This window comes from Lycorma delicatula, chromosome 2 (assembly GCF_047948215.1).
Source record: "Lycorma delicatula isolate Av1 chromosome 2, ASM4794821v1, whole genome shotgun sequence".
Lineage (NCBI taxonomy): Eukaryota > Metazoa > Arthropoda > Insecta > Hemiptera > Fulgoridae > Lycorma > Lycorma delicatula.
This window is the reverse complement of record NC_134456.1, coordinates 107,273,080-107,345,168: the sequence shown is the minus strand read 5'-3', so window position 1 is coordinate 107,345,168 and position 72,089 is coordinate 107,273,080. Positions and strand designations below refer to the sequence as shown.

The following is a 72,089-nucleotide window of genomic DNA, read 5'->3' as shown; positions in this document are numbered from 1 at the left end:
TTTCGGTGATATTCACGTCCATTTTGTACGTTGGATATTTCCCGAATTGTTGGAAAACGGCCAAAGTCGTATGTTTACCCAAACCAGGGAAAAGTTTACTTTTCCCACGGAATTATAGGCCAATCTCCCTGTTACCGGTATTGTCTAAGTTGTTCGAGAGGATTTTTCTCGAAAAACTGAGGCGATACATGGAGGGAGAAGTGCGGCCCGACCAATTTGGGTTCAGGGAGGGTCACTCAACTACCCTCCAACTGGTAAAAATAATAGACGACCTTGTCGGAGGCCTGAACAGGAAACGGGTGACTGCAGCCGTTTTTCTGGATGTGGCCAAGGCTTTTGACAAAGTTTGGCATAGCGGGCTGCTTTATAAGCTAGCGCGATCGGCGATCCCCTACCGCTATGTCAGACTGATGCGGTCATATCTGCTAGACCGACATTTTGTCGTGCGCGTAGGGGAAACGATTTCCTCCACCAGAGAAATAGCCGCTGGGGTTCCCCAAGGAGCAGTACTTTCCCCGTTCTTGTACACTTTGTACGTGAACGATATGCCGCTGTCGGAAGGGGTCAAAACGGCCCTTTACGCAGACGACACGGCATATTTCTACGAATCCGCAAATGTGGATTACGCGGTCCGGAGGCTCCAAAGGCAGCTGGACTTAGTGGAACCGTGGCTCGACATGTGGAGAATCAGGGTCAACGGTGAAAAATCGGTGGCCGTGATGTTCACATGCAAGACACGAAAACCGACCAGAGAGCTGGAAATCTCAGGGGAGAAAATCCCTTTTGAGAAAACAGTTAAGTACCTGGGGGTGGTGTTGGACAGGCGGCTTACCTTCGGCGAACATGTAAATTATGCGACCCGGAGGGCTAAGGCCGCCAGAGCCTCGCTATACCCAGTGCTGAACAGTGCCAGCCCGTACCCACTGGCAACTAAGCTTCTCATTTTTCGGCTGTACGTACTGCCGATTCTAACATATGCTTACCCGGCATGGGGAGCAGTGTTGAGCTCCTCGCTTCAAAAGAAGATCGAGGCCGTCCAAAACATCGCGTTGCGGACGATCTTTGGCGCTCCGTGGTTCGTCAGGAACGCCACTCTCCGATCTGATGCGAGATTTCAATCCGTGTCCGAGGTGGGGGTGGCGCAGGCGCGCAGACTGTTCGGGAGAGCGGCTGTGTCCGAACACAGCCATCTTCGGGACATCTGCCGAGAGGACCCAACTCCGACAGTTGTAAGGAAGCGGCCTCACGCCGTACTGGACGAGCCACCGTGATGGTGCGGTGCGGTAGCCGAAAATCGACAAACCAGGCTTAGGGGCCTCCATATCGCATGAGCCATAAACGGAATAGTGCGTCAGACGCGTTTCCGGGGTCGCGAGTGAATAGTTTTTCGCGAGTTATATAGTTTGAAGACTTCAAATACGGTAAGTCGCGCATAAAACAAAAACGCGGTCTAAATTTAAAATTTTTTTTTTTCCGCGTGTGTTTTGTTCTGTTTCTCTTGTTTCAGAAACGGGAGAAACGTGGATGTGGAACGACTCGTCGTGCCGTCTCATCCTGCCAGTCGAAAGGAAAGTAAAAATTAATTTTTTTTTTTTTTTTTTTCTCTCGTGTGTTTGTTCTGCTTCTTTTGTTGCAGATACCAACAACCACTACAAAAACAAATGGTTTCTTCACTGCGGCCACGCGGTCCCCCCAGCCCCTTCTCAGACACACGTGTGTCTGAAGGTTAATAATTACATGGAGTGAATAATTACTATTTACTTCTTTCCAGAAAATCGCCGCCCCAAAACCGCGATCGCGAATAGGTATCACCATTTGTAAGTTCCCTATCACCTTCCTTTCCTTTCAAGAAAGAAGAAAGAGGGAACGAGCCCAGCAGCCACTGACAGCACAGAAGAACGAAGAAACCTGCACTTTCCCCCGTTCAGCCCTTCGGGAATTCCAAGGTTAATGGTATGTAACTTCGGTTACTACCAATTCTTGGAAAGTGCAGGCCAAAGAAGAACGAAGAGGTCTTCGGAAGAAGAAGAGGGAGAAGAAGAAGGAAGACCAACCACTCGCCTCAACATCACGGACTGGAGTCCGGAACAGAGCCCAGCAGAGATGCGTCCTGAAGGGCAGCCATACCAGAAGCGGATGAAGAGCTTCTACACAACCTCTCCTATTTCAAAACTTACAGTAAGATAAAATAACCTAGCAATTGCGACTCCTCCGGAAAAGGAGACGCATAACTCCCTCCTTACAGGTAGTGCCCCGTTGTGGCGTATTCCTGCTAGCCTATTAAAGAGTTAGCACCGAAAGGACTTCAGTGGACGGTCTGAAGGGGAATTACGTCGGGAGGACAGGCTTTATAAGCCTAGCCTTCCGCGGTCGGCCCATAAAATGGGTTCGATAACGCTGGTTTAACAACGGATTGGAATGCAATTAAATCCGTCTTAAATTCACTAAAATAATAATAGACAAAACTTGAAAAAATTAGATCCGAGATTAAAAAATAACCCTTTTAAAAACAAGCCCGATTAGAATGATCCAGCAGCAAGGGACTCTGTCCAGGTTCTGCGATAAAGTAGGGAGTAATAGACTCCTGCCAACTTTGCATTCCATTCCAGTATTAAAGCGATTATTCCAGGATTCCTTAATATGTGGCCTATAAGTCTGTCTCTTCTTTTAACTTTCCTTGTGTTGGAGTTCTGTCCTCTATGAGTTGGAATACCGCAATGTTCTTGTAGCCCTGGAGGCCGTAGTGCGTGACTATTTGTCGGATTGCACGGCTCTGTTTAGGGATGCACACCTAGTTGTGGAAAAATCCGTCAACAGGGAAAGTCCGCATGGCTCCGTTCTCGGTCCCTTGTTGTGGAACCTGGTATTCGATGGATTTTTGGGACTGACATTCCCGGAAGGGGTCACAGCCCACGCTTTCGCTGATGATTGTCTCCTGTTAGTTCATGGTAATTCACAACCGCAGCTAGAAGACTGAGCGCAGGCAGCTTTGTCAACCCACAGAGGGCTGGATGGACATTCAAAATTTAAGGATTTCTGTGCCCAAGACAAAGTTTATGAATCTCAAGGCTGCAGACAAATTATCATACAGTCGTAACCCCCATATTAAGTATAAAGGCTGTGTAATCAATCGAGTTCAAGTTCATAAGTACCTAGGTGTTTTGTTTGATGAGAAGTTGTTTAGCAACCACATTAGGCAAGTAGCGGTGGACGCCGTCTCTGTGATGCACAAGCTTAGGAGTATTGTCCAAAAGGATTACGGACTGTTGGCCGTCATTTGTACATGGTGTACTGAAGTGTCTTTGAAAATATGACCTTTTATGCAGCATCTGTTTGGGGGCATAGGTTGGATAGAAATTGAGCCCTTCTATCCAACTATACTGTTTTAAAAGCACCAGTACTGTATGTACTGGTGCTTTTAAAACAACCTCATATTAGGCTACTACTGTATTGGGAAAGGCTCTCCCAATCGATTTAGTGGTGAAAGTTCGGGCAGTCATGTGGAAATTGCAAAGAGGCAGGGAGGCCGAGGTATTTGGGATGCGGTTTCGAGCTGGGCTAGTACCAGAGCAGAATGGTGATCTCAATTCACTGGTTCAAAAATTTTGAACAGTTGCCCATCTCCCGCCTTCAGACGAGGCTTACAACCTCGTAATGGAAGCATGGCATGTCACAACTAAGGGAAGGTCCTTGTATGGATTTATACAGGATCTGGGGGGGATGGTATGCTTCTCCTTCGTTTTTAAGGGCTACAAGAGCCCGAGTGCTCTCCAACCATGTAAATTTAAACCAATATTTGTTTCGGTCCCACCTGGCAGCTGATGAGCTGTGTGTCTGCAGGGAGGTCCAGTCAAATGAACATATGATGTTTGACTGCCCTGTTCTTGGGGAGACCACCCTGGAACTTAGAGGTCAAGGAGAAAATTGGCCGCTCATAAACGGTGAGAGCCGCATTGTCAGACCATATGGGAGTTCCTCGATGAGGTTGCATTGTTCAACCGACATCAGTAGATTAGTTAAGGGTAAAGTATAATGATTCCTACCGTGCTGCTGTGGAAAGCTAACCCAGAGTTAAAATTCCAAGCGCTTTAAATGGTGGACAGGTACTAGCTGGCATTCAGTGACTGAAGCGTGACAGGAAATTACTGTCTTTTTAATATAATAACAAGGGGTGTGCCTCCCCAGTTTAGTTTTATTGTATGACAAGTGAGCGGTTAAGACACATAAGTAGGTGGTATATGGCACCTCGCTTAGTCTGCTCACGCTGTTAGGTAAGCTCACTAGGAGCTATTAGATTATTGGTCACTAAACTGTTTTTGAGGCACAGTAGCCGTTTTTGGCATGGACATTTGATCATATGCTCTAGGGCGACCGAATGGGGTGGTGGTGGGAGAAATGCCAGTTAACCAATCTTCTTTTAACTATATTTTTCCAAATGTTTCTTTCTTCATTAATTTGCCACAACACCTCTTTATTTTTCACTTTATCCACCCATCTGATTTTTAACATTCTTCTACAGCACCAAATTTCAAAAGGTTCTAATCTTTTCTTCTCAGGTACTCCAATCGTCCACGTTTCACTTCCATATAAATCTATGGTCCAAACATAACCTTCAAAAATCTTTTCCTGATGTTTAAATTAATTTTTGATGTAAACAAATTATATTTCTGACTGAAGGCTTGTTTCGCCTGTGCTATTCAGCAATTTATATCACTCCTGCTTCGTCAATCTTTAGTAATTCTACTTTCCAAATAAAAAAATTCTTCTACCTCCATAATGTTCTATCTTCCTATTTTTTATATTCAATCTTCGTTATTTCTATTAGATTTCATTACTTTTGTTTTTTCTTGTTTATTTTCATGCGGTAGTTCTTGTGTAGGACTTCATCCATCCTGTTCATTGTTCCTTCTAATTCTTTTTTACTCTCAGCTAGATTTACTATATCATCAGCAAATCATAGCATCTTTATCTTTTCACCTTGTACTGTTACTCTGGATCTAAATTCTTCTTTATCATAATTAACTGCTAGTTCTACGTAAAGAATAAAAAGCAACGGGAATAGGGAACATCCTTGTTAAAATCCCTTTCTTATTACGACTTATTTCTTCTGTTCCTCAATTATTACTGTTGCTGTTTGGTTCCAGTAAATGCTAGCAATCGTTCTTCTACCTGTGTATTTGAACCCTAATTTTTTTACAATGCTGAACATTTTATTCCAGTCTATGTTATCAAATGCCTTTTCTAGGTCTATAAATGCCAAGTATGTTGGTTTGTTTTTTTATAATCTTCCTTCCACTATTAATCTGAGCCCTAAAATTGCTTCCCTTGTCCCTATACTTTTCCTGAAACCAAATTGGTCTTCTCCTAACACTTCTTCCACTCTCCTCTCAATTCTTCTGTACAGAAATCTAGTTAAGATTTTTGATGCATGGCTAGTTAAGCTAATTGTTCTGTATTCTTCACATTTATCTACTCCTGCTTTCTTAGGTATCATGATTATAACATTCTTTTTGAAGTCTGACGGGACTTCCCCTTTTTCATAAATATTGCACACCAGTTTGTATAATCTATCAATCGCTTCCTCAACAGCACTGCGCAGTAAGTCTACAGGTATTCCGTCAATTCCAGGAGCCTTTCTGCCATTCAAATCTTTTAATGCTCTCTTAAATTCAGATCTCAGTATTGTTTCTCCCCTTTTATCCTCTTCGACTTCCTCTATATCACAATTTTCTAATTCATTTCCTCCGTATAACTGTTCAATATATTCCACCCACCTATCAACTTTGCCTTTCGTATTATAAATTGGTGTACCATCTTTGTTTAACACATTATTAGATTTTAGTTTATGTACACCAAAATTTTCCTTAACTTTCCTGTATGCTCCATCTATTTCACCGATGTTCATTTCTCTTTCCACTTCTCTGTAATCCACTAGTTTCCACTTCCTGTTTAAAATATTTCTTAATTGTCAATAGTTTTTTTTACTTTCTTCATCACTAGCATTCTTATATTTTCTACGTTCATCCATCAGCTGCAATATATCATCTGAAATCCAAAGTTTTCTACCAGTTCTCTTTGTTCTGCCTAAATTTGCATCTGCTGATTTAAGAATTTCCTTTTTAACATTCTGCCCCTCTTCTTCTACATTTTCTACCTTATCTTTTTTACTCAAGACTTCTTGTGATGTCATCCTCAAAAATCTTCTTTACCTCCTTTTCCTCAAGCTTCTCTAAATTCTACAGATTCATGTGACACCTTTTCTTCAGGTTTTTAAACCCCAATCTACATTTCATTATCACTAAATTACAATCACTATCAATGTCTGCTCCAGGGTAAGCTTTGCAGTCAACAAGTTGATTTCTAAATCTTTGCTTAACCGTGATATGATCTATCTGATACCTTGCAGTATCACCTGGCTTTTTGCATGTGTATATTCTTCTATTATGATTTTTAAAGTGGGTGTTCGCAACTACTAAATTATATTTTGTGCAAAACTCTATAATTTGGTCTCATCTTTCACTCCTTTTGCCCAGCTCGTATTCACCCACTATATTTCCTTCCTTGCCTTTTCCAATGCTTGCATTCCAATCTCCAACTATTATTAAATTTTATTCCCCTTACGTTTAACTGCTTTGTCAATTTCTTCGTATACACACTCTACCTCACCATCATCATGGGCGCTTGTAGGCATATACACGTTAACAATCGTTGCCGGTTTAGGTTTTGATTTTTTCCTTATTACAATGATTCTGTTACTATGAATTTTGAAATACTCTACTCTCTTCCCTATCTTCTTGTTCATTACGAAACCTACTCCTGCCTGACTGTTATTTGAAGCTGAGTTAATTATTCTAAAATCACCTGACCAAAAGTCATTTCCCTCTTTCCATCGAAACTCACTAATTCCTACTATATCTACATTTACCCTATCCATTTCCCTCTTTAAATTTTCTAACCTACCAACATTTTTTAGATTTCTAAGATACTTAAGACTCGTAGAATGTTATTTTTTTATTTTCTGGTAACCCCTTTCTTAGTAGTCCACATCCGGAGATCCGAATGGGGGACTAGTTTTCCTCCAGAATATTTTACCAAGGAAGGCGCCTCCATCTTTGTTATATGAAAATGCAGAGCTACATTTTCTTGGAAAAAGAGCAGCTACAGTTTTCCATTGCTTTCAGCTGCGCGGTACTCAAGAGGATTGAGTGATGTTGATACGGCCGTTAAGTTGTCCTGACCTACGCCCATAACTACTGTCCTCTTTCAGGAATCATTCCTTAGTATGGCTCTCAACAGATACCTCCCGATATGGTTGCACCTTCGGTCCAGCTATGTATCACTGAGCACTCAAGCCCTCTCACCATCAGCAAAGTCTCATGATTCATAGAGAGAATTCTTAGTTTAGTCTAACCATTCTTAAAATCATAAAAAACACCAGCTAACCCAGTTCTAAAAGTATGTTGTTTATATGTATGTTAATCTGAATCTGTAACAGGCTATATTTACAAATTCACTGTATACACTGGTAGTTAAACTTTAGTAATCAGTATCCAAATTACAGAAAAATTAGATAAATCAAATCAATCAGATTAGATTTACCTAAATTATTCAGAAAATACAAACAATATTAGATACGTGCTACATAATTTATCAGAATTTTCAGTCTTTCATCAAATAAACTAAGACGTGAAGAAAGAACAAGGTTTTAATATAATATAAAACTCAATTCTTTCCATGATAAAGTGGTTCATAAGATGGTATTTTTAAATAGGCTTTTTTCTGATAATATTACAATTTTTATTGCTAATAAAAAATTTTAACATTTTATTTTATACACAGAAATGTATAATAAAAGCGCAGAATGTGAGGGAGGCCATTTCATTCTAAAAAGAAAAAAATTATAATTTATTACATATGCAATAAGTAACTGTAGCATGTATAATTATGTGTATTCAATTTTAGAAATAAAGATTAAGCAAAATAAACATGAAAAACAAAACTGGATAGTAGAATTAAATTTGTATTTTACTGAGAAAACCTTTTAACATGCTGAAAAATTGTTTATTCTTTAAAATTGTACAATCACTGCAATAGTAATAATAATAATATAAATAATAATAAACATGAGAAACTTTCACCCATTAATAATTCATAACATTACATAAATACTTTTCATAAGTAATGATTACAAAGATGAAAAAAATGTTAAATATTCTCTCATATTAGTGTACAATAACCACAATTAAAATAATATTTCACTACATGAAATTATTAATCAAATACTGAATACATTATACTCCAGGACTAAAAAGGAATTCAGATTGTAACCAGCAAACTTTTTTTATAAACAATTATACCAGTCAACAGATGAGCATGCTACATGGTAAATGTAGTACAGTACGTAGCTGTTCTCAGACACGGATTGTTAAAATAATAAATAAAGTGCATCCCTGAGAATAAGAATATAATGCAATAAAATTTTATTATTATTCATTAATAAATAAATATATATATATTAATCCAATCAACCGAAGAATAGAATAAATAAAACAGGATGACACCCATCACCTTATCCACACTTCATGCAAGAGCACTCGCACGAGTTATCACATCAGTTGCTCCACATAATTTTTTTTCAAATCAATAGCATCAAATTATATATTAAAATTTAAATTAAAAATCATCCTATACTATACTTAAGATTTAAAATTGTTAAAGATACTTTTCCAAATTAAAGTCAAAACAGTAATAAAACTAAAAATGTTTAATTCAAATTTTTATTTAATAAATTTAAATTAAAAATTGCATAATAATTTATTGTTTCAGTTGCAGTGTTGTTAATGCTGTCATAGTCACATACGTTTGTAATGAATCAGTATACGCAATTTTAAACACTATTAGTTCCAACCCGTTAGATCTTATACAATATTGTAATATGTATGACTATGACAGCATTATCAATACTGCACTGAAACAATAAATTACATAAGCAATTTTTAATTTTAATTTAAATTTTAAATCTATAAAAGAAATTTCTCAATTTAAAAATTGTTAAAGTTTTATTTCTGTTTTGATTTTAATTTAGAAAACCCTCTCCTATCTTTTAACAATTTTAAATCTTAAGTATAGTATACGATGATTTTTAATTTCAATTTTAATATGCAATTTAATAAGAATGATTTGAAAAAAAAATTATTTGGAGCAACTGATAATCCGAGTAACTCGCGAAAGTGCTCTTTCATGAAGTACAGAATAAGGTGGGTGTCATCATATTTTATTTATTAATTCTGTAATTCGGTTGATCGGATTAATAAAATTTGTATAGTGCAGATGAATATGATCTCGAATGGATTGAATTCAGAAAAATAAAAATATATATATCAAACAAAATTTTAAACAGTCTAGCAAATATTATAATACTGATAAAATCTTTACGTTTATTTAATACCACTCCCAATAAAATAAATATGAATGCCTATTAAACAATTTTAATAAAATTATTTCCCTGCTCAATCTTGCATTTCTTTGCTACCTGAAGCATCCATGCCACCATATTTTTATTAAATAATTTTTAACTGTACCATCACTAATAGTCAGGATCAGCACAGAAGTGAAAAGTTTTACAATTTTTTTATACTAGAAAAAAATCAGAAGGAAAAACACTCACTATTTATATCCCCACATTTTCCTCACTCTTTTTGAAACTATTCTTACATACAGCTGCAATTATTATTGAAATATTACAATTGCTTTATTTTCAGCTAAGCTAATAACAGGCTTGAATACTTTGAAACCTAACTCCTACATATGGATGTTTAAAAGTAAAATGTGTAAATTAACAAAGCCCAAATTGGTTTGTATTATACAAACCAAGCTTGTCTTCAAGCTTAATTGTATGCTACCAGAATAAACGCATCATCAAGATGTGTATTAAAAAGCAAAATTATATTAAATCACGGTAAATCAATTGAGGGCTATTGGAAACATGAATTGGGACAAAATGATGTAGATTTTAGAAGACTTTCAAGTGGGTAGAAGCAGTTTTTATAATTTCATTGAATGTTCTGATGGCTTAACAATTATTGTTTCAATAATATATGTGGTATTAAGCGTATTAAGAAGTACAATTCTGATACAGGTGAAATTATGAAAAAGAGATAATATTTACAAAGAATGAGGTCATTACTCATACTCTTATAAATATCAGAACTGATGAAACTACACAGTAAAAATTCAACACAACCTCTAATAACAGACTTATGTAGAAACATAAGATTAAAAATATGAATGAGAAAGTTTTCCAGAATAATTTGATAAAAAATAATAAAATGTATTTAATGAAAACTATCAGTTAATAATAAAAATTTCATCTCAAATTCTTTTTTAATAAAACTAAATTTAACATAAATATTTTAATTTTTCAAATACAAACCTCAACAAATTTTCTTAATAAAATCCAAATTGTTAACTATTTATAGTTTTTTAAAATTAAAATTCCTTACTTTGAAATACTCAGTACTTGAACCTTCAAATTCTGGCGCACTTCCATTCTTTTACAGGCTACAGACACTGCATTATAGTTATTATTTTTACATTAAAACTAATGTTCAGTTCATTTTGTTCAACTCCATTATTTCTAACAGATATGAAATTACAAGCAATAATCAATCCTTCAAGCTGTAATAGGTCAGTGAAACGTTTTACTACAGATTTTATGTTTTTTTTACAATGTATTTTAACTTGATTATATATACATAATTTTTATAAATGAATGAAAAAGGAGATGCACAAAATTCTATAATAGAAGATTGTGGATTAATAAATTAGTTTTCTTACTTTCTAATTGTAATAATTTTACATCATTTTATTTTACATTATCCAGTGGGAACTCAATTTAATGAAAGCTTAATTATACCTTAAATAAAACACATTACTATATTTTTAAATATAATTTTTCAGTTTTGCAAGTTAGTTGATAAAATTATAATTTGAGTTACTTTTTATATAGCAAGGTATAGACACCCAAAAATCATTTCATTTTGTATTCACACACAAGTAGCTAAGATTCACTCACAAATTCATATGCCATGCTGTTAATATTCACTCATAAATATATATAAAATATATAGGATAAAACTCTTTATAAAATCATTAACAAGTAACTAATTCTTGTGATAAAAAGACCAAACGAAGAAGAAAAGATATATATATATATATAGTATGCAACAAATTAGTAATTAAATAAATATAAAAAAGCAAAACAGTCGTAACATTTTAACCATTAAAAAAAATGTATTATTTATTTTTAATTTAACAACCGTTATTTGTAGCTTGTCTTAAATCAACTACTCGAAAAAGTTTTCAATTACAAAAAAAATAAGACTTTTTCGTTATAAATAAACTGTTCTGAAAAAAGTAAATTAAAAACACGAAAGATAAGTAATCATTAAAGAAAATAAATCCATTTTTTTAATTCTACTTCAAATATTTCCTTGATTTTTTCATCAAGATGTAATGTCTATATTTTCTTTCAAGTTAAATTTTTTTAAACGTTTTATTATAGAAATGTCACTTAACATATTCAAAGTATTTTTTATATTATAGAAATGTGACTTAACATATTCAAAGTATTTTTTATGTCTGCATGCTGTTTGGAATAATTTACTTGTACTACTGATCACACAAGCACATTACATTACTATTCTCCAAATAGAAGTTGAGGCTGTTTGAAGTGATAAAATACAATAAATTTTAGGTAGTAAAACAAGCTTACCTTCAAAAACCCATTGTCCTGAAAAAATATTACTACCTATTTTGTAACTAATTTGGCAGCAGCATGGCATATAAATAATTTCTGCCATTAAGCTGATGTTACAGCGCTTTACAAATTATATATAGATACTCAACTATAATTTTTCATGGTCTGCTAAATCTTAAACCAGAATATTTAGCACTACTGTTTTGAATGGAAGACAAACATCCTCGTGCTTTTTTTAAATTAGGTTGGTAAACCTAAATTTCTAAATATGTTTTCTCTGCACTAAAAGAAAATAAAAAGAACTACAGTAATAATGGTTTTAATTTAATTTTTCTAAATTAATTGCAGACAAGACAATTACAGGCTATTCTTAGAGAAAAACTTACAAACTAATACTACTTAAAATAATAATACAACTTTATCAGCAAAACAGTTTTTATATAATAAAATTTGATACACCATTTTTAATGCCAAAATTAATTATCAATAAGTCTTTACTCTAAACAATAAATTATATATTTCATCTTTTATATCACAATCATTCCTTTAAAAGATTTTTGAATCACTTTTTAGTTTTTTTTTAATCTTATAAAAAAAACTTAACCAAAAACTAAGAACATAAAGAACTTTATGGACATAAAAGAGTAGGAAATAGAAATGTCCTGTTAAATTAAATTTTTCAAAATTCTGGTCTCCATAATATTAAATATAAAATCCATCTTTAATTTTTATGGTCCTGTTTTGTTGAACAGGTCACATTAATAGAACTAAAAAAATATAGAAATAAAATACTTTTTAATTTTATATAAGATATTTTATTTTTCCCTAGTGCCAGCCTTGATATTTAGGCCTAAAACAAATATATGATAATTACATCATTTTTTTACACAATCATCATAGTTAAATAGACTGATGTTACAAATGCAACTTCTCAGCACAACTCCACAAGTGCAACGTTTCAGTTATGAAAAGGCATGAGCAGAATTGCTTCCAGCACAAAAAACCTATAAAATTAATTCTCATTAAAACTCATCGCTGTAATCATTACAAAGTATATTCATGTTAATAGCAACATCACATAAAATTAATTTCGAAACAAAAAACTAACTCAAAAAATGTACAATATTAAACGAACATTTAAGTGTATTCATATACTTAAGCACATAAATGTGTATAAGTGTGTATATATATATATATACATATATGTACGTATGTATATATAAGTATGTATGCATGTATAATTGTGTGTGTATTATAATTTTTAACATTAATAATATACAAAATTAATTATCAAATTTTTATTGTTCAAGGATATCATCATCATGATTACTACCACAATCTCCTTCACATCACACATCTTATATTACAATAAAAGAACACACAAAAAACTTTAAACAAAGGCTTTTTATCAATAACAATCAATCTTACCAAAAAGAAAAAAAGTAAAATTGCTATAAATTATAAATTTATTTCTCTTTTTTCCTTATGAAAGCTTACCCAATTTTTTCTTCAATCAATAATTATTAATAATAGTAACAGTCACTTAATTTATTACAACTGAACACTAATAACTGCACTGTACAGCACACATAAAATACCAGTTCAATATGCGTTTTTTTATACTTTTTATTTTAAGATATTTATTTATCATAATAATAACAATAATAAGTATTATTTTTATTATAGTAATTAATATATAATGGTGTTTATATGCACGCACTGCACACTCCACTACACTATTATTACAATTACTACACATTTTTCTTAATTCATTTTTTTTTTTTTTTAATACTCATCAGCTGCTTTTACATCATTGTGTACTATATGTTATCTGCCTGCAATGAGTTGTTAAAAAAATTGTGGGTACATTTACATATTTATAATAACAATAATTATGTATGTTACGTTGCAGAGCTCTTAATCATAATATAGTATAGTAGTAGATTTGAAATCACAGTCTGTCTGGCAGGGTATTATGTAATTGCGTACACAGCATTAATATGACTGCAGCTGCTATTGCCTATTGCCACCTCTTCCACCACGATTAGCACCCCCTCTTGAACCTAGATGAAAAAAATAGATATATATTTGAGTTTTAACTAAGATAATTTAATTATGTACATTAAAAATTACAATACATATGAGATCAGATGATTTATCAGTAAGCAAGCAATAAAGATACAAATAATTTTCTCCCCAATTAGAAAAACTTTGGCATTAAAAATTTAAGTTAAAACACGTTAGTTATAAACAAGTACAGACACACAAATAGGCATGGAAACATTCAGGTAACAGTAAAACTAATATATACTAATTAGTAATAATAATATGACTGTCTTCTTTAGTGTTTTATAAGTAAAAAAATAAAAAATCAAGATTATATTTTGTAGAACTCTATGCAAAATAAATAATATAACTTGAAATATGGCTGGACTGCAATGTATGCAATTATTACCTTCCCAAAGATGACTATTTAAATGAAGATCAATGTGACTTGACATTTAAATCATAAAAGCTAATAAAACTTTAAAAAAACCAAAAGTAAATCTTTTTGATGTTTTAAATTTCAAATTTTTGAAGTGTACACTAAATTAAAAACATTAGCTTTATGTAACCAATGAGAAGTCTAGCATAAGCTGTAGCTTAGAGGGAGTGTAGAAACTAACAATTGCTCCATTACCAATATATATAACTTCTTATTGGTCAAATTCTTCCTAGTTTTAATTTGGTTTCAGCTTGAAACCATTGAGTTGAAGAATTAAAAAAAAAAGATGTTTATCTTTATTAAAAAAAAAATAGAAAAGGCCTATAAAAAATCCATTCACAAGAAATATGAAAAGAAAACAATGCACACAACAAAGAGAGTGCACCAATTATGATCTATCTAAGGCTCCCTGGAATGTGGACGGTTGACATATGTATTATTTTTCATCCCAAATTTTCTTATCAATTTTCCTGAATTTTTATATAAAATTTTTATAAGAATTTTTGAATATCAGAATGGTACCCATACTATATACATCATTACACAATAACAATTCAATTTAAGCAATGATGCTTGCCAACAAACAAACAAAATCTTCAAATCATCTTATGTAAAACTTTTAACTGGTTAAAAAAAACAAAAAACATTGACTTATGTGTCTGGGAACAAATTATAATGTAAAAATCAAAGAAATTCCAAAAAATCAAAATGTAAAAATCAAAGAAATACTCCAAAAGATAAAATAATGTCTCCATTATGTGAAAAATAATTTTTACATTAAAAAAAATACAATATGTATGCATGAGAATCTAATTTTTGTGAAGTTAAAAGTTTGTAACCTAACACTATTAGCTTACTGTAACTAGAGAATAGAATATAATTAGTTTTAAACTTACAAAAACAGCCCTGAAACCACAAAATTACTTAGGAGTTAAAAAAGTTATTGATTTAAAAAAAAAGAAGTCATTAAAGCAAATCATTCAACATTATTTCTTTTAAAATTCCTTCATCCAATGAAAGTCTATTTCTTGAAAATGATTGCAAATCCAGCTTCAATGTTGTTAATTTCTCTTCTTTACATTCCATTATAGAGAAAAGAACAATTCAAAAATCTTGACAAAACCAAATTTTCATTTTAGACATTTTTAATTCTTGCAAGGGACTTTCCACTTCAGAATTAAGAGACATTCAGCTCAAGACAATTCTGCATGGACAAACACAAAATCTCCTCAACAACAAAATTCTCTTTGAACCATTTTCTGAACTGCAGAGGATCTGTGTTACAAACTGAACTTTATTCAACTCAATTTACTTAGTAAAATTGGATAAATTAACTAGTTAAAAGCAACAAAATAAGTACGAGGCTGCTCTTTCCCAAGGAAGGTTGAGACACTGAGACCTACCCAGAACAGAATTTAAACACTATCAGTAATATATTGTCTTCACCATTTGTCATAATGTTCTGATTAAAATATTCTGGCTTGTAAAATCCGAGTTAAAACTATTCATATTACTTAAGGGTTGGAATCTTGAGTATACTCAAATTCAAACTAAATTAAGCTTAATCAGGAATTATGAATTTTCTAGCTTATCATATCTACAGCTTCATGTAATTATTCACCTTTCCTCGCTTCCATATAACACAGTACGTAACAGTAATAAGGAAATAATTACAAAATATAATAGGATAGTTAGTTGATAGTTACTTGGAACATCTGTGATGAACGAAAGACGTTATTAATTATTACTTAAACATCTACAAAAACAAAGCACAGGATTGATATTTGATAAGTAGACATCTGAAGTTACATTATGTAATTTTTTTCAGTCTCACAATAGCTTGACTGGAAAGATTTGGGAATGACACGATCACTTTAAACATGAATTACAATTATAACATTAACAAAAGCTATATTACTGCTACAATGGTGAACTATACAGATTATATACATCTAAATAAACTATACTATATGGATCATACTATTTATACTATAAACATCATAATACAAATCTTGTTAGAGAATGCAGAGATCCCAAACATTACAAATAATTCTCTTACATTTTTATTAGCCTTCTATGTTTTAATATTATTGATATGACTCATATTGAACAAAGGTGAGAACAATCATATATCCCTTTTGAAGTCAAGATATTTATTATCTTTAGCTTCAAATAAAAATAGAATTTATTAAAGAACTAAAACTCAAATGCACATGTAACAGAATGTTTTACAAAAAAAAACCTTGTAACCCTTGGTGTTATACAGCTACTTACAATAAATAAGATAACTTACCTCTGTCAGACCTGGGGCCACCTGCTCCGACACGTGGACCACCAGCACCACCTCTTTTGTGGTCACCAGTTGTGTTACGGTTCTGGAAACCGTTGCTTTGATAATAATTCCCACCACCAGTGTTGTCACCAGCATTATTTCTATAAAAACCACCACCTGAAAAAACAAATTTGATACATAAAATCTGAATCCAATTAAGTTCTTATACTGTACATAAACAAAAGATAACAGAATTTTGGAGTACGTTGGAAAAAACTGAAGTAGATCAACAATCATTATGTGGAATATTTATTGGGATCAATACGTTTATTGAATGGAATACTGCAGTAATGAATAAGTGAACTAATCTAAGTCTACACAAATCCCATACACAACTCTGAATATATTTTAGGCTGTGATATTTCTTCCTAGGACATGCAACTGGCTGGCTGTCTCAATCAGCAGTCCTGATATATATTGATTTTACTGTTAGATAATTGAAAATTTGTTTGTTTGAATGCGATAAGTAAAAGAATGGTGGTGAGCAACTCAAGAGGATTTAGGATGAATGGACAGATGTTAAGTGTATTCAGTGTATGGATTCAGTTACTACATTCATTTATTTATTTCTATAATTGATTATTTATCATATATTTTTTTAAATTAATTCAATTAGGTATTCATATCTCTCAGTCTTTATGCGAATACAAAATTTAGTATAATTTCGTTATAATACTTACTGCCTTAACACATTTTGGTGCTGAAAACCAGAAATTTTTCATCACAAAAATAATTCTTGAAAACAAGATTCACAAGATATTCTTAAATTAATTTAATTATTGTACAACAATTATGAATGTTTAATAATATATTCACTTCAACTGTAGTACACACGTCTTCAGTTTATCAGTAATGTATATATCTTCAGGTCAGTAGTCATAGTCTTATACAAAGCCAGAAGAATCAGTGAAGCTTATTTACAACTATTCATCACAATCTGTTTTGCTTTTATCGTATTACATTTCTTTCTTTTCCAAGAATGCCCCCATAATTTCATCCATTGCAAATTTATTCTGCAATATAAACATATGTATATATATAAAACTAACTTAGAAAAACAATTCTTTTGTAATTGTATTTGTCCACATAACCAAGTGTACTAATATCTCACAAAAGTATAAAAACCATTTTTATACTTGAATTTGATAATGCTTCTTATGCTCATTATTTTTTTCTAATAGCGCTTTTAAGTTTTTCCCTCATCATTAGTTAAATTTTTTGTAACAAATCATACATTAAATTCAAACTATTAAAATTATAAATATGAAAATATGTAATTATAAATATTAAAAAATATAGAATTAGAATTTTTTTTTACTATATGTGTGGCTAGTCATACATGTATATAAATGTGCTGCTATCTAAGGCAGTTTTGATAAGAACGTCATCAAATTCTGTCTGTACATTAACCAAATTAAATTTTTGTCTGTACTTGTATAAATAATATTTTTCCAAAATATTTGATTTTTTTATCATTATCACACCCTTTTACAATTTATTGATTATTAAATGGTCTGCAAGATTGGAGAACCCTAAGTTTTTTATAAGATTTAAAATGTTCTGCAAACCTTGCCCAAAAAATGATCTACTAGTTTTTCCAATTTAAATGTTGTTACAATCATTGCATGTTATTTTATGGATACCACACAAATTATTAGGATCATTATCATCCAAGGCCAAGGATTATCATCCTTGGACACACAAAATTAATACATTTACAAACATGTTAAGTAGAACAATACACTACACATATAATAATAAAAAAGAAAAACTAGATTTAGAAATAGATATTATAAAATGTATTGCAGTAAAAAATGGATATAACAGACATTACTGATAATATTGTTTATAAAAAAACAGAAATTAAAATCTAATAATGAAACAACATTGATACCCATAAATAATAAAAATGTTGATGAAAATATTTATATAAAATATTCCTATACTAACAACATCATTGAATACTTGGTTAAGGTTTACAATGATAAAAAATAGCTTACAGGCCATTACAATCGTATAATAAAACAATTAAAAATGCATAATGATCCTAATAATTTGTGTGGTATCTATAAAATAACATGCAATGATTGCAACAAAACAATGATTTTACAATGATTGTAAAAACTAGTAGATCAGTTAGGGCAAGGTTTGCAGAACATTTTAGATCTTATAAAACAAGTTAGGGTTCCCAATCTTGCAGACCATTTCATAATCAATAAACATTCAATCACAGATTCGGATACAAATTTAAAAATAGTAGAAATTATAAAATAATAAAAAATTAAATATTTTACTAAAATATTATATATCAAGTATAAACAAAAGTGGGGGTCTAATGATTTTTTTCTGTGTTTTTCTCCCCCGTTTTGTGGGACTGGCCAAACCTTTACTTGTAGCGAGTAGTGGTCAGACTAAAAAACTACTTTATATGTTCTCACATTCAAAATTTCTCTCTAGTATTTTTGTTTGATACGGCTACATGGTCAATTTGGAATTCTCCCCATAAGTTGTTGGGTGCCTTCCATGTTGTGAGTTATTGTCTTGGCTTTTGAAAATAGGTTGATATAATTTTGAGTTTAAAATTTCGGCAACAGTTTATTAGGTGTTCCGCATTCTTGTTCATACAATTGTGTGCTGTGTGTGGGTCTGTGGTTTGTCTGTATTTTCTTGCTTAGCCTTCTTGTGCGAAGTCCCCAAGTAGGATTTTCAAGTCTTTCTGGTATTTTGTTGGTCTTTCCCAAAAATCTTCAACCTCTTGAGGCTTCTTCCTGTTGTGATAGTCTGTGGGTGCATGTGAGTTAATGTCTTGTGTGTCCTTTATTTCCTGATTTAAAGGATAATGTGGAGATGCCTTCTGATATAGTTAAAATCTTTGATGTTATCTGTGACCAATTTGAGCATTACAAATCCTGTGCAAAACATTGTTGGTATTTCCCTTCTGATTGCAGGTTTTCCTTTGTATATCCTGTAGTTTCCTAAGTTGAAGTGGCTTTCATCTGAGAAACACATCTCTTGCATTGCAAGGATCTTGATCCTAAATCTGTCAAGTATCTTTATTATGAGGGCAGTCTAGAAAGTAACTTACATTTCTGCCTAGCGTGGAAATGGGTGGGGATAGAGCTGCCATCTTGGTGTCAAAATGTTTCTACACTTAGTACGCATCAAGCTATTGTAGCATGCGGACTGTGATTTTTCTACTTTGTTATTAGAGTGAGGGAGTGGTGATTCAGCTTAAAAATGGCCACACCAATGTTCATGATGAGGATTGCAGTGGTCAGCCTAGCCTTGTGACTGATGATGAAAATCAACTATAAAATTCGTGAAAATTGCTGCATTACAATTACGGAACTCTCGCTTCACTTCTCCCAAATTTTACATAGTATAATACATGAAATTGTATTGGAGAAGTATCACAAGTTTTGTGCAAGATGGGTGCCAAAAATCTAAGGTAGCAGATTTCTACAGAAAGAACTGAAAAGATTGTGCATCATTATGATGCCTCAATTTAAATGGCGACTATGTAGAAAAATAGTTTAAGATTGCCCCTTTCAAATGTATGTAATAAAATTTCTTTTTTTAATTTGGTTGGTTTTTTCTTTCAAAACATAAGTTACTTTCTGGCCAGCCTTGTGTTATTATTACAAAAATACTCTTTTATAATTTATGCAGTAACTATATATATATATATATAATGTTGATTCAGACTTCAAATAACCACAAGATTGATTTTATAATACTAATGGAAAAATAATACAATTATTTTATTACTTAGTAAAATTTAAGAAATAATTAAAAATATTTATGGCTAAAAGAGCAAATTACTGTGAATATGATTCAATTACAAAGCACTCTAGCTAAATGTAAGGATCCAAAATTATTTAATAAACTCCATTTTAAGAAATAAAAATTCAGTGTTTGAATGCACTTCTTAGTCAAGATAAAATTTAAAAAATATAATTTGAATCATACGCCAAAAAATCTAACAAATGAAATTCATTCAACATAATCTGTAAACAACTGTTCAGTGCATCTTAAACATCTATTCCAAGTGAAATTGTCACTAATAGATATTGCAAACGTTTTTGGATGATACTAAGGAGGCTTGATTTTAACAAATAATTTATTGCAATTATAGAGAAAACCCAGTTTCCTGATTACATATTATAGACGTACATAATTATTTTTTGAATCAATCTCTAAAGGAAGGAAGGGGTCGTCGCTAAACTTAATCGATTTAAATAAATTTAACTGCTCAAAATTAAACAATTAGAAAATTAAATTATTTAGAAAAATTACAAAATTAGAATGTATTAATACAATTCACATTAAAGTGTTATCTGAATTTCCACAAGCAGACAAGGAATCTAGTATTGTACTTAGGTAACACAAATATTCATCTGATAACTAATAATTAGGGTACAATCATAATTCATATTTTAACCACAAAATTAGACATTTTCACACAAAAAAGAACGGCAATCAAACACGCCAAATTAAAATGAACCAAGATTAGAGTATGCAAAATCAGGAGATAAAATCTATTTTAATCAGAATATATATTGAAATGTTATGCAACTGTAACTGCAACTCATGTAACAAGCATAATATTCTGTAGTATACTGAAGGTGAAATGTAGACGAATGTTTGGGATTGGAATTTTTAACTTTTCTCAAAAATAGTCCCACCACTTAAGTGACTCCTTGACAGTCACTCTTTTTAAAAAGTACTCCACTGGCTGAACCAAGCAAAAGTCGGATATGGTTGGCACCACTTTGAAGATAACATTCAACTGGAAGCGTTGGAATTCCCTAACACCAGATACATGAACAAGAACAATACAAAATCCAAAATCAAATCGAAACAAGTCACCTACAATTCCACACATCATGTAAACTCACTCATGCAGACTGGTATATTAGAAATAATAACCAACCAATGGACCAACATAAAATTCTTATCATAGGACTGCAGGAAATAAGAAACACTACCCAGGACACCATGGAATCTCAGAGATGTAGGTTGTACAAAAGTATAACTGGGAAGAGAGTGATGAAAAGTTTTACACAGTACGAAACAGTCTCTTTGGTCAGCCTCAAAATAATAAACTCCGTACAAAAATTCAAATCAATCCACAATTCCCAAGAATCTCAAAACTCACCTTAAAATCATCTAATAATCTACATCATACTAAACACCCACGACCCCACCAGTAACAAAAACAAATCTCTTAAAGTTCTTAGAAAGACAAAAACGTTCTGGGACCTACTCGAACAGACTATAAATAATATTCCCAAAAATCATGTTAAACAACTAATCAGAGAGTTTAATGCTCAGCTAGACAGAGAAAGAAAGAAGATAACCACAATATCATCAGAAAATGGCTCACCCGAAAAATAAATGAAAATGGACAGACTCATCGATCCTGCAGAAACTACAAGCTAATCTTGAAATCCACATATTTCAAAACTCAAATCCTAAAAATCACCATGGCTACATTAAAGAAGAATGGCAAGCACATAATGCCTTCATGGACAAACACTACCACAAAGAGTTCTACAACATAAAAGCCCTTTGAGGAGTTGACACAGGCTCGGATCAGTATGGTAGTCAGATTAAAATTAAATTCACTCCACAAAGAAAGCAATAAAACCAAGCCCCTAAAACTAAAAGAAATATACATCCTACCCAATTAATCAAAAATAAAAATTACCAAAAAATAACAATCACAGGAATAAGCTCAAAGACCTAGTCGACAACTTTAAACAAATCACAGAAGAGTTTGCCTCAATAAAACCTCATAAAAAGCATCAATAGTAAGAATAGCAAATGCAATGTAACAATGGAGAAGACAATTCGGAAACAACCTTCCAAAATCTAGTAAAACAAGAAAAGAAACAAAGACTAAGGAAAATAAAAAGACATCACCATAAAGACACACTGAACTCAGAAAGGTATCACCATAAAGACACACTGAAGTCAATAGAAAAAGAATCAACAAAATGCAGTAAGAGTACCATAAAATCTTTAAAAAAAATAGACAAAAATATGAACCCGCAACCCTATTAACAAAGGATGAAAACCATAATCCGACCCCCTAACAATAAAGACATACGGAAATCCTAGCTATATATTTCAACAAACTCCTAAACTTCTGACACCAGCACCCCAATAACATCCACCCACTACATAAAAAAGTGGACAAAAATAGATGAAATACAAGGGAAACTCACTCCTAGAGACAACATACAAAATTCTTTCAAGAATCATCTGCAACAGGATTGGTTTACAACTAAAAAAAGAACTAGAATACCAGGGAGGTTTCAGACCCTGGAGGAGCTGTCCAGGCCACATCATGAGTCTCAAGCTAATAATGGATTACAACAGAAAACAATCAGAAACAAAGTGATAATGTTTGTAGATTCAAGAAAGCATGTATGACTGCATCCACAGAGAATCCCTACCAAAAATTCTATGACACCTCAAGACTACATCCTGAATTAATAAATATATAATAAACTGACTCTCACAGTCAAAAGTGAAATTCAAAGGCAAAATCTTGGAATCATTACGGATTCTCACTGCTATGATTCAACTGCGTTCTGGAATTTGTAATGAGGAAATTACTAAAAAAATTAAAACAAACTGCCTTGGTTTCGCTGATGACTTGGCACTGCTAGCAAGCAACATCGATGAAGCTATAACACAGATATTAAAACTAGAAAACATTGTAAATAAAATTGACCTAAAAGTATCATCTGAAAAGAAAAATTATGCCCCAAAAACATACATAATAAAGAAAGAAATATAGACAGATATTAAAACTAGAAAACATTGTAAATAAAATTGACCTAAAAGTATCATCTGAAAAGAAAAATTATGCCCCAAAAACATACATAATAAAGAAAGAAATATAGACAGTAATAAAGTCAAAATACTAACCCAATTTAAATACTTCACAGAAATAATAAACAATCTAAACAAAAAAAAAACCTCAACCAATCTAACTAAAGCACAAAAATTAACCTTGTACATCTACAGTAAAAATGTCTACCCATAAATGTGAAAATAAAACATTACAACAGTTATAAAATCAGAAGCCACATATGCAGCAGAAACACTCTTCCACCTGAATGAACAATCAAAGATTAGACCGACAGACTCTAGAAAATCAAAAGAATTTGAAGAACCTTTTTTTTCTAACCTCCAGGACCACCACTAAGTATTGCTTCAGAGGATGAGATGAATGATTGTAGTGTGTGTGAAAATGCCTGACTGGGATTCAAACCTGCAACCTCTTGATGAAAGGCCAAGACACTACCCCTCACATCACTGAGACCAGCAATTTGAAGAACCTGCATTAACAAAAAGTACCAGAAAGATGGGCAATGGTAGATCGTGCCCAGCAAAGTTGTGTACTAAGAGTTAGAATCCATCATTGTTATCATGTGTTAAGAAGAGACTAGGATTCTTTGGACACAAACAGCTGGTACAGTTCAACCTCAACTTGAAAAAGACAAAGACAGGATGCAGATGGATCAGAGAAATAAGAGCGGACCTGAAGGAAATTGATCTTGCACCAGATGAGAACATGGACAATATAAAATTAAATACAAAATCAAGGACAAAAACACTCAAGAAACTCACAACACAGAACATTTTCAACAGCAGAAAAAGCGCAAAAATTGGAACATAATCCACATTAGTATGTAAGATTGGACTGCAAGGTTTGAGCTGTCCTTGACTGCTATCCAAGACTTCGATAATGATCCAAGACTAAAGTGATCCTACACAGTCATAAAAGATGGGGGGTGAAAAAGGGTGAAATGTATGAACGTTTCAAGTACTAAAAAAAATTGATATACTGAGTCAGTGTGTCCACAACAAAAAACTTGAATCTAAAAACCTACTATGTAAGCCATACATCACACACAGTAAACCACATAGATTAGAAACACTTCTTTCCACCACTTCAGTAGACATTTCTGATTCTTCAGGATTTTTTAAGCATGAAGAATTACTACATCCTGGATTATCAACGATATTTCTGAGTCATTACATCAACAGAAGGCTTATCTGCAGACAGGTTAATACATATAATAACAGTGACACAGATATTATTCCTATCACTGCTAATAGTCATTACAGTTATGTTTAAATTGCAACATTTAACTTACACAATTTAATTAAATTCATAATTCTACCCAAAATTACTCCTCTTTTGCCAGATACAAGAATAAACACTTCTGATTGATCTAGTCCTAAAGATATATTTAGCTAATCAATAATTCAATAACCAACACAGTTAGACCTTCTTATTGCTGCTGAAATATTTTCTAAGTTTCAATCCTTGATTCCAGTTTTTTCAATAAAATATATATATTTATGTAACTTAGCAAAAACAATTCTTTTGTTACTGTATTTGAATTTAACAATGAATTTTACACATAAGGTAACACTTTACCCATGGGATTTCCATTATCGGCTGTTATGGCAAAAATCTATTTACAGGAATTTGAGACTACAATAGTATACGGGATTACTCATATTCATAAAATTCAATTATGGACTCATTACATAGATGATATTTTGGTAGTCTATGAAACTGTTATAAATAATGAACAGTTAGTAATTTTAAAAAACTTAATTCCTATCATAATAATTTAACCTTCAAAACTGACAAATACAGAAAATAAATTTTTTAGATGTTGATACAGAAATTAGTAAAAGTAATAAAATTATAACATATGTTTATAGGAAACCAACAACTAACAAAATAACTATTAACAGAAGTTCAAGTCATTCTTGAGCACACAAAATAAATATATTTACAAAGATTTTAAGAAAGGCAATACAATACACATAGAATGATGAAGAAAAATTAGATTTAGAAATGGATATTATAAAATGTATTGCAGTAAAAAATGGATATAACATGACATTAACTGATAATATTTATAAAAGAACAGAAATTAACACATTTATATAAAATATTCCTATACTAACAACATTAATGAAAACTTGGTTAACATTTACAATGATAAAACCTTATAATAATATAACATTTAAAAATGCATAATGATGATAATGATCCTAATAATTTGTGTGGTATCTATAAAATAATATGCCGTGATTATAACAAAATTTATATTGGTAAAACTAGTAGATCACTTGGGGCATGGTTTTCAAAACATTTTAGATCTTACAAAAACAAGTTAGGGTTCTCCAATCTTGCAGGCCACTTAAGAAAATATATTATACATACATATTTTTGTATGTTGTAATTTTAATGTGTGATTTGAGAAAAAAAAAGTTAAAAAAATAATAAGCATAAGGCAAGAAGCATTATTAAATTCTGTACTCTTGGTGGTAAACTGTTTCTTATACTTTTGTCTTTGACATTTGGAAAGATGAAATTGTACAAATGATTGATGACAAAAAATTCATAGACAGCTTCAAATTGAATTCAATATTTTTTATTATGCTCAGCCAAGGAAACAGCAATGGAAAAATTCATATTAGAAGAATGATTATCAATAGATGAAGAAATAAAAAACTAAATACATTCTGTGAATTTAATTATGACAAACTTCACTGAATTGGACAAACATAATTAAAACAGATTTTACAACATTAAAACTGAATCCAAGTAAGGTCTACTGCATTGTACACATGTGTAAGTCATATAATAATTTTATTTAGACAACTACTGATTACTAGTAGTGGTTTTGTCAGGTAAGAATATGGCAGTGTGTAGAATTACTTTGATAACTTGTTGAATCTAAATATTATTTCTTGAAGAATATATTATCCAGAACTTTTTATAATGGATGGAATATTAGATAAATATACAACTGACACATTTGACAATAAACATCCTGGGGAAAATACAATAACATATAATTCCTTTAAAACATATGTGATTTTTTTATGTTTAGTTACATAAAATAAAACCTATGAAATGAGTAAATCTGTTCCACACGAATGCTTTCAAATGTTAATTATATTTTTTCTGCACAAGAAAAGCATATTATCAAATTATAAAGGAAATGTTTTTGGTAATATGATAGGGAAAATATCTGTTAGTCTTCTATTGAACAGGGTTACAAGATGGATGGTAGGTAAAGGTATTTCAAAAAAAATTTCAAGCAGGATTTTAAAAATCATATAACACAATTGACAATAATTTAATTACAATGACTGTAAAGATGAAATTAAGTGAGGAAAGGTAAAAAGTACTTTGAATCCTTTGTTAATTTACTAGTGAAATTTTACTTGTAGAAATTAACAAAGGATTCGGGTATTTTAAATCCTTAACTCACCGGGTTGGTCTAGTGGTTAACGCGTCTTCCCAAATCAGCTGATTTGGAAGTTGAGAGTAACAGCGTTCAAGTCCTAGTAAAGCCAGCTATTTTTACACGGACTTGAATACTAGATCGTGGATACCGGTGTTCTTTGGTGGGTTGGGTTTCAATTAACCACACATCTCAGGTATGGTCGAACTGAGAATGTACAAGACTACACTTCATTCACACTCATACATATCATCCTCATTCATCCTCTGAAGTATTATCCAAACGGTACATATCATCCTCATTCATCCTCTGAAGTATTATCTAAACGGTAGTTACCGGAGGCTAAACAGGAAAAGAAAGAAAGGTATTTTAAATCCTATGATGATTTACTTGTAGAATTTGACTGGGCTGATCATTATTTCTAGTTTTATTACCATAATAATAAAAATATACAAAGACTGAACTTCTCCAGCTGTTTGGAGATACCTTGAAGTTATCTGAGAAATTCAGCATGTGCAGTAGGATGAAACATGGGTCCAAAATGTTTATTTTTACTGATTTTTGACTTGCATGATGAAATTATGGGAAATATAAACATTGATGGTGTAACTAAATTGTTAGTACAAGTAGGTAACAATGTTCTAGTGGCATGTGACAGATTTACATGGCAAAAAATTAGTACTAGTCTTACTGTTAAGCGGTGGAATTTAGAAGTAAATTTTATTTAATAAATCTAAAATTGTTATTTAGATATGGTGGAAGACTACTAAAAGATATGGTTTAATCAAAGCAAAACTTAAGCTGAAGACCATGTTATCACTGAAGACCGTAATAGAAAAAAAATAGCAAAAATAATCAAAAATTAATTTAATATTATTATTTTAAAAAAATAATAAAATTTCATTTTTAAATTGATTTATTTAATGCTGTATCTAAAGCTTTATTGTCATAAGTAGAGATGAGGAGTATTCAACTGTCATAAAATATTCCAGATTAATTGTCAGTATCTTACTAAACTTTTATCTGGATTTCTTACTTACATTAAAATTAACCTTTTAAAATTACATTTATCACTGTCTAAATAGTGTTAACAAATACCTAAAAAATAATAAAATATAAGTTAAATACGAGGGCAAGTCAAAAAGTAAAGTGAAGTTGAAAAAATCAATATATTTATTTGTACTTACGAGGCCAATCCATTTGAAGTGACCTAAGGGGTGGTTTTGCTTGACCAATTCAAAAAATAATTCCAACTTACCCCCTTGTTTCCTATATGTCTCAGAACCTCAAAACTATTTTTAAGAGTTTACTTTTTGGTGGCCTTTTTTGTTACAGTACACACCTAATTTTTGTGATTGTAAGGGTTTACGGAAAAAATCATAACTAAAAAAAACTATTGGTCCTAGAAGGATGAAACAAAAAGCAATTTTCATATTTTCTCAAGGTAAAAGAATGGTGCAGTGGTTGTTTATTTACCTATCTCTCTTTCTATGAGAAAATTATGAACAAAGTTGAACATGAAAAACTGAAATTTCACTTTTGGTAATTTTTTTTCAAGAGGCAGGGATGGCATACATAGTTTGAATTATTTTTTACATGTAGGTATATGTAGTAGTTTTATCATAAATAATATTAAAGGTGATATACTTACCCCTTAAGTTTTATGAATTTTTGAAAACTAATTTTTTTTTAATTCAAATTCTGGCTTTAAATAACTATGACGGGGCTGATGATAAAAGTTTCAAATTTGCACAACTTACAGTTGATATTTATGGTACATAAAAAGGTTTCTTGTGTATACTAACAAAAAAAGTTATAACCTCTCAAAAATCATGAGAAACCTGTTAAAAGTGATACCATTTCGACTCGCTAAATAAGTGCTTCAAAGGGTTTCTTGTCTTCTTGGCACTTTAATATTTTTTATTTATTACTATAATTGAAATAGGCAGTGTTCATATTATAACAGGTACTTGAAGTCATTTCATGTTGATGAAACCAACAACTTATTTTTTTACTTGTTAATCAGATGTTACTAGCGTTTGCAAATATAATGAAAAACGTTTTTGTCAAAATTCAGTCACCTGTATGGACAGTTCTATTGTGACCCTTTGAGAACTAATAAAAAAAAACAGTTAAGAAAAACTTAAGACAAATAACATGTGCTCTTAAAGAACACATTTTCCAAATATAAATCTAGTTCCTGGAAAGTATCTGTGTTAACCGTTTCAAAAGTATTTTTTCTTAGCAAAACAGAGAACTGTATGAAGGCGAAGATCAAGAGCAATATATTGCCCCACATCACAAAATTGAACAATCAGATGCTGCTTGTAGCATTTTGGGTGTATCACCTCCACTACCTCTATCAAAATTGAAAAATTAACCATGAATCAAAGGCCGTAAGCATTAAAATTTAAAATAAGGTACCTGAAAAATTAAAACAGAATCTTGAATTTGTTTTGACAGTTTCTGAAAATGAAAATCCAGCTCAATCTTCTTTGCACGAATATGATGGTCTTATTTTAAAATTAAAAAGAAAAATGTGTTCTTGCTTCTAAAAAAGGATAAGGTTAAAATAAAATTATCAGTTCACTTCCCCAACCTTGGACCAGATCTAAAATAATATCAGAGTTCAATGTGTCTGAGTGTTTGGTTAGACTTACTAGAGAATTAGTTAATGAGTAAGGCATTCTACTGGAGTTAGGTAAATGACATAAAACAGGAATTAGTAATGAACAATTAAAATTTGTTATTTTATGAAGATGACAATAATAGCAGGCTGTGTCCTGGTAAAAAGGATTGTGTTAGAACACATGTTGATGGTGTCAAAGTGCATAAGCAAAAGCGCCTTGTTCTGATAAACTTAAATGTACTGTATGTCTCCTTTAAAAATGAAAACCCTAAGGAAAAAAGGAAGATCAAAGTTCTGCGAACTCCATCAAAAATGGTGTATCTTTGCTGGTGCATACGGGACTCATAGTTTGTGTCTGCCCCCACCACCAGAACATCCAACTCATGATTGAAGGTCCCAAACTTCATGTTCATTATAGGTACTTAGAAGACAACATCTTTGTTTGTGACAAGGATAACTACAGCTGTATGATGAATGTGTACACCAAATGTTCAGGAAATCAGGCAGTGTTTGACATGCCCAACTTTTCCGAAGAGTATGATGTGTTGCCAGATACAATAATGTACAAACAGTGATAGGGTAACAGCTGACAGGGCAGAGATGATTACTGTTCTTCAGATCAAAGATGAGTTTTTCGAATCAGTAGTGAAAAAATTGGAAAAGCTATTAACTCACAATTTCATGTCAAAATCTCAAGCTCAATTTTTGAAGAAGAAAAAATCAGAACTAGGTGAAGAATGTTTGGTATTGGCAGACTTTGCAGAAAAAAGTAATACAGCACTTACAGCATGATAAAATAACATCTTACTGCTTTTTAAAACTTAACTCATCTATTTTACTGATGGTGGTTCAAGTTGGTATAAAAATACAAAAGATTTTTCTAACTTGAGCAGTCACAAAAAAGACTTTGACCTTGAAGCCGAATGGAAATTCTTTAGATCATCCCGTGGGAAACACCTGTGATGGTGTGGGAGGAACAACAAAAGAAGTGGCAAAGGCAAGCCTGCAAAGGCCATTAAAGAGTCGGATACTAAACATTGATGAAATGTATTCATTTTGTACCGTTGGTTCTAGAAGCTACCACACCTATGTTCCTGTGTCAGAAGTCATTGTAAGATGTTATACACTTTACTTCAGACCAAGGAAGCAGAATATGTCTGAACACGTGAACGTGGTTCGGGGGAAATTTGGGCTGTCTGGGGAAATTTCACAGAAATTTATACCAGTCCTGAAAAATAAAAATCACGACGAAAATAACAATTGATATTGTATTCACATCATTTTACAATTATTAACTAGAACAACTGATCTTCTAACAAGTTTTGAAAAGAAACATTCATCCTATTGAGTATTAGGCATAATGAGAACAAAGGGTAGCAACGTCATTCCTGGGAAGCAATGACTTAAAAGATTCACCAGTGTGTACGTGTATGTGTATGTGCGTACAAGCGCCAGTCTCATCTCCTCCCTACTGCACTATTTGTTTAGTTGCTTTTGGGTAGTTGGCTGGCTACAAGCATATTGTTTTCTTTTAATAGCGAAATAGTTAAGCGACTTTTAATAGTGTTATGTGATAGACACAATATGCAGTATAGCAAGTATAAAATATCGTAATTGTACATTAATTAACTATGTTGACATTTAAAAGCAGGATGTAAACTGGGTGTTTTAGGACTAGCACGGCAGACGCGATAAACTTGGAAATCACTTTGTAAATAAACACCCAAATGAAAAACCAAGAACTAAAGATCAAGCTAGTATTTCTGTATTTTTAGAAACAAAAACTCATGGCTATGATGAAATATATAACAATGAACCTAAAAACAAACAAAACTTTATGAATCATAATCACTTTGTACAGAATCAGACTCCTTGTGGGCAAAACAATGCCAATGTTGGCAATAGCATGTCTATCTCTAACAGGCCAACTATTTATCCTAATGTTTTTGAACAGTTATCAACTACAAATCAGATGATATCTAGCCTTAATAAAAAAAAAGTTGATGAACTATGAATCAGGTTAAAACGATTGAAACAGGCCCATCTAGTTCATTTGTCCAGGCCAACACTCCAGTAGAGATAAATGAAGAATTTGAAGCAATACTCAAATTAATTAGGATATGCAAATCGCTTCCAGATACTTGTCAGCTAATGCCGTGCTTAGCAGAACATATGGGCACAGTACATTGTTCCCCATGTGTAGAATATCAAAAAACCATTCCCAAGGAGGTAGTGGTTGTTAAATCTGGCAATTTTGGTATTTTCTTTCTACCAAGTAAACACCAGTTAACCGGTTCAGAGTGTAGTTTTAAAATTTCAAAATCCATTTAATTGACCACTTACAAACCTGCTCATAAATGGGGTATTGACTTTTCTGAAGCAACTCAGGAAAAAAAAGGTTTTTGTAAAAAAACATGAAAAGGTGGATCTGAGGGTTGCTAGAGCAGCTTAAAATGTCATTAAAAACGGTAAGAGTGGGAAATATTTTGAAAGATTATTAAGTCTAGATGTATTAAATAATGCTGATATTGGTAAGCTTTATCAGTCTAAGGAATTTTACAGAGAATTCAGAAAAAAATATTTTTTACCATGAAACCAAAAATTTTGGGATTCTTTGGATACTAAAATTCCTATAGCAAACCATTTGTCTTTAGCATCTGTCACTGCTGATAAAATAACAAAATTCACCATATATATCAGATTACATTAGCAGATTGTGTCTAGACTTGTGTTATTATTATTGATATATCACCAGGTCACACAAGGGTGATGTTCTTGTTCAAAAACTCGAATGTGCAATTGAGAATTTTAATACTGAAATAAAAGAACAGTTAACTGGCATGGCATTTGATGGACAATAATATGATCCAGGTGTAGATAAAAAACTAGTCCTACTTTGTGACCATGACTTTTTCCTCCTTATCTGGGACTTAGCACATAGATTAGAATGTTTTAAATGACATTCACAAAGATAACACTTTTTCTTGGTTTAACAATCAAGCTCAAATAGAAGGAAATGTAATGAAAAGTTACAATTGGGGAATTGGCTATGAGAAATTAATTATATTAGCAGATGAACTACAAGTGAGTTTTTTAAACCCTAAATCAATCCAACAAACCCATTTTGTTCAGAGTAAATTGAAAGAGAGTTTACAGAACATTTCAAAGAGATTTCAAATTATTTTTCATTGCTTTGAAAAAAGCGAACTAAATTCATCCAAAAAAGCAAAAACACTGAAGCTAAAAAGTATTCAGTAGAGCTAATAAAATTCTCTAAACCTGAATTCATTTACCAGCTACTTTGGACAATTGATATTTCAGAATTGACAAAATTTAGTTACACCACACAAAATGTAAATATACTTATCTAGACAGTCTTTGATTATTACACTTCAATGAAAAACACAATGATGAAAATGGAAATTGAAATGAAAAGTGCAAAATTGAGTGAGGAGAATTTTCCATCTCTTTTTAAGGAGCTTGAAAGCTTAAATAACAATGTTTACTACCTGATGAAGATCTAGAGAGATCAAGCCGTTCAAAAACTCAGAAACAATTTCAAGATGGAGAGAAATTTATTCAAATGAAAAAACCTTCAGAAATTCTAGAAAACTTTTATGTTGTTAAATCTACTTGAAATGAAAACTGGTGATCCTCCTATTATAGAAAATATGAGACAATGCTTTAGTAGCAAGTTCCTAAGAATAACAGAAGAAACAGATGCAAATACACTTGAATCTTTGGCAATTTTAACAAATTGGATCAATAAAAATCAAGGGTACAGCTTTGATGTTAAAATTCTTTTTTTACAGCTAAAAATGATGAAGAGATCATGAAGAGATGTAAGATGCAAATCTTACAAACTTACATTTTTCAAAAAAGTACCAGATTCTTTAAATGAGGCCAGTAAACCTTCTTTAATTGAGCAAGATAACAGAGTGATCAAATTACTATTTTCCAACACTGAAGTTAATTCTGAAATTTCAGAAACAATTTTCCTCCTTGAACACTGCTTAAAAATCTGTAGCAAGGCTATGTGATTCTGTTGGATCAGTTATTGGCAACCATCTGCACAACCAAATAAAAATGTAAAATTTGACACTATTTCAAGAAGTATTCATTTAATGGAATGGTCCTCCCATTCATCATACCTTTTAAAAGAGAACTTTACAAACACTTTAATGGTAGAAAACACCATTTTACGAGATTTTTCAACAAATTGTATAAAAATATTCATAACATGAAAAGTCATTGACAGTCTCCACAAAGATAAATGAAGGCTGTCTTTTCTTAATGACTTGAACTGATAATAGTCACTGCATTCATTACAGGTAATTGTCTTTATGAAGCATTATTATTTTATCATAATATTAAAACAATTTTTCATTACCATAGCTTTAACAAAAGTTAAACAATCCTACAGACATCAAATCGGCAGATTTTTTATTAGCCCAGCACATTCTAAAAATAAAACAAAATAAATTTCAACAACTGAGAGGTAAATGATTAAATGATGATGACTCCATTGGATTTACGACTGTTTACCTCTCAGGTTCTGATTTGTATTCTAATAATTAGCTTAATAAATACTCTTTTTTTAACATGTCTCTTAGATTAAGCCTAACATATTTATTTTATTTCAGTGTCCTCTTAAGCAGTCATCTATTCCTTGAAGCCATCACAATACAGCCAATATTAGATTGTGTTTGTTGAGTTGTGGTTATTAATGTATTTCATGTTCATAAGATAATTTTTTGAATAAATTAAGTGTCTGCAACCCATATATTTTTATTACTTCTCTTTTTATAACTCATTACGTATAATAAATTGGTCGGTAAAACGTAATAAACCCTCGCCTTAGTTTTGGGAAAATTTCTGACCGAAAAATCTGTGTTTGGGGAAAACTTTCAGGGGTCTGAACATTTTCTGCTCACCTGCTTCAGATTCCAAGGACTATGAAGGACCAAAATGGTACATACATATACCATTTTCACTAAAGGAAAAAGACTCCATTGTTTGTGTATATGACAATCAGTGGTGGATAGGAGAAGTGGTAGGTATTACCCTCGAAAATGATAATGAGCAGGTTCATTTTCTCTAGCCAGCTGGACCATGTACATAATTTCAAGTCTCAACAAGACAAAGTGTGGGTACTGATCTGTACCCACACTGAAAAACTTGACATCACGTGAACTAAATACAGGTCGTTCTCACACAATTTCAAGAGAATTATCAGAAGAATATTACAGTTATTGGTTAACCACACTAAATAATAAACTTTCATTCCTATAAAAACAGGCTATTTCATTGAAGAATAATTAAAATTTGGCTATAATTTATCTTTCTTCGATAGTGTTTACGAAAATAAACCAATATAAAACTAAATTCTTCATAAAAGATTAAGACTACTCATTGAAATCTGTTTGGGTAAGTTTTACAGGAATCTTTGAATCAAAATTGTATTGGGTTACTGGTATTGATAAATTTATTAGAACACTACCTATCAATAATTTCAAAAACTATTTTATAAATAATGAAAATGTCAACTTCAACAACATAGGGGCTAAATATAAAAAATGTGAAGTGTAAAGAAAGACAAGAAACCCCCTTGGAGCACTTATTTAGTGAGTCAAAACTGTATCGCTTTTAACAGGTTTTTCATGATTTTTCAGAGGTTATAACTTTTTTATTATTACAATACACAACATACTTTTTTATTTGCCATAAACATCTACAAAAACACAGCAAGCGGTGCAAATTTGAGATTTTTAGCACCAGTCCCTATTTGAAGACAAAATTTAAATTTAAAAAAAATTAGTTTTCAAAAATTCATAAAAATTTAGGGACAAGTATATCACCACTAATATTATTTATGGTAAAATTAACATATACCTACATACAAAAAAATTACTCATACAGTGTTATGCCACCCCTGCCACATGAAAAAAATTACCAAAAGTGAAATTTCACAGTTTTTCATGTTCAACTTTATTGGTAAAACAGGTGTGCACACCATAACAAAAATGGCCACTACAGTAACTGTTTAAATAAAAAATTTATAAAGATAGTTTTAAGGTCCTGAAACATGTAGAAAACAAGTGGGCGAGTTTTAATTTTTTTCCAATTGGAAAAAATAAATAAACTTATGTTTATTTTGGGACACTTCAAATGGATTAACTCTTACATAAATAATACATGCATTTATTTTTCAACATAATCGCCTCCTGCTTCTATGCACTTAGTCAATCTTTTAACGAGCTTTTTAGTAGGGGCTTTCACCCCTACTAAACTGAGGAAACATATCACTGCTCACATTTCTTCCTTGGTGCAATCAAGCAAAGGAGTACTCATTTTAAACAGACTTTTAAACACAATCACACGTAGCTAACAATGAAACAATACTTTCAAAGAATAGCTGATATAGGTTATGAGTTATAGCAGAACAATCATTGCTGTCATACATGCGATTGGGAGGGAAATCAAAATTTCCCTTTACCTTTTGACTTACCCTCATAAAAAACCTTACTTATATATGAGTAGAAAGATTATATATACTTACTTTTGTGTAGAGCAGACTTAAATATTCATTAAGTGAAGTTAAATATAAAATGAAAGCCAGTTTTAAGTCAATAATGATAAAGATATGTGATAATATCAGGAAAGAATGATTATTTTCTATGGATAAGTTTCCAATTTAAAACAGAATTAATATAATTAGATACAAATATTCATATAAAAAAACTTGTGTTCTCTAACAGAATATTGTTCACTTACTGAGAAGTGCCAATTGAAATATTTTTAACACTTAAGACCTCTAAGTGGAAATTATTGGTTAAGGATAATACTATATATAGTAATACTATATATATAGTAAATACTATAAAAAAGTGCATGAGTTTTTATATATAAATACAATATGGTTCAGGAATTCAACTACTATTGTGAGATATAACTCACAAAATATAATAATAAATGTTTTTATTTATAACTATATTTTTTTTACTGCTTATGGATGATAGCCATAAAAAATCTCCAAGAATTACACCAACCAATTGTATAGTGCCGAAACCTCAATATGCCATATGGCTCATAAGTCACCTGTACAAAAAATTTTCTTCTTTTCAATTTTTTTTTTTTGTTAGTTCATAAAAGAGACACATGAGTTAATGGAAAATGCTAATAAAATAATGGTAGTTTTTTAAATATGATACTTATTCTACTAAAAATACATATCCAACAAGTCAGCAAATAAACTAGTTAACATCAGCAACAGGTATAAAAATTGCAGTATTTCACCATTAATCTGATCCATTCATGACCCTTCATTTATGATAATCCTAGAAGAAAATGTTTATATGATCAGATAAGGAAGATTAAAAACTCTATTAAATTATGACCTAAAATGATGTCACTGTTTAGTAAATTGAAGAAATTACTGTTTGACATAATTAAAGTATCTTAAAAATTACCGGAAGGATTTCGTCCCCCACCACGAAGTGCTCTCAGTACACCACGACTACCACGATTACCACGACCACCACCTCCACCACGTCCACCGGCTGGCATGAATCCTGGCAAACAATAAACCAATAAAATAAGAAACAATAAAACAAAGTAAACTGTAATAAAGAAGACATTTTTTAAATTCTAAAAAAGAATATATTTTTATTCCTTTGTAAATTAGTACCCAAAGCATTATGACCAACAACTTAAAATTGTGGAATACATCATCATCTTTCTCTGAAATACAGAGAAAATTAAAACATTTTTTAAAATTTATTTATTAAATAAATATATACTTAATAAATTATTAAGAAATACATTAACATATTCCAAAATAAATGTATAAATATTATAAAGTAAAACTGAAAATTTTTTCTTCCATTTTTCACAGTATACTAACATTAATTCATAAATTATCAAAATTAATCCATTAAAGGTAATACAGAAATTTCTTCATTATAATGTATAAAATTACAATCTAGTAGCAGTCATTGACGAGGTCAGACATGAGTTTCATACTCTGACTCAACTGTAATTTTAGTATTTTTTTTTCTTCAGTTGGTGCAGGGGATTTTTGTGAGTTATAAGTTATTTGGTCTAGCTGTGTATTTTTCACACTAATTGTACCACTAGTCTTGATTATTGGTACTAATTGTATAGTTGTTTTACATAACCTGAATTTATGCCACACACTGTAGTGTCTGATGTTAAGTGCGATTAGATAGGTTTTCCCCAATTGGTATTGCACAGTTTTTCTCTGGGCATGGTGCCTTTTGGGCGAGTTTGGCGGATTCAAGTCAATGCCCAGATTGTGGGACTGATGATACAGTGGACCATGTCCTCTATGTCCGTTGCTGATATGAGGTCGAACGTTCACGAGCTGTTAGGAAACATTCCTTCCTGGATCTCCGTATTAACTCAATGATCCACGAGTGATCTAAAGTGGTTGGTTTTCTTCAAGCCCTTGCAGTGTGTAGGTCTGCAGAGGGAGTTTAGTCGAGGTATTTGATCATGGCAGGATCCTGGGTGGCTAGGGTTCCAACCTAGGCATTGTATTGGTTGGAGATAAAGCTCTGGCATCGTGCCATGGTTATATTGGTTTTGTTTATGATTCAAATTAGTGCTCCCGCTGGCAGGGGTGGCGGCGCTGCCAGGGTATGGTAGCCCGTGTGACTGGGGGCATGGCTTCATTCCATCAGCGACTGTTCTGATTGTGACTTGGTAATGCCATGTGAGACTCCATGATGGGACGAGGTGGGGGTACAGGGTTTGTCCCTGGTTCCTGCACGAACCAGAATGAGGTTACGTTCCCCTTGTTAGCAGACTTAATTCGGGTGTAGGTCTTAATTTGGGAGTCAGGTGAGATGTAATCAGTTAGAGGGTCGAAAGACGACCTTCAGTAAAGTCCCTCAGGGCTCAGAACAGAGTGGGTGGTGTAGCGATCACAAGGTGGGTGTCTTCCCCCTACAGGGTTGGATGATGCCAAACACTAGGTTAAGTTATTAATACTTATGTGTTGTCATTTATACTTATGTTGTTACTGTTTTTTAGTAGTTATTATTAGTAACTAGTATTCTTTTTTACTTATCAATCTTAAATTCAATTTCACAACGAATTTGTTTAAGGTTGTTAAGCAACTGTATTTTCTTATGTTACAGAGTTCAAGAGAGAGAGAGAGCTATTCTGAACCTTCTGGTGCTAAGCCCCAGAGTTAGTGCAGGTGACTACTTTACACAGTTTTTTCTTTAGAGGTGACACGGATGATCCTTTTTATTTGCATCTGTCCACACTAACTGAGACTTATAGACCTGTCAGCGAGGCTGGAGAACTAGGGTACCTGGTTTGATAGATAGGCTTGTCACCAGGATCATGGATGTCATGACTCACAGTCATGTAGGCAAGAACGCTAAAAGCAACTGAAGCAGGCCAATGTAAAGCTGGAGAAGCTTGTGACTCAGCTCTGCACCAAAAGAGAAACTGGAAGACACTGATCATGTCAATGTATGTCTGTTGTGTGATACAGATAAAAAAATAAAGGTCGAGTTTCAGATATTAGGGCTCTGCTCAAGGAGAGTTCCTGATGACGAGGTTGCTTGGCTAATGTCGAGGAAATGCCCCTCAGAGGTGCTTGTCGGAACCACTGAAGTTAAAGAGCTGCTGGTCTCTGTCAGTCACAAAGACATTGCTCTGATCCAAGATCTGACCATTGCAAACACTGGATATACCAAAAGCATCAAGGATAACTGCAAATATTTTAAGAAACTCCTCCTTTAAGGAGGAAAGATTAAATCTGGGAACCTGATTACAGAGTAACAACAGGTTCATTCTGATAAGCGATGACCTCAATTTAGATATTGTTTTACTTATAATTGTAAATACAGTAGAGGACAAAGGGTCAGCTATAGTTGCTACAAATAAAGCTGTGAAAAAGGTTTTGAAGGACTCACACAGGTTGATTTTCACAAACAAGGCATGTGTGTTAGGCAGATTCTCGAGTAAGTGGATAGAAGGCAAAGCCAGACATTTGATGGCTCCTTTCATAGAGAAGTCAGAAGATGGCTAAAGAGGGAGCTGACCCTAAATGGAGACAGGAGAGCGCCGTCCACTCACAACACTTGTTCTGAAAGATGTTGGACCTTAATAAGAAAGTTAAAGAAAGGTCCTGGAGGAGGAGGTGGGCATGATTCCCCTTCCATTAGGAGGGGACAAATAATGAACACCACATCCATGTAAGAAGTGAGGTTAAGGCGGTGAAATCTCTTAAGGCCATTCTTCATGAATGTATAGCAGGCGTTGATTTTTTTTTCTGCAGCAGGGTGGATAGAAAGGTCATTGTCCATATCAAGAACACAGACTAGTAGTGATGAGGGTGTGATAAGGGAAGGTATCGGCTAGGGCGGTGGGACCAGACTAGAGTTTTAAGCTATTGGTGATATTAAGAATGCATCGCAATTTTCTGTTATTCAGCACTGGGTTGTTCTAGGCTTTTTAGAAAAAGTGTATTGTGTTCAGTATATTCTGGCCTCCAAATCAAAGCCCTATTTATCTATGTAATATGGTTTTGTTCATGTACACTTTGTAGCCCAAAGTTATCAAATACAAATGAACAAAATTCAATCTTTGTAGAGTAATTTCTCAAAGAAGGAACAGTTTCTTAGCCTCAATTTTTTTCTGTGCTTTTATAAATGAGTTAGTTACTTTATATAAAATATCAATGGTGAGTAGTTCACCTTATCAAAAACTGATTTTTTTTCAATTTTTCAGCTGCAAGATCTCTGTTGGGGGAACACATATAAATCTAAAAACTGCACACATAAAGGTCTCTACAGCACAAAACTTCAACTTTGAGATTCAACTCCAAGTAATTACAAACAAATTTTGAATTTGAGCAAAAATTGCTTGATTTCCACATCTGGAATAAATGGGCATAAGAATATAATTCAATTACTTAAACATATATCAAACTAAGATAACAATACAGGATACACATTAAATTGTGTGGTATGTAGGCTTGCAACATTATATAATGTTAAATTTAATGGCTGTAATGAAATAAATCTTCAAAAACGGAATTAAAACAGCAATCAGGTAAAATGTAACAAATTGTTTTCCTTATCACTTTAGCACTGAATTAACAATTATTAAACTGACAACTGTATAATGTCTTCCCATCTTTAATCAGTTTTGTGGGATTTCTTCACAAAGTCTGGGTATGATGTTAAAAGTGTACCCAGACACTGTGGTGAATTACAGGTGTAAGCTGCTTCTATATATTTTTTTATTGGCACCCAACTTGGTCCTTTTCATTTTTTGGGAATGAAGTTCTTAGTCCTGGTGGATTAAATTGGGTTTGCTTGGCATTTCTTCTGCCACCATCCGTTTCAGTCGCCCAAAAGCATAAGACCGAATGTCTGTGCCACGGAAGCTGGCATCATTTCAGTTCTGTCTTGTGTCACCCATTGTTTTTGTCCTATATTGTCTGGGGCATTGAGTCCTCTTTAAACATGTCAACCTGGACATTCTTTTATCATATAATAATAATTAACCGTTTTGATACCAGAATTTTCAGAAGATCCTTACAATCAACTTTAAGATTGACACCATTAATCATCAACTTTATGTTATGGTAGTATAAACAGACACATACATTATGAGTGCCAGCTGCCCCTGCAACAACATACCAATTTGGTCTTAACTCAAAGAATTTTGATCTTCCAATTTTAATGTCAGAGTTCTTTTTAAACTCAGAAAATGGCTCGTTTAAATTATTAAGTACTTAAATTATTAACCATTTTAGTCTTTGAACCTTAATATAATTTTTATAATTCATCATCTTCATAAAAACTTTTTGAATATGTGAATTTTTACAATTCACATATTACATTTGATACTCTCCTTTTTTATAATTCAGTTAAAATAACCTGTTCTTTTACAAGATTTCTTGTTTATTTAACTACACATTTTGACACTTAAAATTCATTGCTACCTTTTGCTTGGCTCTAAGAGTTTATAAGTAAACTGATAATTTTAATTTTATTCTCTAAATTGGAAATATGACATTTAGTTTTTCTATCGTATTATCATATTCGTTTTGTAAATTTTAAGGACTGTCATCTGAATCAGAAGTAGGAACTTTTGTTTTGAAATGAAACTGCTAAATTTTTTCTGGCCATGGTAGGAATTTTTCCAATCTTTCAAGGCTGCAGATCTTTTTTCTTCATTTAATTTCCTAATTTTTCAAGCAGGTGATAAACCTAGATAGCACAATCTGAATCTACCTTTTTTATCATTTCTGATGAGTTGTAAAATTTTTTATCTGAACTTTCGCCATCCCTTTCTTTGTTCACAATAATTAAATATTTTAGAGTAACATGTTGGGCACAATGATTTTCCTGGTATAAGATTGACAGGAACCCTTATATTCTTAGAATCCAAAGCTATTCACTTAAGCTTTTTGTTATAGACCTTTTTTAAGTTTTTTGAAAGAATTTGAGCAAGACTATCCATAGAGATGAAGACTTTTTTATACTATTTTATTTCATGATATTTACAAGTTGAAATGACCTCAGTTTTCATTTAAAAAAAACAACACTTTTTCTTCACTATAATCTTTAACTGATTTAATGAATGTCTTTAGGAAAATCTCCCACACTCAGTTTTATGGGCAAGCTTCATTAGTAAAAACTTCAACAGAACAATGACACTCCATTTTGCTAACACATCACACAACTGTACACTTGAAAAAAAGCATATAGTAAAGCGAGACAAATATTGGTGAAGGGGAAAGACAATACAATGTAGGCAAAGAATTGTACTACTTGCAGCGCCTATACAATCCTGAACCTACCTATAGAGAATTGTGACTAATTATAACTATTATTAACTAATAATTATCTGTCAACAGTATAAATTGTGTGTGTGTGTGTGTGTATATATATATATATATAATATAAACAAAGTCTGTCCGGAAAGTAATGTCATACTTTTATTGTGAAGCGATTGTTCGTTGCAGCGCGCTCTATTATCTGCAGGGATCAATAGTGGTGAAGTCAACTACCACAAAATGCAAGTGCTTGCTCAGCTGTCTCTGAGCTCTCAGATGTGAAGGATGGGCGATTTCATAAATCTCTGTTTCATCTCTTGTACAAGTTGCGATGCAGCAGTCACTGGAACAAAGATATGTGATCAAGTTTTATGTGAAACTCTGCAAGTTTTCAGTGGAAACTTTTCCAACGGTTCATCAGGTCTTCGAGGATGAGTGTTTATCACAAAGACAAGTCTACAGATGGTACAAGGAGTTTTTGAAGGCCCTGAAGAGGTCAAAAATGAAGCCTGCTCTGGACGCCCATCAACCTCCTCAAACAATGAAAATGTGACTTGTGTGAAAGAACTTTTGCAAACAGACCATGAAACGGGTGCTCAATTAATGGCAACCAAAAACAAAATATTCCAAAAACAATTGTCCATGAGATTGTGACTACGAATTTGCACATGAGAAAAGTATATGCGAAGCTTGCAAGCTTGTTCCAAGAATTTTTGACCAAAAATTTCACCAGTGGAAATTAGTCAAGATGTTTTGGAAATGTGTGAAAATGATTCTCACATTTTGGACAATGTTATCATGGGTGATGAAACATGGATACAGTATGAACCTAAAATGAAGAAGCAAAGTGCTGAGTGGCACACCTTGGCATCCCCTTGCCACAAGAAGGATCAAATGAGCAAATTAAAGATAAAGACCCATGCTTATTGTGTTTTTTGACATAAGGGGGATTGTCAACCATGAGTTTATACCTCCTGAGAGAACCGTTAACTCTAAATCTTACGTAGAAGTACTCAAGAGACTGAGAGCAAGGATCCAGAACATCAGCGGCAATTGGAATCTACATGACAATAACAACGCGCCAACCTACACTGCCTTTGCCGTGACTTACCTGGCCAAATCTAACGTGGCAATGCTGCCCCAGCCATCCTAAAGTCCCGATTTGGCTCCTGCAGATTTCTTTTTGTTTCGTCAATCGTTACAGAACAATTGACAACATGAAAGCAGCTTGTGACATTTCACAAGCTGCAACGGTTAAAAGCCGTTGCTTTTAACGCACTTCCTGAACAGGCCTTCCAGGATACCTTCGCAGACTGAAAATCCCGCTGGTAAAAATGTATCGATGCTGTAGGTCAATATTTTGAAGAATTTTAATGCACAGGTTTTTTTTTGTCTTCAGTCATTTGACTGTTTTGATGCAGCTCTCCAAGATTCCCTATCTAGTGCTAGTCGTTTCATTTCAGTATACCCTCTACATCCTACATCCCTAACAATTTGTTTTACATATTCCAAACGTGGCCTGCCTTCACAATTTTTTCGTTCTACCTGTCCTTCCAATATCAAAGCGACTATTCCAGGATGCCTTAGTATGTGGCCTATAAGTCTGTCTCTTCTTTTAACTATATTTTTCCAAATGCTTCTTTCTTCATCTATTTGCCGCAATACCTCTTCATTTGTCACTTTATCCACCCATCTGATTTTTAACATTCTCCTATAGCACCACATTTCAAAAGCTTCTAATCTTTTCTTCTCAGATACTCCGATTGTCCAAGTTTCACTTCCATATAAAGCGACACTCCAAACATACACTTTCAAAAATCTTTTCCTGACATTTAAATTAGTGCACAGGTATTATTATTATTCTTATGTAAATAAATGTTTTTTTTCATACTTGTAGACTTTATGACATTACTTTCCGGACAGACCTTATATATATACAATATATACAAGGTATATATGTGCGCGCACAAGCACACACAGACAAACACACTATAACACAATTTAAAATACACAATTATTTTACTTTTAACACAATTTTATATATATATTCATTTTTGTAATATTTGTCTTTCAAAATATTTATTCACTAGTATAACTTAATTGTTTTCAATTGATTTACAAACATAACTAACTTATTTATTAATAATTAAATTAATTTAGGCTTTTTTTAATAATGAATTAATTTATTATCTTTTATAAACAATTTTCAATAATTAGCTGGTATAGGACCTGACTTCAGGATAACATTATTTTGATAAAAAGAAACTTTGTATCTAAAATAATTCAAAATTATATATTAGACTGTTTACATACTTATTTAAAACAAGGTAATTCCTTTATTTTAAAGAAGTAAGCAGTTTTCTTAGTTGAAAATGACTTAGAAATAATAAAGAAACTCCTTATGCCCACTTATCCTGGATGTGGAAATCAACTATTTTTTGCTCAAATTCAACATTTATTTATACTTACTTTGAGTTGTATCTCAAAGTTGAAATTTATACTGAAACTTGACCATAAAGACGTTTTACGTGTGCAATTTTCAGATTTTTATCTGGTCCCCCAACAGAGGTATTGCAACTGAAAAATTGAAAAAAATTAAAAAATTCAATTTTTAAAATTGTATTTACATTAATTAATTAATATAATATTATTATATTTTAAATAAATTAACTTCACTCATATACAAAAGCACAGAAAAAATTGAATTTTGTTCATTCACACTGGATTACTTTGGGTTTCAATGTGTAAATGATCAAAATTGTATTAGAAAGGTAAGAGCTTCAAATTGTAGGCCAGAATATACCAAACACAATACAATACATTTTAATTAAAAAGCCAGGACAACTGAGTGCTGAGTAATTTAGAAAATTGTAGATGTCTGCTAATACAAAATCAGTGCGGGTCTTAAAACAAAAATGGTCATCATTCTTGAACCGGATACAATAAAAATGTTAAAAAATTAGTTTTGAACTAGCAAAACATAAGGAAATCCACCAAGAAAACATGAATTTTTTCTGAGATGTGGCGACCGTGCTGGACCACTTGGAATGGACTGACTCTATAGTTAAGGCAGGTATACTGCTGCTATGTAGTGGTGGTAGCGAGGACTTTGTTTGGGTTGACTTAGAGCAGTTTATCTTCTTCAGCTGCTTCTACTGCTTGCCCAACATCTGTACCATTGACTTCTGTGTGTTTGCCAAGATCAGGAGGCTTCTATGCCATATGGTCATAGTCGCTGGTGATTTTAATGTGAAGCCTAGAGCTTGGGGCCATCGAGTTGAAAGCCCCAGAAGCTTCATGTTAAAACTACCTGATAGGCGTGACAGGATTGGATTGTGTGAACAAAGCTATCTTCCTACATTTGGGAGGAACAATGGTAGTTTGTGGCTTGATCCAACTCTCATCAGTGCTGGCCATACTGGAGGGATCGACTTTTGGGAGGTCTCAGATGAATCTCACTAAGCATTTAGAGAATCATCTTGTATGAAATGGATGCTGTGTTTTTGACAAGCAGCAGTAGCGATGACCGGGTGTGGTATGGTTGTGTTAAATTCTGGGAAATAATTATGGCCAGGTTAGATGAAGAGAACGACATGAAGCTGAATGCCTTGTATAGGTGGTCATGACAGTCTGTGAGACTGCAGGAATTTTTGTCACAAGACCACCCAGGCCAAGTGGGTCTACTGAACCTGCTGAACTGAGGAATGCTTGCTGTTCAGCACAATGGAGGACCAAAGGCTAAACCATGGGACAGTGAGAAATGACAAGAGTTTTTGTTTTATCAAGTCCAGGAGGAAGCATAAGTTGTCCATCATGAAGTCCAAGAGGGACTGTTGGAAGTAGCTGTGCAGGGAGGTCTATAGAGACATCAGGAGTCATGGATACCTGATTATCGCAAAGAAATTCAGGTGGAGGCTGCCAGCCTACAGGGGTGGGGGCACCCATCTACATCAGTTACTTAGGTTAGATAAGATCAGGTTGAGTTAGGCTCAGATGCGGATGTACGTGTTCAGTCAGTACCTGTGGGATTTGCTGTGTTCCTTGCCGCCCATTTTCTGACAGGCAATACGGCAATTCCTACCACAGATTGTGTTGTGCTTATAGCTGGTATCCACATGTTGTTGAGGGGGAGGAGTTTTAGTCAATGGGAGCCCAACAGTACCGTCTGTGTGGGCGGATGGAGGCTGTTAGACACCTGACCAAAAAAAAAAATGTAAAGTACATTTGTTTAAAAATTTGGTTTTTATACTAGATATACTTTTGGTTATAACACAGTTTTTTTTTCAATTTTCTTTCTTTCTTTGTTCTGGAACACTTCAGTCTATCTATAGATCTACTTTTTTTCCTAAATTCTCAAATAATTTAATAGTTATTTAAATTTTTTTTACAATTTTAAAGTTCTATCTCTGATAAATTTATTCATAAATTTAGCAAAAAACGTTTGAGGTGTTCCAAAGAGGTAAACAAATACAAATCGCCTAACATGTCAAATAGGTACCTAGAAACTATACAACTAACAAATTGTTTGAATTTAGTAGGTTAAAACAGGAATTATTAAAAAACTAAATACTTACGTTTTTAAACATTTATAGGTAATCACAATTGTGACAACTTACACACTTAAATTTATCTTATCAATTTAAATGATAAATTTTATTACTTCTGCGAAGACATTAAATAGGAATTTAATTACATACTTTGATTAATAAAAAGCCAATAAAAAACATTAAATTCCTTAAACAAAATGTTAAGCTCATTTTTGTAAATACTTTATATTCATTCACTATTACAATAAAAAAAAATTTGTAGGAAAACTGAATTTTTTTAAAACTTTTTATAAGTAAAATTTTTTATACTTTAATTGAAGTTTAAATTTCAGTTTTACTAAATCATCTCTTGAAAATAATCAATAGCACAGCATTTACAAATTAGTTTACAATTGTGCAAATTTTTTCATCAGTTTTTACTTTTTTTTTTATTAGAGGAATTTAGGATAGCATTTTTTTTCTAGACAATTTCTTACTTAGGCAATATATTTTCGATTCCATTCCCTTAATTACTGTTTATTTTATGAAGTGGGGTTAATTACGGGCACTTACTTTTAAAAGTTTGTTCAATCATTAATTTAAAACATATTATTGTAAGAAACGAAGGAAAATAAAAGGTTTGGATAGGGAAACTAGCAGTACTTCAAGAAATTTAATTCAACAAATTAATAAATAGAAATAAAAAATAAATACAGAAAAATTTACTTTTGCCTTATACTACTAAATAAGCAATGCCTAATATACCATCATTGTTCACAAGATGCATTTCATTTGCCCAAGAATCAGACTGCTGATGTTTCTGTTGTGGTTGTTGCTGCTGCTGCTGCCACGCGTTGTCAGATGCAGATGCAGCAGCTGCAGCTGCAGCTGCAGCTGCAGCATCACACTGTGCATTCCAATCAGAACTGTCTATAACTGCACCACTGGATGCATCATTCCAATCAGTCAACCGTTCAACTTGTGCTGGTGGTTGCTGCTGCTGTTGCTGTTGTGGTTGAGCCTGTGCAGGAGGTTGTGCTTGTGGTTGAAATGTAGCCGGCTGAGGTTGAGGTGGTGGCGGTTGAGATGTAAAAGGTGTATAAGGAGCTTGTTGTCCAGATATTGGCATCGCTGTATAAACAGGCTGAGGTTGTGGAGGTGGCTGTTGTTGGGGATAGCTCTGTGGAGGCACAAAATTTTGGTTTGTAAATGTCTGTGTTGGTATTGGCAAAGCTGAAGCCGGTGGTGCAGTTGGAGGAACAACATCTGGTGAATCCAGCTCTGAATCCTGAAAACATAAATCAACAATATATTCTAAAATATAACATTACAATATAATTTGTACATACATAATGTAAAAGTTATTCTTAAAGAAAATAATTTATTTTATAAACTTCTAAAATTACAGTTAACAATATAAATTATGAACCATGATGTAAAAATTGAGTTTTATGTAACATTAAAGTTGGTTCTTTTCTGAATTATTGTTGAAAGTTGTATTTTGTTTTTCATAAGAATTATTTTACTTTTTGTATGATTTATGGAAAATAACACAAAAAAGTACTATAATGTTGCCTGTTTTCCCACTAGCAAATATTCAACACACCATAACTTTGTTAAGAGATCATATATTAAAAAAAGAAAAAAATTTTTAAGAAAATTTAAAAATAGAAAAAAGGAATTAAAAAGATATTTCCTAATTTTTGTTTTCAATATGATAGAAATTTTCTTTAAAACACTTGTTATTTTAGTTCCCACTAAAGAAAGGAAACTTTATAGAGATGAGTATGTTTTTCCATAATACACATATATAAGCATACAAACTATGATCAGTATGTGCATAAAAACTTCAATTTCAAATAACATAATATTAAAATATGAAGAAAATAAACATTTCTATTAGTACGAGTACAATATTTAATCCTTCTGTCTGAAAGTGGTTCAAATACTTTACTTACATGTATAATATAGCAACTATCTGACTACTTAAAGCAATGTGAAAACTACCAAAGGTGATCAAGGTTTCTCTGTGTTACAATGGAAATTTTTTTGTGTTACAATGGAAATTTTTTTCTTCACGTCAATTTTCCAATTAAAATTATAAAACTACTTACATACTGTAATTAACAATGGTGAAACAGCAGCTGTTGTTCAGAGAGCAATTATTTTCATAAAATTGTTGGTAAGATAATAAATATTATTCAAAGATAAGTTTTTTCTTTTGTTAACACATATGTAATACCTCCACTTCATGAAGAATATTTTGATAAAACACCTGTATTTAACTGAGCGAGTTTAATTTAACATCAAGTAAAAGATCAGCATTATTCAAGACCAGTAATCACACTTATAATTTTTTTAGGCACCAAGTATGTATCAATCAAATAATTAGAAAAGTCAAAATTTTGCTCTTAAATATGAAATGTTATAATATTACAAAAAAAAATTATTAAATATAAATAAAGAACTGGCGATTTCTGAAATAAATTCCAAAAGAGAATATGCTTTAAAACTATTTACAAGAATTTACTTTAAATCTATACCCTAGATAGCGTTTTAAGTATTTAACAATCATCAATAAACATACCAGAAATGTGTAATAAAATATGGATAAAAACAAAATAATAAAAAACATCCAGATCACTTGTAACTTTGTTATCCTACTTTTGAAGCGTGGTTATTCACTAGTAATTCAAAATAAACAATGAAAACTTAATTCTATATTTCTTATTCAGAGTAATCAATCTAACACTTAAAGATAAATACAAGCAATCAAGATAAGCCTTCTGGATAAATACTAACTATGAGGTCCATAAAAGCCTCTTAAAATGCATCCAAAAACTTTGTTGGTTCTAAATATTCCCACATTATCAAGCTCCTTCGGCAATAAAGCTGAAGAGATGCATCACAACTTGACTATTCAAATGAGTAAAATCTTATTCATCTTTAGAAACTATCACGTTTCAAACAAGTCTCCACTAGTAAAGTGCCAAAGTTCACAGGTCGCACCCGAAAACCAAGAAATACTGAACTACAGAAAAGTTTTGGACAAATGTCCAGATTATCTGTTTCCCTATTTAAGATTTCTCCTACAATAAAAATCAATTCCCTCTAATAATTTAATGGAAAAATTTTAAAACTGAGATTCTCAAAATTTAACACTCCACAGAAAGAATTTAATTCCTCACCAAATGATCCGCATAGTACATAGTACACAGGACATAGTTGGAGTTCCCAGTGTCCTTCTAAGATTCTTGTACAAAAAATAACATACAAAGGTTCTGTTAAAACATATACATATAAATGTGCTCAGATCTTGATGGATAAATTATTATCTGATATAAATTTGCTATTTACTAATAGTCAAGAAACAAGAAAGTGATATAAATTCAATATATCTTCATTCATCATTCATTTTCCTCTCAACACAGTAGCAGAGATAAGTATGGAGCAAAATAAGATCAATTTAAAAAAAATTATTGTAATTTATCCACACTTTAAAGGTTTCTTTTTAGGTTTTTGACAGAATGAAAATAGTCAAAAAAAAGTTGACAACTATTTGTTAACAAGAGCCTGGGTAGTACACAGAGCCTCCTGATAACAATACTTCCAAAACTGAAGGTTATAAAAATGACTAATAAGATTAAAAATAAAGTCTTATTTTACAAAGATCAGTTTGTTAATAATCAACCAGCTTACTACCTGATTATTAATTCATTACTCACTTGAATAATTAAATTAACTAAAATATTCAAATACAAAAAAGACGAAAATGCTGAATAACTATTCACACATACAAAAAACCAGATTTAGGGACTTAGTAATGGTATAAGTATAAAATAAATAAAAAATTCATAAACAGTTTTACATATATATAGCGATATAGCATATAAGCCAGTGCAAGTCAACAAAGGAAAGTTAGTTTTAATACAGCCTAAACAACTTCCCAGTAAATTAGCCATCAACCCTTTTATGGAAGACAAAAAAAAATTAATATATCTCAAGAAAAACAGAGCTATTAATGTTATTATGATTGAAAAACTTATTTTATGAACATTTACCAAACAATATTGGGCTATGGCCTATTTCTCTGGTCATATACATATGACAAAATGAAAATAGTCAAAAACAAATGACAACTACTTGTTAACAAGAAAATGCACTGGTCAGGTGTTTTTTTAAAATGCTACACAAAACCTCCCGATAACAATACTGAAGGTTAAGTGGCTAATAAAATAAAAAATATTTTTTTAAATTTATCAAAATTAATTTACATACATAATGAGATGAGGTCATACACATATAATCAAATACATCCTCTTTTATTCATGTTAAAATTAAATTTACCCCACAAATCCTAAACTGAAATTGTTTTCCTAAAAATATCTGGTTTAGTAGACTTCAAAATTGTTAAATTGTGATCCAATTAATTTAAAAACTACTTCTACTTACATTCGCTTTAAGGTACAAAGAGCTGTCAAAAATCAAGCTTTTAATTTTCTTCTAAAATGATTAAAATCTGACTTTTACTTCTGTAACGCTTACATCCAAACTTCAACTGTAGTTGAAATCTCTAATACTCTAATTTTCCCAACTGTTTTAATAATTGTTATTTTACAACAACCAATTGTTTTTTATCAGATTAAGTAAATTAATTTAATTTGTCAACTACTAAGGAGTAACTATCCACTTTAATTTAACTTTACCCACCTGAAGAAACTGGAACGATGAATTGGCTACAGACAAAACTGATGAGATCACTTCACTGACTGGTGGCTGGGGAGGAATTACAACCGTTGACGTCTGTTCAACAGACTCATTTATTACTGGAGGAGGCACCATCGCTTTACTTAATTGGAATGTTGTAGTCGGTACGGATTCAGGTTCTTCTTCATCAGCTTCAACATCTTCTTCCTCAGCCGGGACCACAGTGGGTACCTCTGCAACACTATCAGGTACCACAGTAGGAGGTGAACTTGAATCAAAATAACCACAGGTATGGATTTCCTGAATTTTTTGTCTCAGATTTGCATAAGTTGTTCCTATTACTTCTTTGTTCTTTCCCTCTGCTAAAAAAATTAAATGTTCTGCTGCTTTTTGGATCTGTTCCGGAAATGGCGGTAAACCATCTTCAAGTTCCCTTTTTGGTGAAACTTCCGTAAAAAGATTATCCAAATGTTGTAGATCTTCCTCAGTCAATTTTACCGCTCCATTCCGGCCAGCAAGAAAATCCTCCCTCACAGTATCCTGTCCCATATTTGTTAAAACATCCTGAATGATAAGTATTTCTTTTAGTTTGGCCAATTCCTGTTGTGCTTTCTCAAGGGCATCTTTCCGAGCCTGCTTCTTTTGTTGTTTAGCAGTTTCATTTGCGATACCGTTAAACTGTTTATATAATTCCCGAGCGAATTCCAATGTCTGCAGTACTTCATCATATTTAGCTATAGCAGCCAACTGGTCACAATTTAACTCTTTACCATGGGATTGTTGATCTCTGTACATCTCCAACCGTGACTGAAAAATAAATAGGTGAAATTAACAATAATACAACTAAAAATAGATAAACAAAATTGTAAATTAAATATTACTATCCAGAAAAAAGAAAAACCTACATTTTTACTTGAAAAAATAATTATTAAAAATTAAAACTTTTAAAATTTAAATACCAGATAATAAAGGATTAAAACAAAAACAAAATAAAAATTGTGAGGTCAGTTAAGTAATTGTAAGAGGTAAGATAAGAAGAAAAATCCAGGAGATAGGAAATTTGAAATAACTGTTCAATGTGCAGCATGTATAACACCTACTTAATAAACCAATAAATATTTAACAATATCTAACATTTTCAAACAACTTTTCTTTTTTACTGTAATATTTTCCTATTAATATTAACAGTCTAGTGGTTCAACCACATTAGTTCTTTAGATGAGTATTTAAATACAAAAAAATTCTTCAATACAGAATGCAAAAGATATGATAAAGAGATAATAAGGATGACATTAATATACAGTGCATAAAAATTGAAGAATTAATTAATTAGTATTAAAATTGGTTAACGGTTTACAATTAGGGACTCGCCTCCGATTTTGATCAAATCTGTAATATGCCTTTATATAGTACACTAGTTATTCATTACAATTGAAATTTTTTATCTGAAACACCTTATACCCTTGAAGTATATGACGTATCCCTCTTGTTACACAGTACTCTCAACCAAAAATGTCATAATACAACACTAATGTGAAAAGTGTAAAATGCATTATTTTCAGACTAAATAATTGGTTAAGTTTCTTAATTAAGTTAAGAATGAGATTAGATTCACTTAAAGACTAAATTAAGTTACGTTTAGCAAGTGCAAGTTATGTGGCATATACATTATTTACAGAGTAAATAACTTTATTTGTGAAATTCAGTTGAGTTGAATATAGTAGGGTTTAGATCAAGATTAACATTAAATACATTATTTTTTAATTAAATAATTATTATGATATATGATTATGGACTCAACCTAACAATCAGGCAATTTAGTAGGTGAGGATATTGTGTAACTTACAGGGGACGTTAACTCCTGTGAGCAGCATTTCTGCTGAAAATTTTCAATTGTAACAAATAACTTATAAAGAAAAAGGTATGTGCCAAACTTAACAAAATCAGAGGCAAATTCCTAATTGTAAACAATTACTTTAAAATTATATAAGACAAACAAAACGTCAACACTGCTTGTAATTTGAATGGTATATCAGCTTCAACAGTCAACAACCATGCTAGCAATAGGTATTGAAACTGCATCTAATATTAAGTTATATGATAAAAGGAAATTAGTTTATTAAATGCAACTTTGACTACTGAAGTATTTTATTCTTACTTCAATCCTTACATATTTAGAATGCTACTTCTTGGAGGATGTTACAGATTTTGTACATCCACTAAATTACAAGGAATGTAGTTATAATCTCATTTGAACCAAGTAAATATAAAGGTAGAATTATATAACAAAAATTTTATTCTTTATTTATATAGAACTTAGCACTTTGGCACTTTGAATTAAAATCAATATTAGACACAGAAAGGAAATATATAAAAACCTTTTAAATTAATGTTACAGAAATGCTGAGAATTAATAGAAAAATATGAAGAGAATTCTTGTATGAGTTTTGGGCTGTTTATAAGGCATCCATAATAAGTTTACCTGACTGAAGTGCAGAGAGAAAAACAAAACAGGAAAAATAAAGATTATAATTTTAAAAAAATATATCCTTCAGAAAGTAGGATGCATGCTCAAGATTAGTGTACAAATTAATGAAACTAATGACCTGACATCTCTTAGAAGTGTTATGTCAAATTTAAGCCTTAAAAAATAAATAAAAATCATGCAGAAGGTAAATAAAATATCCTGTTCAAGACATTACACAATAAACTCAACATAAATAAAATAATCACACATCAATTTTTATTTTTCAATAAATATCAGACTAAAGAAAAAACAGTATATATATATATATATATATATATATATATATATATACATACAAAAAAAGGGCAACTTAGGTAAAAGAAGAAGGTTCAAATACTTATGAGTGTAATGTCTCATTGGAAACACTTCCATAACTAACCTTCTAAAAGTGGTAATGGCTGCAACCTATCATAGTTTTAATCTACATGACTGGCAGGAGGTACACAGCAGTGTTGTGCAGTCAATTTTGATAAATGCAAGAGTCATTCAAAATCAGATCTATGAGAATTAAAAATCAGCATGGGAATGAACACCTGAACCTCCACTCTTTCTCAGTACCAGAGTACAAATGGCGCAAGTCAATAAGAGGGTCAGGAAAGATTTTAAAATGAACTGCATGTTCATTAGCTGGAAACCTCAAGTCAATGCAGACTATCAGACTAAAATTAATGCACTTATTTTAGAATATTGGAAAATAATGAAATCTCTTAAAAATTCAAAATAAGGTTTGGGAATGAAGAAAAAATTAAAACATATTACCAAAAATTTAACCACTGATTGCCTGATGATTCCCTACTAAGCAGCCTGAATTAAAAGAAACAAGATTTTAGATGCTTCAATAACCTCTCTCATCAAACATACGTGCACTATTTTACCCAGTCAAAAGAGCAATGTCCATTGTTAACATTTAAGTGTTTTTTTCAGTGTGGAAAGAGAATGTGAATGAATTCCTTCTTCTGGAATTCACAGTGAATAAATTATCTTGTTCTAACAAACTAAAAAATCACTATTACTAAGTACTGTAATAGAATTTTTAAAAATTAAGTGATGCCTGCACTTTGCTCCAAGAGGAGAATCACCCAGTTAATAAGTTCACTTTCTCAAGAAAATTGCTCATATTCACAGTACTTGGTTCAATTATGAAACAGTTGCAACAACTCAAGTGGGATGTGTTACTCCAAATCTCAATATAACTGCACCAGGCTAGCATCTTTAGGAACTTTCAGCCCACTTAAGGAACTTTAGGGAGAGAAGAACAAATGACTCAAATGAGATCACTGTTACTTAGCAAGAATAGATCAACATGTAAACAAAAAATTTCTCTGATGATCAAACCTTCTTTCTGAGAGGAGGAAAAAGTGAAGTGCAGTAGCAGGAAAGATAGTATACTAAATCAAAGCTATTAAGTTTCTATTTATTTTAAATCCCTACATACTTAGCAGGTAGGATTCAAACATCATATGCCACTTCATATAAGACTTGCACACAATTCTTTCTTTGTTTTATACATATATTCATTAATGATAAAAATTAGTCACATTCGGTTCTCTTTGAATTTTAAGAATTGTTGGCGGATCAATCCATTCAACATCTCTACAAATGAATGTTGCTAGATTTTTTTAAAAATAATTACTTTTGCAAGACATTACCAATGTGATAAAACACAGGACTTCTGTCCAACAATCAGAATTACTTTAAAGTTTTATTACTTTTTTCTGTTACAGTTATGTTCAAATAATCATTTTTTTTTTTTAAATGTTCCACATTTTCATAATATCAATCAATTAGTTACCTCCACAAAAAAAAAAACCATGAAATTGTACTAACAAATTATACTGCATAAATCTTTACTTAGAACCAAGCATTTTTTTAAGGATTGTAACACTAAGTCTCAGACGTAAAAGACTTTGTACTTGTAAATGTATCTAGATGCATTATTAATAGAAAAGACTGATATATGGAGCTGCACCTGCACCTGCACCTAAGGAATTAAGTAGTAGTGATGCACCAAAAAATTGGCATACTTCAATATATTTCACATTTATTAAAATTAAATAGCATTTAGTGATAAATGAACATAAATATCTTAAAACAAATATTTAAAAGAAAATGTAACAATCATTTAAAAAATACATATAAAACCTCAAGATGTACCAAGTTATTTATGAACATTTAAATATGTCACTAAATCTTATGCCATGTCAGTCTATTATTTCTACTAGTTTCCCTACCCTTTAGAACCTTACAATTCACCGCTATTTTATTATTTTTATATTAACAATGCATTTTCTATTTTTACAATAATAATAAGAATTTCAATAGGTTTACAATTTTTCTTATTTTATCATTTTAACTCATAAATTAAATTTTTCTATATTTAGATGATACACAATTAGAAAATTAATTCAAAATTTTTACTGCAGGTATAATTCCTAAGACTGCATAATCACGAAGAATGTTAAGTATCTATCCCTTTTTGAGATATTATATCTCAAAAAAGATTTCATACATTTTATGGTTTATCTCCTAAAAAATAAAAGAAGATAAGTGGCTGGTTTAAGCAATAGATGCATTTAACCAGTCTCATCTGATACCCTTATTCTTCTAAAAAAAAACAACATTCAAAATCAGAAATTTTAATGACATCATTTAACATTTTGAGATGTAATTATGCCACATACGGGTAAAATTCTACATAGTTAAAATTTTATATTTACAAATGTTTCAAATAAGAAATGTTTATTTCAACATGATAACTTGAAACGTAAAAAAAGAAATTAAAACATTCTGTAAACCCACCATTTTTGAAAAATTTCTAAATTTTAATTTAAGGATTTTTTCATTTTTCAATATATAGTTAGCATTTTAAGCTCCTACATTGTATTTTGTTAGCTTATTTTTTATTTGTTAACTTGTTACGATAATTTGTAAGCTATAATACTAGACAAAGAATTAAATCATATCATAGTCACATATTATGACATCATATCTAATGCTGAAGAGTGAGCCTTCATGGACAAGATTAATGATGTCTGTGCAGATCAAAACATGTAGCTGAAAATACAGCTGTGTTGTTTGTATTAAGTACTGAATTTAGGAATGAATTAATTTTGTTTAGTGTTATAGCTGTCTTAAGTTTGCTGCTAACAGTGCAGTGTCATAATGCCTCGAAATTGTGTAAATGATGTGGATGCATTTTGTTATATATGTGGCGAGTTTACCATAAAATCAAATGGAATAAAACATTACACCTTTAATTAAAAAAAAAATTATCATTTGTACTTTCAGTGTAAAATTGGTGATCCGGATAAGACGTGGGCTCCTCGTATAGTATGCAATAATTGTTCTGTATATTTAAGAGTATGGCTGGAAGGTACACAGAAGGTTTTACCATTTGGTGTACCTATGGTTTGGTGTGAACCAAAGGATCATGTAATTGATTGTTACTTTTGCTTAAAAAGTCTGTCTGGAATTTCTAAAAATCTAAACATACTCTAAAATATCCTTCATTGCAGTCTGCAATCACGCCTGTACCTCACAGTGAAATAATTCCAGTTCCTGAGCCACCTGTGTATGTTTCGAAAGCAGCGATAAAGAATCGGGCAGTACAGAAGAAGAGAACAATGATTTTGATTTTGAATTAGCTTCCAATAAGCCACATCTTATATAACAAGGTGAATTAAATGACTTGGTTAGGGAATTAAATTTATCAAAAAATCAAGATGAACACGACTGCAAGGTCGGAATTTACTCAAAAAAAATTCCACGCTTTCAAAGCCGACAAAAAGATCTTTCTCATTACTTCATCAATGAAAATAATTTGGTTTATTGCACAAATACTGATGAGCTTATGTTGCACTTAGGACAAGATCATAAACCTGAGGACTGGCGCCTTTTCATAGATTGATCCTAGTATAGTTTAAAAGTGGTTCTACTACACAACGGTAACAAATATCATTCAATAAAAATTGCTTACGGTATTAATTTGAAAGAGACATATGATGTGATGAAAGACGTTCTTGAAAAAATAAATTATAAAAAACATAGCTGGAACATATGTGATGATTTGAATTTTGTTAGACATTCAGTTTGGCTATACTAAGTACATGTCTTTCCAAATGGGACAGCCAAGCAAGGGATAAACATTATCAAAAGAGTGAAAGAAATGAGGCAATTTAACTCCAAATGGGAAAAATATTATTCACGAGCCATTAGTTGAACCCAAAAAAATTGTTACCCCCTCTCCATATCAAGCTAGGAGTAATGACAATTTCTGTAAAAGTAATGGACAGTCCTGAATTTTTGTATATCAGGCAGAAATTTCCAAACGTAAGCGAAGTAAAAATTAAAGAAGGAATATTTGTTGGTCTTCAAATAAAAGAGTTGGTCAAAGATGATGTATTTAACACAATGTTAAATAATGTAGAATGTGCAGCTTGGGGCTTCATTTACAGACATTTGCAAAACTTTTCTCGGCAAACAAAAATTCAACAATTACCACAATATTGTTAATCAACTTCTTACTTCATACAGTGCTATGAGATGTAATGTCTTTGAAAATATATTTCCTCCACTCGCATCTGGATTTTTTCCTGGACAACCTTGGAGACGTTAAGTGACAAACATGGTGAACGTTTCCATGGAAATTTCAGTGATGGGAAGCCGCTATAAAGGGAAATTAAATACTAACATGCTGGCAGATTATTGTAGGACATTAATTCAGGATATGCCTGGGGCTATTTACAAAAGAAAAGCATCAACAAAATCATTATAACACAGGTATGACCATGCAAAACTATAAATTTTACAAATTTTAACTATATTTTCCCATAATTTTTTTTAAAGCATAATTATTATTTATTATTGTAATTATTTATTTAAAACTAAGGGTGATAGAAAAATTGTATTTACAGATCTGGTAGTGTATGCAAAAAAAGCAATTCAAGAAATTTTATCAAACTAAAGAGAAACATTAAAAAATTTTTTTTTGGTCTATCAGTGTTATAATTTATTATGTAATCTTAAATACAAAAAATTAAATCAATTTTTTTTTTTATTAGAATAAAGTTTGTCTTTAACTAATCTGTAGTTGAATATGTTTAAAAAAGTTGTTCTTTTTCAGAATCCCACGACCACTTTTTTCAATTTTTTATTTTAATAGATGAATTATTACTTTTTAAGAAGCAGTAAACAAAACTGAAAAGTACCAAATTTATTATTTAAATTATCAAAACATTAATTACTGTTATTAGTCAAGGTTAGTGAAGCGTAGGTTAAATTTGATTAAATTATATTTATAATTTCTAAAATAGAGAGTCACTTTTTTCAATTTTATATTGCAATTTTTATTATGTCACTGAATAGAATGACTCTGTACACTTTTGCTTAAATTATTCAACATGTTAATAGTCCTGAAAAAACAAGTGAAATTTTTACAAGAAAAATATTGCACATTGTAAGATATTGTAAAAATAAGCACGAAAATTAAATTAAATTAAACAGTATTCGTTGGTTGAGCAATAAATGATCATGTCGTCAAAATATACATGTAAGAAATGATGCATGGATAGAAGACAGCAATTTAACAGTTGGAAAAGTTATTTTGTTTATTTATTGCTGGGTTAATGAAAATGCAACAACTAAATTTTGTCTCAAAGCATTAAACATGCAAACTGAAAGTATCACTATTTGGAAGAACTATTTGCTTGAAGTTTGTGCAGTTAACCTATTGAAAAATTCGATAAAAATTAGCAGTTCCGATATGACAGGGGAGATAGAAGAGTCTTCTTTCTCAAAACAAAAATACAAGAGAGGAAGAATTCTCCCAAACCAGTGGATTTCAGTGTTTTATGTATGCTATTCTGGATCATACGAAAGATACTTTACTAATTATAATTAAAGCTTGTATTGAAAAAGGTTCAATAATTATATCTGATAAATAAAAATCTTACAATATTCCTCCTTTGAAGGACTAACTTTAACACCTCACCGTGAACCATTCTGAGAATTTTGTAGTTCCTGAGACAGAGGTACATACACAAAATAATGATAATTTGTGGATGTATGCCAAACAAAATAAAAAGGAACAACCAGTGAATTAATGGATTCCTATTTATGTGAATTTTTAAGACATAGATACAGAAATGAAGATATTTTTGAAGTAATGATTCAACATATTAGTGAATTTGTTTCTGTTTAACTGAAAAAAAGTTGTAGTTTGTATTGTCAAAATATAAGTTTTGATTTTGATAATTAAATTGGCTGTCAGATTCCGAAAAAATACCAAAAACTTCAAAACTAAAAATTCATTTTTTTCCATTTCCTTAATAACTATGATTTTGCATTTTATTGAAACCATATTAACAATTTCACAACCTCTTTTCTCAAAATTATGATATCTCCACTTTAACCTTACAGTTTAACAGTTTTAAGCATTAGATGCGAATTTAAAATACTAAAAATTACATAGTATGAATTATATTAACCATACTTGGCAAGGTGCAATCTCCAACATATACTGAAATCATAATGTGATATGTAGGTTTATAGGTTGTTTCACATAAATATTAAAAAAAAAGGCTTGAAAATAGTTATATAAAATAATTTATATTAATCTGTGTAGATTGGCAAGCTTTACCACCAAATCAAAGAATAAATTGTTTTCCACAAAAAGATAAAATTAAAATATTTTCTCTCACAGAAATCTCACTCTTCATGAGTGCTACGCTAGAGAATTTAAATATACTTATTCTTATTGGTTGGTGACAAAAATACATAACTGAACAGGTCAATACCTATTAATATATCGAGTAATTCATGTTATATTAACAATTTTTTAAAACAGAGGTGGTCATTATGAGTGTTACTGAAAACTGTGAATGGCTGTTTTTTCATTTTTACAACCCAAAAATTCTAACCTAGAATGTTATTGTTGGCTAGAGGATGGTTGCCAAGAAAGTGAGGACAAGAGTTTAACATTTTAAGGTCTCCAACCATAAAGTGTACTTTCATTCATATAAAAAAAAAGTACTACTACTACTACTACCACCACTACTATTACTTAGGAAGAAATAATCTGAATATTTAGCCATAATTGGAAAACCTGCATTTACAAGTTTTTTCTGGCCTGCACATTTCTTTACAGATAAAATCAAACACTAAGTGTCTACAATTCATATAATTGTAAATTAACTGAAATTAAATACATAATTACATGGAAATCTAATAATTTATTTAAAAAATAAAGCAATTATACTATTGCTAAGATGAGAAAAATATTATTATCCTGTAAATAAAGTTCATTTAACTTATATGTTCAATAAGAACATACAATGCAGCACATGTTATTCACCAATTTACAGTATCCTGATATTTTTGGTGAAAAGAAAAAAAAATGGCAGAAAAGTCATATCAAATAAACTACCATAAAAAAACTCAAATCAATGCCCAGAGAATGTGGTAAGAATTGTACTGAACACCTCAGTACCAAAATAAAAATGTTAACATGATGCCTGTTAATTGGAGAGGGAAGTTATAAACCTGAGTGCTAGGGCATAAAAAGGAGCTCGTTTATAGAATGCTGACAGTTTTTGTCAATATTTGAAATTATATCTAGAATAGATATAAAATTGGTAGTTATACGACTGGAATCCTTACAACTTCTAGTTATAGATGGTATATATAGTATGCAGTTGTAATACCATGAATAAATAGATAGTGTATTTTCCGAAGCATGTTTTTAATATGAAAAAAGAATTTTTAGGCATGTGGCTCTCACTTTCTTTACACTTTCACTGTCACAGACATTAATGTTTATTTCTTTATTTTAAAACTACACTATCACTAAAATATATTAACTTAGTTTGGAAAACAAAAATGCAATTATAGATAATTTTTTTTGAATGAAACAATTTGAAACAAGGCTCTTTGCATAACGCCACTTTACAATCACAGCAATGATATGATGTCTTTTCTGGTTGCCTTCCCACATTCTTTTGTCCCCCTTTTCAGAGCAGACTTTGCACATTCTTTGACATCTTTTTTTCCTGGAGGTACAGGAATTTTTTCTAAAAAGTGTTTTCCTATAGCAAGTCTACTCAGCTGAGTTTGGCTAACTTTGTTCTTCTTTGGACATACAAAGTTCCAAGTACAAATTCTTTATGAAATGGCTTGTACTAAGTTTTTTCTTAGTTACATGGTTACACAAAATACAAGAATTGACCATATACATTAGAATAATGTGAGAAGCCAGTTTCCGCCACCACTTGATGGACCTATGTTCATTAGCCCCCATATGACATCCTCTGGTCTGGCAAATTGACACCAAAGTTATTTTTATTATAACTAATTACACAAGCTGGTTTGGTTACCTCTCTTCCAAACCTGTTTTTGTATGTAAGCAAATCAGCCTTATGTCTTGTAGAAATCATGAACACATTTTTTTCCAGAGTAACAAAAGAATATTATCTTTCCTACGAAACACTTGTCTATGCTGCTTCCTAGTGTTTTGTTTCACAGCCAAGTGGTATGCCCTTTCGGTTTTTTATTGCTGTGCCCACTAAACAGTTTTTTGCCAGAGCCAAGCGAATTTATAGTCAAATCAACTATGGTATTACTTTGTCCACTGTATACATTAAAATTGCAAATATAACCACTAGTAGACTTGATAACATAAACAGTTTGATGCCGTATTTGCTGGGCTTTTTAGGCATGTACTGAAGTACAGCCTACTGCAAAAGTTACACATCCCATCATCTAAGGTTTTATTTTCTCCAAGAAGGTACGCTTTTTGAAATTTTTTCTGTAAGGCATCAAGTAATGGACGCATTTTATGTAAACTATCATGTCAAGTACTAGGCACAAAAGCAATACTATTGTTTATGTGAAAATTACCCATAATCAATAAAAATCTGTCCCTACTCAAAAGATTAGGGCAATAATTGCACGATACCACAGGATTTTTGGACCAGTGGTCAGATATCTGTGGCTTTCTATCGATGGACATGTGTAGCATTATAGATAGAAATTTTCAGCTATAGTGGAAAGTCTTCCATTTACTCATCCTACAGCCAGGTGATAATTTTTCTGCTGCACATAGAGGTTATTTTGTTGCTTCAAAAAATGAAGCAAATCATAACCAATATAATAAAAAAATTTCCGAAACCAAACTCTTCACTGTCCAACTGAGGAACATCAATCATTTCATAATCACCACATCATATCAGGTATCTTATCTACAGTTTCCAACCACCCTCACTTCCAACAACTTGTGTCCTGTTCTGATTAACTTCACTTTCTTCAGAAGCTGTGAAAAAAATAAAATAAACATATTGAAACAATTTTAATAAACATAATAAAAAATAAACAAAGTATTTTATGAATGAGGGCTATAGTATTTTTCTGGCAATAACATGTAAAAATAAGACAATATTTTTATGAATGAAAACAAAACAATTCAAATGAATGGCTAATAATTTGTTTGTTACAAATTGTCATATTAAAAAACATATGAAAAATAGATGTAGGTAAGTGCAGATAAATGCAGACTATTCATTTATAAATGTAGGTGTTTTACTACTACATACTCAGTTTGGCATGATACTGGACAGAAAAGTTACAAAAAGCAAACAGATTGAGGTTATTCTTTTATATGTATATAGTTTTAGGTTTTTTTCCACAGGAAGGCCTAAGCTTTTACATGTTATTTACAAAAAAAAAAAAAAAACGTAATGGAAACAAAATAATTCAAATTAAAAGGAAATGATATTTAAAGAAAAATTTACTAACAACCTGAAAAATAAAACTAATTTAGGTTACTTACCAAAATTTTCTTACCTGTACTATTACTGTCATCTTCATTTACAAAATCCACATCATCAAAAGGAATATCTTCATCACCACTTTGAAGATCACAAAAAACATCAATTATCATAAGAACTATTAGCCATTGCAACTTTTATATCAACGTAAACAAAATAGTAATTTACTAATTCACAAAACATAAACAAACACGATAACATCAATCTCAGTTATGACTCACATCGATATTACAAAAATGCAATCTAACTGTGAATTTACGTACCAAAAACTACACAGTATGTATTAGAACTGAATGAATTCAGTCTTTTGACATTATATTACATTTAATAACATGAAAATACAAAGTTCGTCAAATGCTGTGATCCGCATTTCTCGGTAGTTGAGCCATCCTGTCAAATGACGGGACCAGCACTCTTAAGTGTTAACAGTATTACCCTATACAATACAGACCTGACATAAGAGATAATTCAATGATATATAAAGATAACAATATAAATGAAACTAGTTATTCCTTTCTATAAAAACCCACAATTCCTGAAACAATAGCTAAAACCACCATTGCACCTAAAATTTGATATGGGTAAAGATAAATGCCCACATCTTAACTAAATTTTTTTGAAATTGTTTTAATGAAATCTATGGATGCCTTTTCTCTATATGAAAAACACCCCTCTAAAAGTCTATATGAACATAAACAAAAGTAAACTGATTTTAACTTCAACTTTTTTATAATAAAGCCATTAACACACATAGCTGTTTTGACTGAAGCACTAAATCGAACTGATACATCATGCAGTTGTTCTGCAATATATACAAACACATTTACCAACACATATACAGTAGTAGTAAATATTAGCATCTTTTTCCTGTTTAGCTTCTGGTAATTACTGTTCGGATATTACTTCATAGGATGAATGAGGATAATATGTATAAGTGTAAATAAAGTGTAGTCTTGTACAGTCTCAGTTCGACCATTCCTGAGATGTGTGGTTAATTGAAACCCAACCACCAAAGAACACCAGTATCCATAACCTAGTATTTAAATTTATATAAAAATAACTGACATTACTAGGACGAACGCTGGAACTCTCTACTTCCAAATCAGCTGATTTGGGCAGACGTGTTCATCACTAGACCAACTCGGGAGGGTTAGTAAATATTACCTACTGCTCAGTGAAAGGAAGAGATGATTTTCCAAGTCATTTGCCAGTACTTCAAGTGATTTGTGTTGTACTGTTGTAGACTTTATACTGTACTCTCAGGTTTTAAGCTACCTTAAATATTTCTTTAAATTATACTTTTTATCTCTTAAATTATTTCTTTTGTTTGTATTTTTGAAGTACAATTGGACCAAATTTAATATTAATTTAATAAAATCACAGTAGATTGGAAAAAATTAACATTGGAACAATTAATTAAGTTACTTCTAATAACAATGAGTAAACTGATTAAGAGTTCTTTGTCTTTCTTTATTTTGGAGAATACATCAATCACAAAAATGACATTTCTCCGGTTGTATCTCCACAGTTGGTTGTTGTACTCATATTCATTGCAGTTTTGATCTTTTCCAACAAAATAATTCAATGGTAACAAGTATTTCTGCTTCTGTTTTGTTGTGTTAAAATATTGCTATTAAAGAACAACTCTATACTTCAGTGAGAACAGCTATGTGTCTACAGCTTAACCAAATTTAAGACCCAATTTTTTTCACAATGTCAATTTCAAACTCTAGATGCATTGTAAATTATGCTTTATTTTTCTTTTAGCCACCTTTCAAAAGTTGATAAGTTTCTATAATTATTGTAATTGTACTACTTGTCATATAGTACCTACAAGGTGAAAAAGTGCATTTCTTCCTTTTCTTTTACGTGTTTAATGGAATATATTTTATAAATTGGCCTCATACATATACCTAATATAAAAAAAAGATCAAGGGTAAATGTTTATAAATATAACATATGTTAAGCAGATTGAAAAACTGTTAGAAGAATATAATTTGTAATTTTTATAATAGGAAGTAGAAAGATGTTTACCTAAATAGATGAACTATTGCTCTGTAATCTTAATAACAGAACCGTATTTGAAAAACACTGTCATCACAGATGATTGATTTTACCCCAAAAAGATAACTTTACTTAATGTTAAAAACAATTCTGTTAAAAGTTGGAATTCAGTGTTTTAATTTTTGTTTGAATTTGTTGGTAAAATACAACTTTGGAATGATCATAAAAAAATTTCCATTAATTAAAATAATGTATTCAAACCAAATACAATGTTTAAAATTCTATTTTTATTCAAAACGGGTAGTCCTCTAGTACAAAATAATTTAAAGAAACTCACAGCAGATGGCTGCAACTTATATTGTATAAATTAATACGTCTCGCTGTAATTGGTTCATTATGTTTCAATTTCAATTAATTAGATTTTGCAGTTAATATAATCCTGTACAAACAAGGAAACAAATAGCAAATCGATATAATGGGCTAACATAATAATCAGCACAAACTAAATTAATCAGCTTCTGCTCAAGTTTTCAATGAAATTACAATATAAAACATATTTCAGTAATATATGAGTTATACTGATTGTATATACTGCATATGAAAACCACTTGCTTCATGTTACTTAATTACAAAAAATTAACATTTTAAATTAAATTTTTGATAACATATGAATAATTAACCTGATTTTCAAAAAATGAGATATCAAAACAAAATTAATTATATTTTCTAATTACATAATCGCAATTATACTGCTACTCTCTCAAGAAACATGATTCAATCAGCAACTCAAAATATAAAAGAAAAGCGAATAAAGTACAGCCTAAATGCTCACTCAATAACGTAGTTATCTGGGTAAATTTATACCTAAAACCTTTTTCAAAACTATTAACAAGTGATGAAAGAATCATTTAGATAGCCAAGTGATTCTGGCAAACAATAGAATTGTTTGCCAATATTGTAAGCAAACAATAGAATCATAAATATAAAGATTCTGACTTATATCGATAATATAAGCAACAAAACTGATGTTTTTCAAAAAAATACTACAAAATACTACTCTAAAAATAATACAAGTTTGTAACAAAAAGCATTTAACACAAAAACTGTTTAAATGAATTACAAGATACTTTACAGATTTCAAGCAAATTTTTTGAGTTTTTTCAAATAACATTAACAAAAATAAATTATTAAATCATTTAATTGAAAAGAATTTCTAGCTAGCAGAAATAAAAAAAACAAATTATAAAATAAATACTTTTAATTTACAGTATTTAATATCAATCTCCAAAATCATTCACAGCGTCATAGCATGTAGGCCTATAAATTTGGATGACCACTCACTTTAATTTTCTTTTCTTCAAGTAATTGCACTTACATTTCACATGTATAGGGGAGATCTGAGAAAATTAAAATTTTGGTGTAACAGGCAGGCTGCCAATCAATCACAATGAAAGAAAGGTAGTGCACAATTATCATCAGGAAAGAAAATACAAAGAAAACAAAAACTTCAATCAACATTAAGTAAATTTCCATATTTCTTTGATATTAACTCCAATTGAGCATTCAAATTTCAATCAATGTTAAGCAAATTTCCATATTTCTTTGATACAATCTCCAATTGAGCATTAAAAATATGACATACCTATACATTTTTTTGAGGAAAATACATCTGGGAGTCTATGTAAAAAAGATAATTTACTTTAAAAAAAAATATATATATATAAACACTTAAGGTCTTTACCTTTAAAACATAATATTGTGCAATACTGATGTCACAGTTAAACTTTACAATAAATAAACAAAGAAATAATAATTTTGTTAATGTTTAAATTTATTATATATTTCTTTTAACACATTCTGTTATCACATGAAGTATTTCTGGCTATAATTTTACATATTAATGATTTCAAAAAACAAAACCAAATAAACACACCATAAAAATAAAGTTTGATAGACTATGCTAATTCGAACCTTAGATTTTGCATATTTTTTTTAAAAATAAAAATATGGGAAGAATAAGAAAATGCAATTAGAACAGTGCAATTTATTCTTTAGTAAAAACAAAAATATACATTCTTGCAACGGTTACAGTTATATCCTTAAATACGTATACTTACATACTTAATTTTGAAACTATAATAATAAGCAACAGAAAAAATATGTCTCGTATACAGTAACTTAAATTCAACCTTGCCTGCATACAATCTGTACTAATATTAACAATGTATTTATTGTATTACTTAGATTTTAATTTATTCTTAACATTTTATTATTTTTGTTTAGAAATAGTTTGAGGAAAAATCATTACAATACACATATACAACAGAAACTATACAGATCAGCTATATTTCATAAAGAAAACACTTTCTTTCTAACACCTTTATTCATGAAATGGTCCTGTACATAAAAAAAAAACATTAAGGATACACAAATATACTAATCCTAATTTATGTAATGCAGTTAGAAAACTTAGATAATCAAAGCAATAAAAACACTAACAGACCTGAAATGATTAACTTCAACAGTTTTACTCTTCGATTATTAGTCATTTATTTTAACTAACAAGCAATAAAACTCAAAATGCACGTAATATGAACTGTTTACGACATAAAAAAGTTATTACCAATTACTGTAATATATCACTAATTCAAACCTTAACTGCATTCTTAACGCACACATTTATAAAAAAATTTAACAAATGAATTTTAGAAATATTTAAAGAAAAAAATTGAATTTTTACAAAAGTAATGTTAAAAAAGATCTTCCATCCCAAATAACGTGACTTATTCCATGCTGATTATAACGTCTTGTCCACATATAAAGAAACGTAATACACTACTAGAAATTGCTACGCTAATCGCCATATACTTTAAATGTATAATAAATAAATTAAAAATAGACTTTTAACTATAAAAATAAAATTAATTAGGAAAAACAGCAACTAACTTAAAACGGTGAAAGTGCCTTTCGATCTGGTGGACTACCGGCGCAGTTAAGAGATTATTACATCACAAAAACGAACATTAAAATAGTACTTAAAAAAATGATTATACACTAATTTTACTACTTTCCGAAATAAATTTAAGTTAAAACAGAAGCAGAACTTAATTAACAACACATGGTAAAAGCTAAGTTCTAGAATATCATGGCGACTACTTGCAAGTGACAGTTTCTGAATATAATAACATTTCTATTAACTTACCTTCCTTTTTTCCAGATTTCGAATTTTGTGTTCTATAATGGTAATACCTTGTTTAATTGGTTCAGCAGCCTCCGTAGAGGCCTGTTTTTCGAGTTTTGCAGACGCGGAAGGCATTTTTTAACAAAGATACAACAAAGACGGTTACTGTATCCTACTCCTATCTTCATCGCAAATGTACCGCTAGGTTTTTGGAAAACGAAGTAGCCACTTACTTCAAAATATTTCTCTACAATTGAAATTCTGAATTAATATTTCAGAAATATTTTAAATATTCTACCATCATTTCAAGTTTAAAGTTGATATTAAGTGTGCATAACAGATAAATTATAGAAATAGATATTCCATTAATTTTATCAAAAATATTTATTTTATTAATTTGTAGACGTTTTATTGGTAATTTATTTGATACAGTTCTGCTCACTTTTTATTATCTGATTTTTTATTTATTTATTGTACAAATTGTAGTTTTATTAAAATTGCTCATAAAATACTTTTTCCGGGCAAGAGTACACTATTATTCATAAATAATGTAATCAGATTTTCTCCAACATTTTTTACTTATAATAAAAGTAGTTCGCATTTCTTTATTTTATTTATAAAAATACCAGAATTGGAGAATTTATATGTATGTTGGTATGTATGGTAGACCATTGCACAGTAGGACATGGCAACTATCGTTTGATTCCACAGAGTCAACGGCTTAAAACTAAGATTTTAAAAGTTGCGTACAGTTTCTTAATATTTTATTAACGTGTGTTATATTAACACACGTTAATATAACCGATTTATTCGTTGTGAATTTTCCCAGCGATAATATAATTTGTCGGGTTCTGTTCATTGCGTCAGAAACATTTCCCGTTATTCTTTAGATTAAACTTTTTGAGGAAAATAAATGAAACAAGGAACAAGTAAATGATCCTGATAGAACTTTTTACACTTAATTCAAACATGTTAATAGATTTTCTCCATCACCTACCTTTTTTTTGTGATAGACAAGTAAAATATGAAAGAATTTACATGCTTGCAGAGCACTATTCAACTGACATAAAATGTGATAGTTGTTTTCCTTTAGTGTCCGGCATCTGGAAAATCCTTCTTTAGCATCCATCATTCTTGCACTCTGCTTTCCACAATTGACATTTGCTGGCGGATATGTTTCCTGTGCTCATCAATAATGGCACAAAGATTGCTCAGAAAAAATTCAGGTGTGACCAAGAAATTAATTTTTAGGGACATCACCCCCCCCCCCCCTTACATGTTTATGTGAATGAAATAATTCACCCACCTGGACCATACCCTCACAGTAGTTTGGTATTTATTTCCTAAAACTTCTGTAAATTTAAATGACTTCCATGCTAACTTTTTGATTTCTCGTAACAGTTTTTTGAATAGTTTATCTCTAATCAAAGTCCTTAATTGGGAATGCACTAAAATTACTTCCTTAATATTAACACCATTCAATTTTTCTTGTATAACTAGTTTATATGTTGTGCAGATAGAAGAATTATTCCAAATTTAGCTTGCAAAGGATGTATAACATGTTTTTTGTCTAGACCTAAGTGTTTCATACTTTTGCCATTCTTTCCTGATCTAATGATTTGTCTAATCACTGGTGTCAAATTTCCACAGAGCAATAAAATTTAGTGTATCTGTGCTCCAAATACAATAATTTTTAAATAACTATAGTCCCCCAATGGTACTGAATTTTTTCTGACAGCATTTTCATATGATTCTTTCAATTTAGTTGCATAAGCTAATGACATAGAAGGAAACTTATTGTCATTGTACAAAAGGACAACCTTAAAACTAGTTTTTGAAGAATTAATGAACAATCTATTCTGTAGGGTTATGTTAATTTTGAAGTGCACCCATATTAGCACAAACATTATTACAATACACAACAACTATTTTCTTTAGAATATACATCTTGAAACTCTTCTTGGCTTTTAAACTAGTCAAACTTTATCATTGTTAAAATATTAAATCCCACACATGTAACATGTTATCTGCATTATTTACGCACTTCCTTGGCATATTTATTCACCAACACAACATACTTGATATAGTAACTGAAAATGCCAAAACATAATGAAATCACAGTAGACAGTGAATTTTTAAACAATACTGGTGAGTTAATTTACAGCTCAGAAAGCTGGCTATGCTGATATGTCAAAATATACAATAAATCATTATGAATATATAAGCTGTCGTCTTCATGATGTTATGTTCATACCCAATCTGTTAAAAATTTTCTTTTAAGTTGTCTGTAAAAAATGTGTAGATTCCACATTAACAATATTTACAAAATGTTATCACACAAGAACTGTGGTTGATGGAAAGATTATAATTTGGTTTTTGAATTTAGCAAAAAAAGTTATATTATACATCTAATAAAAATTTCATCATAATGATTTAAATTATCTTTGGGTGGGAAGGTTAAGAGCTGACTCAACCTCCAAATTATATTTATCTTTAGGGGCTTTTAGTATCTTATGAGATGTCTTTTCAGGATTACTCTCGGTGAGTAGTTCTTTCTTAAGAACCGTATGGATATTCACTATAAATTTAAGAATAATACCCTATAATAAAAAACATGAAAAAACTTAATGTGCAAAGTAGACAGTAACTTCATAAGTAATTAAAATATTCTCTATCTTCCAATAAAAAAAAATTAAAATCACTGCTACAATGAAATCCTCATATCAGGACATAATAAGTCATCAAACTAAAACAACCATCAATGTTATATATATACCAATTAAATTGTGTTATAGATATGCAAGAGATTTATTACATGTTACTTTATATTTTATTTAGAATGTGCAAACAGTAGGTCATGAACTTTAAAGAGCACCTTTACCTGTTATCTACAAGGAATCCAGCTTTCACATAGCTTAAGAGAAAGCAACAGAAAAATGAAGAAGCATTTCATCAATTTTATCTTTCTTTTTAATATTTGAACTTTTAGAAGTTGTTATCAAAT

At 31.2% G+C, this 72,089-nt stretch overlaps 1 protein-coding gene across 1 annotated transcript; it reads right to left on the bottom strand.

Annotated features, from left to right (window-relative positions):
• Positions 1-12,061: 12,061 nt before the first annotated feature.
• Capr (Cell cycle associated protein caprin family member) lies at positions 12,062-69,290 on the bottom strand. The gene is made up of 6 exons (XM_075355950.1): positions 69,107-69,290; positions 51,559-52,362; positions 47,614-48,136; positions 36,966-37,067; positions 16,537-16,692; positions 12,062-13,821 (listed from the first exon to the last, which is right to left on the bottom strand). The coding sequence occupies exons 1-6, from the start codon at positions 69,218-69,220 to the stop codon at positions 13,772-13,774; spliced, it is 1,749 nt and encodes a 582-aa protein (XP_075212065.1). The 5' UTR covers positions 69,221-69,290; the 3' UTR covers positions 12,062-13,771.
• Positions 69,291-72,089: the final 2,799 nt, after the last annotated feature.

Excerpts from the sequence above, each read along its gene's own strand:
- Capr (XM_075355950.1), bottom strand. The coding sequence starts at position 69,220 with ATGCCTTCCGCGTCTGCAAAACTCGAAAAACAGGCCTCTACGGAGGCT. Across the intron at positions 37,068-47,613 it reads GCATCTTGTGAACAATGATG|GATTCATGCCAGCCGGTGGA; the intron begins GTATATTAGGCA and ends ATTGTTTGCCAG. Across the intron at positions 16,693-36,965 it reads TGGGGGACGAAATCCTTCCG|GTGGTGGTTTTTATAGAAAT; the intron begins GTAATTTTTAAG and ends TTGTTTTTTCAG.